At 39.2% G+C, this 72,089-nt stretch overlaps 4 protein-coding genes and 3 long non-coding RNA genes across 10 annotated transcripts; 4 read left to right on the top strand and 3 right to left on the bottom strand.

Annotated features, from left to right (window-relative positions):
• Nucleotides 1–8,914: 8,914 nt before the first annotated feature.
• On the bottom strand, nt 8,915–9,259 carry LOC149092452 (uncharacterized). The gene is made up of 2 exons (XR_016197691.1): nt 9,167–9,259; nt 8,915–9,103 (listed from the first exon to the last, which is right to left on the bottom strand). It is a non-coding gene; the product is annotated as an uncharacterized LOC149092452 (long non-coding RNA).
• Nucleotides 9,260–20,659: 11,400 nt separating this feature from the next.
• LOC149092451 (uncharacterized) lies at nt 20,660–21,287 on the top strand. 2 transcript variants are annotated; one of them, XR_016197680.1, is made up of 2 exons: nt 20,660–20,808; nt 20,882–21,287. It is a non-coding gene; the product is annotated as an uncharacterized LOC149092451 (long non-coding RNA). The 2 variants fall into 2 exon arrangements; XR_016197681.1 differs by having other exon boundaries at nt 20,859–21,287.
• A 17,423-nt stretch (nt 21,288–38,710) lies between these two features.
• LOC149092450 (odorant receptor 85c-like) lies at nt 38,711–41,087 on the bottom strand. Its single transcript, XM_089256250.1, has 3 exons — nt 40,087–41,087; nt 39,161–39,316; nt 38,711–38,914 (listed from the first exon to the last, which is right to left on the bottom strand). Exons 1-3 carry the CDS (start codon nt 41,062–41,064, stop codon nt 38,858–38,860), a joined length of 1,191 nt encoding a protein of 396 aa, XP_089112376.1. The 5' UTR covers nt 41,065–41,087; the 3' UTR covers nt 38,711–38,857.
• A 1,956-nt stretch (nt 41,088–43,043) lies between these two features.
• On the bottom strand, nt 43,044–45,574 carry LOC149092449 (odorant receptor 85c-like). The gene is made up of 3 exons (XM_089256249.1): nt 44,473–45,574; nt 43,432–43,587; nt 43,044–43,175 (listed from the first exon to the last, which is right to left on the bottom strand). Exons 1-3 carry the CDS (start codon nt 45,448–45,450, stop codon nt 43,119–43,121), a joined length of 1,191 nt encoding a protein of 396 aa, XP_089112375.1. The 5' UTR covers nt 45,451–45,574; the 3' UTR covers nt 43,044–43,118.
• An 8,104-nt stretch (nt 45,575–53,678) lies between these two features.
• On the top strand, nt 53,679–54,790 carry LOC149092448 (uncharacterized). The gene is made up of 2 exons (XR_016196251.1): nt 53,679–54,340; nt 54,415–54,790. It is a non-coding gene; the product is annotated as an uncharacterized LOC149092448 (long non-coding RNA).
• Nucleotides 54,791–56,864: 2,074 nt separating this feature from the next.
• Nucleotides 56,865–59,504, top strand: LOC115565239 (transmembrane protein 135). Of its 3 annotated transcripts, none has more exons than XM_089265730.1 (5): nt 56,865–57,079; nt 57,351–58,288; nt 58,353–58,493; nt 58,562–58,728; nt 58,798–59,504. In XM_089265730.1, exons 2-5 carry the CDS (start codon nt 57,359–57,361, stop codon nt 58,925–58,927), a joined length of 1,368 nt encoding a protein of 455 aa, XP_089121856.1. In that variant the 5' UTR covers nt 56,865–57,079; nt 57,351–57,358; the 3' UTR covers nt 58,928–59,504. The 3 variants fall into 3 exon arrangements, with proteins under 3 accessions (XP_089121856.1, XP_030246156.1, XP_089121855.1); XM_030390296.2 differs by having other exon boundaries at nt 56,865–57,291; XM_089265729.1 differs by having other exon boundaries at nt 56,865–58,288.
• Nucleotides 59,505–59,581: 77 nt separating this feature from the next.
• On the top strand, nt 59,582–64,661 carry LOC115565238 (transmembrane protein 135). Its single transcript, XM_089265731.1, has 4 exons — nt 59,582–60,023; nt 60,475–61,251; nt 64,082–64,389; nt 64,456–64,661. Exons 1-4 carry the CDS (start codon nt 59,871–59,873, stop codon nt 64,583–64,585), a joined length of 1,368 nt encoding a protein of 455 aa, XP_089121857.1. The 5' UTR covers nt 59,582–59,870; the 3' UTR covers nt 64,586–64,661.
• The last annotated feature ends 7,428 nt before the right edge of the window (nt 64,662–72,089 follow it).

Here is a 72,089-nt window from a genome sequence, read left to right as displayed (position 1 = left end):
AACCCATTGAAAATGAGAAATCAGGGTATAATGGTTTTGTTAAAAGTATGTAACAGGCAGAAGGAGGCGTGGCAGACCCCACAAAGTATATATATTCTTGATCAGGGCGACAAGCTAAGTCGATTTGGCCCTGTCCGTCTGTCTGTCCGTCTGTCCGTCCGTCCGTCCGTCCGTCCGTCCGTCCGTCCGTCCGTCCGTATGTATGAACGCGTCGATTTCAGAAGATATAAGAGCTAGAGACTTCAACTTTTTTTTAAAATGTCCGTATATATCACACGCATATCGAGTTTATCACTAAAAAACGATAACTCATTCCGATACTTTTTTATCGATAAAAAACCTTATCGAAGATCACTTAAATAATTATATCTCCTACATCTTTCAAGCTAGAGTCTCCAAATTTAAAATGTATATAAAGATGTATTTTATACAGTTTCGGTTTTTGTTAAAATTTACCCCCCACCCCTAAATCCACCCCCTTACCCTCATCTTTGTAAAAGTCGTATATCAAATACTAGAGACTTGTGCTTCGGTATACACATACATTTTAACATCATGATTACGTTCTGAAAGTTTCATTATGATCGTACGTCTAGAAATTAAATTATTCAACAAATAAGTTATCATTATATTGCCAACATTGCAATGCAACCCAAGCGCAATCGCCTGTATATGCGAGTGTGTGTGTGTGCGTGTGTGTTTTCTAATTATTATTGAAATATCAGTTGCTTGTAGGGTTCAGGGGATCTCGTAGTCGACCAGTCTCGACTAGAGCTTTCTTACTTGTTTGGAATAGATTCGCTCTGACCTGACACCAAATAAACAACCGCCTCAATCCTCAATATCAATGTGATTTTATTTCAATGTGCCACGTAAGTATTATGATAATTCTATAATTTAGATGTCCTTTCAACTCATTCATCGCGGTTTTTAAGTTATCTGTCGAACAATGTGATTATTCGAAAGTGATGAAAGAGTTCCTTTGATATTTGCAAAAACTACGGATCTAGTTGGGAAGTGGACACTGATATAAAAAGCGGAATATTCTTTGAGTAGATCCTAGTTTGTTTGTTGACTGATAACAGTAAACGTACAAATATGCCTTATATAATGTTAGTGACAAATCCCATTAACAGGAATCATCATCGAGCTCATGCCCATATTTTTATTTCCTCACCATTCCACAACTTTATCTTCGACGCTTCCACTCCAGCACATAACTAAATATTATCCAATTAAAATTAAATTAAATGAAATTTTAAAATTATCTACCTCTGGTTTCACTTGATACAATGTAATTATTTTTGAAAATTTGACTAAATAACAAACGAATTTAATCAATATAAACAGTTTTCTTCATGTGTTAGACTGATGTGTGGTTATCCACCTGCTCTTTATTGCGAATAAATTAGCCCTAATCCTACTCCCACTCCTGCTTTGTCACTCGTCCCGACTGCACGTGATATCGAAACTTCCGTGGCACGAAGGAATGCATGGATCGTGGCCAACTCTAGTGTGGAGCAGGCAGCAATCGGTGTGGCGCGCTTTGCATGCTTCACGCTCTGCTTCATACTGTGGGGCAGCAAAGCGATTTTGCGTTTTTGGCATAGGAAGAAGGCGTCGCCGAAGTGAGAGAAAAAACACGGAGAGATGAAAATAAAAGTGCAAAAAAATAGAAAAATGAGCAGCGTCGCAAAATGCATAAAATATGCGCATATTTAATTTCGACTAGGCATGCGGCTAGCAGGTGATGCAGGTGGTACAGGTGGTGCAAGTGGTGCAGGCACAGGTGCCACATGCATTGCTCTCGCTGCTAGTATCGGGTGTCGCGATTGCTGCTCTTGCCGCTGCTGCTACTCCTGCTCCTGCTGCTGCTGCTGCTGCTTTTGTTGTTGTTGGCTTTGGCGTAGCCCCCGTTGCATTACATTCATAAATATGCATGCGGCAGTTTGTACTTTTAATTAAAATGCAGCGCAGCAGCAAACAAAACAAAACAAAGCAAAAACCAAAAAAAAAGTGTAGAAAAACGCATGTCTGAGCCAAACGCAGCAGAATTTTGGGTTGCCCTGAGATTGATTGAATTTTCGTCTTGAGAAACAATTTCAATTACACAAAGTATGCGCAAATGCTGGGCAATCGCACTAGTCGAGCGCAACTGCCACAACTTTCGGCTAATTAATTCATGCAAATTTAAGCCCTCCTCCCTAACTGCCCTGCCCCACAATGGGGCTAATTATGCGGCGCCTGTAGCCTTGCCCCTAGCCCCAGCCCCTGACCCGCACTCACAGTAGCATTGACATTTTTGTCAATGTTGTCAACATGGAATCCCAAACAGAAGTGTCATAAACTTTCACAACAGCAGATCGAGAGTGTGCCCGCCATGGCTCCTCACCCTGTCTCCTGCTCGCTCCTTTTGCACTGTCCCTTCTATGTGGCTCCAGTCACTCGCTGGCGTTTTGTAAAATTAATTAAACAAAAATGGAAGTTGAGTACAAATAATTTTCCGGCGCGTGCTTCAAAGTCGCCAAAGTCCAACTTAAATGAATTTCCCAGCATAACAGAGCAGAGACTGTCTTCCCATAGATAGTGAGAGCTCTTTAAAACTTTGTATACTCTGCTTCAATAGCTGATTAGGGTATATCCACCGTAAGCGAATGCCATTGAACTGAAAACAAGGTTCTTCTATTTTAAACTGAACGGTTAAAGCAAACAATATTAAGTTGTTTTTAAAAATGTTTAATCTTTTGCTGATAATAATTTTTATACCCTGAACCCATTGAAAATGGGAAATCAGGGTATAATGTTTTTGTGTAAAAGTATGTAACAGGCAGAAGGAATCATCGCAGACCCCATATAGTATATATATTCTTGATCAGCACGACGAGCTGAGTCGATATAGCCATGTCCGTCTGTCTGTCCGTCCGTCCGTCCGTCCGTCCGTCCGTCCGTCCGTCCGTATGAGCGCCGAGATCTCAGAAGATATAAGAGCTAGAGAGCTGAAATTTTTTGTGCATACTCGTGTATACCATACGCAGTACGAGATTGCTTTATTTTTTCGATAACTCATCCGATAACTTTTTTATCGAAAATAATCGAAAAATTGATTTTGTTTTTTGAGCCTCATCGGAGTACTAATAGACATAGAGACTTCAGATTTACTGTGTATATATATATGATGCATACAAACATTTTGTAATCAACAGATTTTGGATACCACGCCCCCTTCGCCCCCAATTCGTAAACGTATTTCAAGTACTAGAGTTTTGTGCTTTAGAATGTACACACATTTTGACCATATGATTACGTTCTGAAAATTTCATTAAGATTGCATGTCTACAAAAAAAGTTATTCATCAAATAAATTCTCATACTATTACCCACACTGCAGCGCAGCCCAAGCGCAGTCGCTGCTTACTGCGCAGTTAGCAGAGCACAGGCGCGTGAGGGTGGATGCATGTGTATGTATGTGTGCGTGCATAAAAGAAGTGCAGAATGATAAGAATATCAGCTTGGAGGGTTCAGGGTATCTCCTAGTCGAGCAGTCTCGACTAGAGTCTTCTTACTTGTTTATTTTAGTTAAGTTTCACTCACCGGAAATTTCGAGACTTCACGAATATTTAAAATATGATATTCGGCTATTATTATTAAATATTCAAATGAAATAATGTTATAAAAATATATTTAAAAATGTGTTTTAATTCTAATTTTACAGCATCTATATGATTAAACTTATTTATATTTTTATTTATTCTGTTCAACCTATTCCTATTGAATTATATTGTTAAATTTATTGTAATAAAAAGAATCTATATTATGCTACATTTATTATTTACTTTTTCAATTTATTTATCAATTTTCTTCCAATTTAATGTCCTCATGTTAAACAGCACACAAACTCTAATCAATATCAAGATACTTCAGAATCTTTCTTTTAAAAATATATTTATTTACAATAATTAATTATAGCAACATGCAAAGGAATACAAAAAGTTGGAAAGCGTAGAATGAAATGTTTCATAAAGTATTCTAGTTTCACCCAGCAACTGGCGAATTATCAATTGAATGTAATTGGATTGTAAAAAATTTAAGATTATATATATGTATATATGCTCAGGCCGGCATAACATAATCAAGTCTATGTAAGGGATAGAGAGAAGACGGAATGAGTAGCATATATATATATATATATATATAAATTCATGAAAATAGTACCCTTCATAGCTCACGAGCTCTATACCAGAAAATCTTGTAGTGCTGTTTATCCTTATCAATATTATTACCAATGGAATGGTTCATTACTTTGTAAAGCATCTTCACTTTAGACAGAGTATTGTGAAGTCCGTTGCAGTTGTCGACATTGTTCTCACTTACTCTTATATTGTTCAGCGCACTAACGATTTATGTTGAGAGGGGAACTTATGCGAAGATTAGTAGACAATCGCAATGCATATTTCATGTGGTGCCCCAAGGAGAAGGGAGTAAAAGCTGAAGCAGAAGTGGGGAAGAGTGGACGTAAAGCTGGAGCAGTGCGTTGTGCGTGGCAGCAGAACGCAGGCCCCGACACGCCCACAGTAACAATGTAATTTGCGACAAAAGGTTTTACAAGTGGTGGGGCCGGTGTGGCAGGTGGGCGGAGTGGTAGGGGCAGACGCGTCGACAGGCCAAAATGAAGTGCAAGGAAATCAACTCGGGCAAAACAATGGAAATTGCACTTAAGAAAATGAATTGCATGCAAATGAGCATTCAGCAGGCAGCAGCCGTGGCTGCCAAGTGGCAGTAGTCGCGGCACTCGTGGTGGTTGCGGCCGCTACGGCTGCCACAAAACAAAACCACAAGTCAACCGCTGAACAAGGAGCAAAGCAGCAACAGCAGCAGCAGCAGCAGCAACAGCAATATGCCGCGCAGAGGTACAAGCTGCAAGTTGCAAGGTGGCGCCACCAAACCGCAATCACGCTTTAAAATTCAGTTCATATTGATGTTGTTGCCGTTGTTGTTGTTGTTGTGCCCCCACTCAGGAACAAAGCGCAATAAATTGTGGCATGCAAAAAATTTCGTACATTTGATTTTCAGCAACTTTAACGACATTTTAATGTGATTTGTAAACAAACCGAAAAGGCGAAAATAGAACACACACATACAGAGGCACCAGAACCGCTGACCCGAACCGTTAACTTAGCGCGTGTGCGGGTGGCAAATAAAAGAGCGCACTTTTAATCAAATTAATAGTTACGTGTATGCCGGCTGAGAGGCCACGGCCACAGTGAGGTCAACGAGCAGTCAACGGTCAGCGGTCAACAGTCCGTAGCCCACCCCACCCAGCCCAGCCACGCCCTCACACCTCTCTCGCTGCATGCCCTAGCGCCGCTCCTTCAGTGCTCGCTACCAGTGCCATTTGAATTGAAAAAAAAAAACGAGTGCCGACTGAACTTATTATACCCTGTATGTTGTTATTGCAACAAAAATTGATAACACAATTTAAGAAACAAAGCAATGAGTGATTAAAAAGATTGATTTTATAAATTTTTTTTTAATTTATATATGAGAAACTCTTACTGGATCACAAAAAAAAAAAAAAAAAATATTTATATGTATATAAAGAATTTGTATGCCCGATAAATTATTTGCTCGAACCCCCTACTCAACACACATACAAATATGTCAATACATAACACCTAATTAAATATTCCCGTAAAGTTTGGTCACAATTTTCAGCTCTTTGCCCGTTGCAATTGGTCATGTGCTGTGTTTTGAATAATCTTTTCTCTTTTGACAGATTTATGTAAGTGTCGAATTAAACACAATAGCAATATACTTTTTAATAAAGCTATTGTAATTTAATGGTTATATATATCATAAAACTTAATAATTAATTAATATATATATCATCAACGTATTTATTTACGTTTAAAATTCATTACTTAAAATTCGTTTAATTAATATTGCAAAAAATAAAGCTCTTGCAGCTGTTATTATGTTATACTTAATCTCTGACATACTTGGGATCAAGTATGCCTCATTCAACAGCTTGACAATATCCGTTGTAATCATTTTATGGGTGCAGGATATAAAAGTGCAGTTTAGTGGGTAGTTGGGTGTATGTGTGCATAGTGAAAACACTAAAATCGCTTTGGAAGTCAAACGCGAAATCAAAATCCGAAATTGAAATGCGCCAACGAAATTTTGAAGTGGACTTTTGTTATAAAGTGTTTGAAATGCGATGCTGTACTCCCAGGGCGAAACCCTTACAATGTGTGTGTGTGTCTGTGTGTGCTATTCAGTCACGGCACAGCACTAAGTGTTAACTGCCGGCGCTTAGCCCTGCTGAAAGTTGAAAACTGCCAAGGGCCGCTACTAGTGCTTGGGACTAGCTCAAATCAATCAGTGCAACAACAGCAGCCACAAATAAGTATTAAGCTCGACCGCACTTCAAAATGCTCTAATTACTTTAGCAGCCGCCAGCCGATCGACCACGACCGCGGCCGTAGCCGTAGCCGCAGCCCGATTAAGCCGCATGGAAGTAGGCTTAAATTTCACACCGTTTGTCACAATTTGGCAGCAATGCGCTTTTTAGAAATTCAAACGACACACAGCTAGTCAAGATAAATAAATAAATAATTCAATGCGATATTTTATTTAATTTCATTTCTTTTTTCTCCCTCTGTTTGTGTGTGTGTGTGTGTCTCAGTATGTTTTTATACCCTGAACCCATTGAAAATGGGAAATCAGGGTATAATGGTTTTGTTGAAATGTATGTAACAGGCAGAAGGAGGCGTGGCAGACCCCACAAAGTATATATATTCTTGGTCAGCACGAGCTGAGTCGATTTGGCCCTGTCCGTCTGTCTGTCTGTCCGTCCCTCCGTCCGTCCGTCCGTCTGTCCGTCTGTCCATATGTATGAACGTGTCGATCTCAGAAGATACAAGAGCTAGAGACAATTTCGGTTTTTGTTAAAATTTACTCCCCACCCCTAAATCCACCCCCTCACCATCATCTTTGTAAAACTCGTATATCAAATACTAGAAACTTGTGCTTCAGTATACACATACATTCATACATCATGATTATCTGAAAGTTTCATTACGATCGTACGTCTAGAAATTAAATTATTCAACAAATAAGTTCTCATAATATCGCCAACACTGCAGCGCAACCCAAGCGCAATCGCTTGTATATGCGTGTGTGCGTGTGTTTTTTTGTATGCGTGTGTGTGTCCGAATTATTATTGAAATATCAGTTGCTTCGAGGGTTCAGGGGATCTCGTAGTCGAGCAGTCTCGACTAGAGCTGTCTTACTTGTTTTTTTTTTTTTTTTCAATTGATTTCCGCTGCGGCCTAACCAGTAAATCACTCATTAAAGTGCCCCAAACTAATGCGACAAATGTGCGCAGCGGCCACATAAATTAAAATTTACATTTGGTTCTGCAAACTCTGTGTAGGCCCGTGTGTGTGTGTGTGTGTGTGTGTGTCATCATGTGAATTAGTAAAATGAAACCCCACATGATGACCACAAGCTGCCGCAGCAGAAGCGCTGCAATTTAATGAGTTCTGACTAAATCACACGCACATACACTGCAAGAAATTTCCAATGGTACTTAATAATTCACAACCGAATCTTTTGTTTGCTACTAAATATTATTTTAATTAAAGAGAAAAATAATCTGTAATACTATTTAATTTATGGATAGGAGTTCCGCACTTTAAACTTAAAATAATTTTTAGAAATAATAATAACCCCGCCTCATTGAGCATAGAAATGTGAGCAGTGCTTATATATTAATATACAAATATTTGATCTATGAAAATTTAAGATTTGATGCCAAATTAAATATCAACAAAATAAATTTGTACAAAAATTCGTAAACATTTTAAATTATTTATGATAATCGTTTCAAAGGGCGCATTTCAATTGACGCGCTCGCCGCACCGCACAAAAGCAACAACAACAACAACAGAACCAGTAGCCTCAGGCTCGGGGCAACATTAAAAAAAAGATGCTTTGCGTTGAAGGAGGATGGCAAGGAGCAAAGGGTTAGGACTGCGCACCTGTTATGGCCCAGGCGGTGAGCAACTAAACAAATTTGCACAGCCTCCAGGCGACATAAATTCATTCTTATGAATAAATTATAAGACTCACAGCCGGTGGGTATTGCGACAACGTTTAAGGCCCTTGGACTCCGTTTACTTCTGCGACTCGGTCTGTCGTGACACGAGCACAAATTTCTGTGAAGCGGCTAGTTAAGAGACATGAGACAGAGTTGAACCACTTGACTTGCTTCACTGGCCGGTAAATGCCGAAGGACCAAGCGAAGAGTAGACAGCAGATCCGAAAACTCTGGCTAATATGAAACTTTCTATGGAAGCAATTGGCCAATTAGTTGAATGACAAAATTCATTAAACATCCAAATACAAAAGTAATATATGCTTAGCTTATGGTACAAATATATTTTTATGATAATGGTATAATAATATATTTTTATATTAAAAATATATATTTCCCATTGAAATCGGAAAAAACAGGGTAAATTGGTTTTGTGAAAAAGTATGTAACGGGCAGAAGGAGGCGTGGCAGACCTCACAAAGTGTATTCTTTATCAAGACGACGAGTTGAGTCGATTTTGCCCTGTCCGTCGGTGTCTCCGCATCGAACTAGAGACTTGAATTTTGTATCCCAAGGTCCGTGTATATTACGCGCATATCAAGTGATGATATTATTTTTATTATTATCCATAGTTCAGATACTAGAGAGTGCTTTGGCATATACACGCACTTTAATGTTATAATAACGATCTGAAAGTTTCATGAGCATAGCCCATCAACAAGGAAAGTTATTAAGAAATTAAGCTTCCATAGCAAGTCCAAACTCCAACGCCTTTTGTCATGCTTGCGTATAATTATTGAAATATTAGTTGCTCTGCTTTTTACTTGTTGCATTATGAATTGTATATTTAACTGTACTTTATATTTGAAAGGCTACTTTAAGCCGACTGATAGGGTGTTGGGAAATAGGGTGGAACTTTTGTAAATTGCCTATCTTCTCCACCATTCTTCTGAGCAGCAACAAAGCTGCCTGATGCCAAAACAGCGAGCACAGCTGCGAGAAGTATCTGTGGGTAAAAGACACCAAAGTAAGATTATTTATGCGAGAGCAAACATACTTGCATTCTTACCAATTTCATGTTGATTTTGTTTTCCGTTTAAAAACGATGATAACGATCGGGGTAAGGCCTTCCATTTTATACATTTTTGGAAGCGTAACTGCAACGAATCCACATGGCTACGCGAGTACGTAATAAATGGATTTCACAAAATAAATTTGCTTGACTTCTTGCTTGACACGTCCGTAACGAAATATGCATATATACATATATTTGTAAATTGAAATTGACTAAATTATTGTATTCGGATGAAAGTAAAGTTATTAAAGTAATTAGATAAGTTTGTTTTCGCAATTCAGTTAGTTTTATTTGAATTCGTAAGCAATTTTTATTTCGGTTGTACATTAAAGGCTCAAAATATTACTAAAATCTTCATTCTCAGCTTCAAACGTGGCCATTCTGTGCTTGCGCTTAAACTTTTTCAAGATTGACTACATTTTCATTCTTCAGCCATATCAGTGTCCCAACACAAACATATTTCATCTGTATACCCTGAGCCCATTGAAAATGGAAAATCATGGTATAATGGTTTTGTTGAAATGTATGTAACAGGCAGAAGGGGGCGTGGATCAAACAAAGTATATATATATTTTTGATCAGGGCGACAAGCTGAGTCGATTTAGCCCCGTCCGTATGTATGAATGCGTCGATGTCAGAAGATTTAAGAGCTGGAGACTTTTTTTGTCATTGATCAACGTTAGGGAAACCACTCGCAATGCCCAGGCCTAAGCACTGATATACATTTCGATGCCAACGTTGTGTAGTGATTCCTCAATCCTATCCTATATTTATTTTTGTCTCTTGTTTAACTCATTTCAAATACTAGAGACATGTGCCTTGGCAAATCCATGCATATCCATATTACTATCATATTCTAAATGTTTCATGAAGATAGTCCATCGACAAGAAAAATTAAGTTAACAATTGCTCCTATCGTTCCAAGGATCGACAGTCGCAATCCAGGGTTCGTTGGATGGGCCATCGGGCGACATCCACATCTTGGCAAATACTTACTAGAAGAAGCTGGTTGGGATGAACATGATTGAAAGAATAAGAACTCAAAGGACTTTAAATAAACGTTATATCTTTTAATAATCAAAGGGTTGTTAGTTTTTTGTTAGTACGATCTGATTGATTCCGCGAGTCACTTGGAACTGATCTTCCAGTTGTCCAATGGCTAACTCCTCAGTTCTTCTCTGGGCCATGGCCAGCTCGTCGCATTGGCAGAGCAGCAGCAGCAGCGGAGCAGCGGCGACTGCAACGGCAGCGCCCTATTTCGGCGGTTGTCGCTGGTGTTAACAATGAAATTTCCAAAGTAAGCCCACACAGCCCCCAATGCGTATTTATGCGAATGCTGTGTATGTGTGTGTGTGTTTGTTTTTGCATGTGCGAATTATTGTGACAACTTCTTGAAGGGTTCAGGGGACTAGAGCTTTCTTACTTGTTATACTGTTAGCAGAGCGCGTTCTAATTCATGCGTCTGTATGTATGTGTGCCTAAGATAAGTGCAGAGTGATTAGAATATCAGATTAGAGGGTTCAGGGTATCTCCTAGGCGAGCAGTCTCGACTAGAGTCATTTTACTTATTTTATTTATAAATTGTCAAATGACAAAATGTGAATATGCAAATACAAATTATCGCATATTCAAACTTTATCACACTGAAAAAAATCAAAACAAATAAAAAACTTTTGCACAAGCTACACAATTTGCAATAATAATTCACTCATTAAAATGTATTGGACATAAACATGGATTATTCAATAGAGACTTTAAGCATAAATACATATGCATCTGTTTGTGGTAAATATTTATTTCCTTATATTCTGGTTGAAAAATCAAAAGCAAAACTTGAAACAAATGTCACATATCGATGTTGATTATTTTGTTACAATTCGATTTCCAGTTTGAATTCATTCGAACTTAATGCAATTTTCTAAATTGCATTGATTGTTTGTGTGTATGCGTGTGTGTGGAACAACAGGAGTCAAACCATTCTAATTCAAATATCAAAATGATTTCGATATAGGGCAATGATTGCAATTAATTGTGCATTTTTACAGCTAATTTAAAGGGATATAATTGAAATTGCTGTTGATATTGAGCTACGGGGTCAAAAGGACAGGAATTCAATTCATTCATTAGACATGGGGATACTCAGTTATTAAATTGTTATAAATAAATATTAAATAAGTTTGACAGACAGCCAAGAGGCATGAAAACGAGCAAAGTTGAGAAAAACCGAACGCAACCATATTGCAAGTTTTCTTTATCCTTTTGACGATTTATAGAGAAACTCCAGCCTCAGGCCTTAAGCCAAACATCAATCAATCAAGGAATCGTTATCCCTGAACCCTCGCCAATCTCACCTCCCCTCTACACACAAATCCACGCAAAGACCAACGGCCAACTTTTCAGCTGTGGCTGGACTTGAGCCCAAAGTATTTACAACATATGCAACTTGTACGACGTGGCGTATGATGAATATTTAAGAGCGACCATTTCATTATTATCATGCAGGACTTCAGCAACCAATGGACTGGGCAAGACACATCGTACGCACAACCATAACACTCACCCACATATACACAGACAGAGCTATGTATAGTTAAATAAATCCATGAGAAAAACTTTTTTGGGGCTTGGGCGTAAAAACTTTTGCGATTGGCGTAAGTTTGCATCCACGCTCTTACACTTGGCTTCTTCTACGGCTTTTCTATTCATGAATAATTAACGGCATTGTTGTTGTTCAATCGACGCCGTCGTCGTTGGCGGTTTGTCAAAGCGCAACTGCAAAATTCGAGCTCGAAAAGTAGTTAAGAACGTTTGCCCAACTGCCAATTGCCAAGCTCTCTGCCAGGCATAATGCCAAGTGTAGATCTCTCCGTCCGCAGAATTGGTTAAAGGTTGCGCTTAAAGTTTCAACCGTGCCCGAAGGCAAGGGAGAAGCGAACAGCGCTTGGCGCGTCAACTTTTCCGCCAAGTGCGCAATTGCTAAGAAGCTGGCGGAAGTATGGTTTATAAAATTGAATTGGATGCTGAGAAATTTGATTCAGCTGCACCCACCGTGTGGGTGGCCCCTGCCATATTCCTGTCACCCCATTCGCTTTGCTGCCATTTTATAAGCATATATCCATTGACTATTTGCACCACTTTGCTGCGCTGCACGCACCACTTGGCAAACTGGCACTTTTATTGCCTCTCACGCTGACCAGCAACAAAATAGCGTCCTTCCGCAAGTGCCAATGACCGACTGCGACTCAGCTCTTGGTTTTGATTGCGACTGAGAGCAGCTTGCAGGAAATGCGACACCCCACTTAAATCTTCACACGTGGTTCTTCAACATCGCTAATATTTTCACCAAGAACTAACAGCTTGTCCTCTGATTCGAGGTCGCCGAACGAGAAGCGCAACTCAACGGTTGTCTCTCTCTCACGGTACTCTTATAATCTTCAAGTTGTGTAGGAAAATAGGCTTATTCTTGAATAAAAGTAAAGATTTTTGAACCATGAAAACTAGTTTATCTATCAAAGATGTCTTTTATCTACTGTTTCATTGTCTTATAGTTAGTTCTACTTAATGATTTTTGCTTGATCATACGCCAAAATGGAGCAAAATGGAGCAAAAACGGGTTCAGACAACACGTTTGCAATTAAACTTCAGAGATAACCTGAACCTGAACCCTTCAATCTGATATTCTAATCATTTTGCAATTATTTTATGCACAAATGCATCCACACACATTCCAAAGCCCATGCTCTGCTAACTGCGCTGTAAGCAGCGACTGCGCTTAGGCTGCGCTGCAGTGTTGGCAATAGTATGGGATTTATTTGTTGAATAATTTAATTTTTAGACATACATTCTAAATGAAACTTTCAGAACGTAATCTTCAAACGTAAGTTCATTTTAAAGCACATGTCTATAGTAATGCAAATGGGTATTCTTTTTTTATTGGTAGCGACGGGGGCGTGGTATCCAAAATCTGTAAATTACAAAGTCTTCGCATCCCTTAAATATATACACACAATGAAGTCTCTCTACTCTATATGAGTTATCAAAAAATAATGATATACTCGTACTGGATACTCGTACGGTATGGTATTTCAGCTCCCTTGCTCTTATATCTTCTGAGATCAACGCACTCATACGGACGGACGGACAGGACTATACCGACTCAGCTCGTCGTGCTGATCAAAAATATAAATACTTTATGGCGTCTGCTCGTTACATACCTTTCACAAATCCATTTACCCTGTTTTCCCATTTCAGGGTATAAACATTTATGGGCACTCTTACAGATTGTCAGATGAGTTCTTTTATTTTATATGTTGAATACTATTAACAACAAGTAAGAAAGCTCTAGTCGAGACTGCTCGACTACGAGATCCCCTGAACCCTTCGAGCAACTGATATTTCAATAATAATTCGCACATACACACGCACACACACACACACACGCATACAAACAAACACACGCACACACACAAACACACGCATATACAGGCGATTGCGCTTGGGTTGCGCGGCAGTGTTGGCCGTATTATGAGAACTTATTTGTGGAATAATTTAATTTCTAGACGTACGATCGTAATGAAACTTTCAGAACGTAATCATGATGTATAAATGTATGTGTATACCGAAGCACAAGTCTCTAGTATTTGATATACGACTTCCACAAAGATGAGGGTGAGGGGGTGAATTTAGGGGTGGGGGGTAAATTTTAACAAAAACCGAAATTGTATAAAATACATCTTTATATATATTTTAAATTTGGAGACTCTAGCTTGAAAGATGTAGGAGATATAATTTTTTAAGTGATCTTCGATAAGGTTTTTTATCGATAAAAAAGTGTCGGAATGAGTTATCGTTTTTTAGTGATAAACTCGATATGCGCGCGATATATACGGACATTTTAAAAAAAAAGTTGAAGTCTCTAGCTCTTATATCTTCTGAGATCGACGCGTTCATACATACGGACAGACGGACGGACGGACGGACGGACGGACGGACGGACGGACGGACGGACGGACGGACGGACGGACAGACAGACAGACGGACAGGGCCAAATCGACTCAGCTCGTCGTGCTGATCAAGAATATATATACTTTGTGGGGTCTGCCACGCCTCCTTCTGCCTGTTACATACATTTTAACAAAACCATTATACCCTGATTTCCCATTTTCAATGGGTTCAGGGTATAAAAAGTAATTAATTTTTTTTAAATGTCGAGAATAGAATCACTTCCAAGGAACTGTAGTGATTTTAAGCCCTGAGCCCATTAATAATGGGAAATCAGGGTATACAAATTTTGTTAAAAGTAACAGGCAGGAGGAGGCGTGGCAGACTCCATAAAGTATATATATTCTTGATCAGGATGATGAGCTGAGTCGATTTAGTCCTGTCCGTATGTATGCTCTCCGTATGCTTTCTTCAAAAGTCGGAAACTTCTCCCGTCATTTTGTTATTATATAAAAACTTTATTGAAACTCAATAATACATTTTTTCACTTTTAAAAATGGAATCCAAATTTTAAATGTAGATTCATATTTTTTTTATAGACTTTCAATTCTATAAAGCCTTTATATAAACCAAATATAAGCAAATACTATATAATTGTGCTTTGGCATGCATATCCATGCTATAATCATAATAATACGTTCCAATAGTAAGTCCACACTGCAGCCAATGCGTGTTTATGCGTGTGTGCGTATGCTTGTGTGCGTGCATTTGCTAAAAATTATTAAAATATCAGTTGCTCGAAGAGTTCAGGAGATGTCGTAGTAGAGCAGTATCAACTGGAGCTTTCTTACTTGTTTTATATTGATTGCTAGTTTTGATTATTGCCATAAAGATAATTAAATTGCAAAATACATAAGCTGACATGTGCGGCAGCCAATTTGTGGTCTCCTCTCGTCTCCAGTTCGGCTCAATAAAACTACCAGGAGAGCATCTGCATGCAATACGGTGCGAGAGACAGTTCGAGTGACTGCATCTATTTCAGGTTAGCACTCATAAGCTGGCATCTGGCCAGCGATTAAATCACGAGTGTGCCAATTAACAGTTGGATGGAGCAGCTTTTCTAATTAAATGAGTTCATTGAATTCCAAAGACAAACAGCAGCATCTGCAGCAACTGAGATCCAGCTGCCATATCCGTTTCCGTCGACTAACAGTTACAGCACAACTACAGCTACAACAACATCAGTCATAGTTACAGTTAGCGTTACAGTTACAGATACAGTTACAATTACAATTTCGAGGCATTAGGCAATTCAATTAGGCAGGAGGAGAGGCAAATCAGCAGCGACGCCATCCAAAGAAGCCCCAACTGATGCGAACTTTTAATTACTGCGTGAAAAGGCAGAAACAATCGAGTTTGAGTTGATGATGCTTATAAATTGTGCAGCCAACCCCTCGCTGTCATCCGCCTCTGCCTCACGCCCAGCTGCGAAAAGCAGCGACCGGGCGCCGACAAAACGAAGTCTTAAATCACAGCATGTTATTTCCGCTGCACGCGCCCCTGCGTGGGGCAGGCGTCTGAAGCAGGGGCGTGGCATGGCCCGAGCTGTGCCAGCGCGGCGCATTTAACATTTCGTTTCCGGCGGAGGACAAGGACGCCAAGGACGATTATGTCGCCCGCGCACGGAGATCCCAATCGCCATTGCGAATTGTTTTTGTTGTCGTTTGCGTGCGTGTATGTGTGTGCTTTCTGTTCCGCTGCTGCTTCAGCTGCGATTGGCTTGTTTTGCCCTTTTGGGTTTTATCAGTGGCGGCTTTTATGTCATCATAACCGCAACGACTATAACAACGCACTGTGTCCACATCCCAGTCGCCGGACAGTCCTGCCCGGGCAGGCAAAGCAAGCAAAAGCAAGGCGAGCCAGCGAATGTCCGTTTACATAAATTTTGCCGCGCAGCAAAGGAAAACTGTCGAGCGTGCAGAAAAATGAGATGACAAATGAAGTTTGTCGGCTAATGGCAGCGGAAATGTGCACGGGATGGGGACACCAGCGACCATAGAGACCATGGAGACGGAGGGGCCCCGGCAAGGCGATGCTGCCGGAAGGTTCAGTAGGTAGCAGCTTACACTTTTTGCGGCGTGGCAATGAACGGAACTTGAAACAAACAAGTAAATAAATGGCGCCAATTGGACGGCCATCCAACCCACACGCGAGCGCAAACCCAAACCAACCGTATCCTTCCCTGCCCTGTTCGCGCTTGTTGTTTTAAAATCGCTTGGCCATGGCTCTGGGATAAGGCACCGAACTGAGATGCGATGGGATGGGAATTTATTCGGTAATCTGAACTGAGTCAGCCAAAGCGGTTATTGCGAGTAAACACAATCCATTTTCGCGCAATGATTGGTGGCTGCTGCCTGAAGCCGATAATTAACAGCGAGCTGAAGAGCGAAGCTTAGGCAACATCATTAGCCGACATCACAGCCCTTCTGCCCCAGCCAGCATCCAGCAGGCAACAGTTACGGCCGTAATTCAATATTAAAAACCAATATCTTCAACTTGCACAACACTTGGCCACATAACGGGCAGCTTCGCCTAGCTGCATATCCTATGATAACACAGTGCACACTCACACACATTGATACGGGTCCACACGCCTCAATCCTCAATCCCCCCCAGTGGGAGCTGGAAACATAAACAAGCAGAAAATCTAATCGCCAACTACGATCAAAGTGTCCAGTTTTGATATTAAGTTCAACATTAAATGTGAAACTAGCCAAGTGTTTGGGCGGCGAGTTGCCATTGCCCCGGGCCAAAGTCTCAGCTGAACACACACATGCTCACATATGAGCATGTACATGCATACGTTGCGTATACGTAATTTGAGGGGCGTCATGTGGTATAATGTGCCATCAGCTTTGGATATGTCGCTTCGCTTTGGCTGCGGGGCAGCCAAAGCATTTACCAAACACATAAAGTCAACTTTGTCGCCATAACTGTATCTGTATAGCTGCATAGCTGTGTGTGTGTGAGTGTGTCGCCCCTGGGCGTTGTAAATATTATTCTTATCTTACACTATAAATCTACATATGACAATTTTCGCACAGCTGCTGGCCAGCGGGCAGCTGCCCCATCGAGCAACCAGGCGAGTCAGCATTTGCACACCTTAAAGCAGACGCTGATGCTGATTTCTCCTGACAAATTATAATTTACCCAGTATTCCATCTGTGGAGGCAGCCACAGTCTCTAGTAATAGAAGATCTTTGGTCAAAATTGAACATTGGACCTACTCTTGGCTCATTGATGGTTCATTTATTTGTTTTAATTAAAACTGATAAGACGAGAATTAACTCAAAGATATCGAGATAAATCAACATATTGTAATAACATCCCCAATCAGAGGGGGTTATTTTATTAGCAGAACGGCTATTTAAGCAACAGCTTAGAGCCTCATATACTTAAAACTGGGGCTTAGATTGGTCACACTACCATTTCTACCATTCCTCTGACTAGCGGCGGACGGTGCTTCCAAGTAGCTTTTTTATGTTTATTGCAGCAAAAAATTTAAATTTACATTTGCATGTACATTATGTACTGCTAATTTGTCTAATAATAATATCATTCAGATTTTTAAAATATCTAAAAATATGTTAGATCTCATTAAGCGTAGATAAAGGCGTCCAATTTGGTGTCCTAGCAAATTTCCTCAATTCATAATGCCTCAAATTGTAATATGGTGAGCATTTGAGAAGATGAGAGGGAGGGAGCGAGAGAGAAGGGAGGGTGCGAGGTTAGTAGAGTTTATTATAAAAGTGGGGTTTTGGAAATAAATTAAACACTCCACATAAAATTTTAATATGAAATTGCAAATTGTTGACAGATGTTCATAGACAACAACAATAAAATTGAAACTGATTAATTAAGCGAATTGAATTATTTATATATTTGACTAAACTATAAAATAGAAAAACACTACGCATTTGGAGACCCACAGTTTAATGCTGATTATAGGATATCTTCCAATCGGTTTGTGCAATACCCATTTTTATCGAGTTTGACAGCTGTCGAGGCTTTGTTTGCTTTCAATGCAAATTAAACTATAAGTTTTAAGTTTGTTGTACCTAATTGAATGTTTTTCCCTTTGTTTAAGCACAAAGTTCCAGGGAATAGTGTTACAAAAGCAGTAGCAATGAAAGCATTTGCTTTCTGTTGTTGGGGGCAACTAAAACGTGTGTCGGAGTTGGACCCGGGCCACACTTATCAAAGGGTCTGTCTAGCAGTTAAGGTTCTCGGAACATGAATAAGAGATTCGTAGAGTCGCATAAGTCATGGCCACATGTTACAATTGTGGCGTTGTGGCAGATTTTGTGGCTGTGGTGCAGCCAACTGCGGGGCAGTTGCCACAGTTGGCATGCCTTATGCGGCATGTTTTGCAGAAATGTGGCACATGCATGGAATTGCATAAATCAGGAAACTGGATACATGTTGCGCTGGCTCACGAAAGGATATACAATTGCTGATAGCAAAGGACTACACACCCACACACACACACGGGAAAAAACGAATAAAGAGGAGAACAATTTCTAGTCCGACTCGCAATACTCTATAGAAGCAAATAACAAAATATAATGAGGAAGGTGGTGAAAATGTAGATTTTCTGATGAAAAAATATAGAGCTTATATATCTGTAAGTATGTTGAATTAATTAGACGGTCAGTTCTTTATTATTTGCATTAAAATATGCTATTTTTCATTGACATAAGTACATAGAAGCAATATTTAGTTCGATGCATAGATTAAAGATTTAATAAAAGTCTAACTTCAAGAGCACTCAAAATTAAAGCCGTCTTGAAGGGTATACCCAGTGCACAACAGTCCACTGCCTGGTCACAGTTGCGCGCTCCAACAACCACACATCAGAGGCGACAGTGGGCGGGGCAGCAGAGACAAGAGACGGGGACGCAACTGGTCATGTCGCAAGGCAAAGCGCAAAATGCAGAAGACAATAGAGTGTGGGATCATAAAGGTAGCGGCGGCAGCGATGTTTAGTTTTATGCCATGGAGAGGAATCGCACACACACTTACGCACAAGGGCACAGACACAGCCAGGTGGAACAACAATTAGGTATCCAGCGAGTGAAGCAGCGGCTGATAAGATAGCGGGCATCGGATGAAGCTGGAAACGGGAACGGGGCTGGGGGTCGTCAGGTGCACGTTGATTGCCTCGTTTGGTGTTGCGGGCATCAAAAACAAAGCAACAGCGACAGCGGCAGCGACAGGATGACTGTCACTTAACTTTGACCCTAACGAATACACGCAATAGCTGAGCAAGCCCAGCCCTTGTGGTGGGAGTGGCTTGTCGGCCATTTCGGTCTGCGTTATCAGCGGTCAACGCAGCAACAGCATCCGCATCCACATCCGCACTCACACTCGCATCAGCCGCCTTTCGCCAGAGGCCAAGTTGTTGACACTTTTATGAACTCCGCAGATTGGCCATGTTGTGTGGCTTTTGTTGCGGTTTGTTGGCCTTCACAGCTACCGCCAGTACGACTGGCGTTTTTTCGCAATAGCTACCGATGCTGCTGCTGCTGCACCGACTTTTGCCAAAGGAGCCCAGCCTGTATGCCAGAGCATATACACTTGGCAGCTGAATCTGGCCTTGGGTTGAGCTTTCCAGCAACTACCGCAGTGAAGCCAGCTCTCATTTCTATTCGATTCTATTATGCCTCGAGTCACAGATATTCCAGAGACATCGCAAAGAAATATACATGCATATATAAAGCTATTTGGTCTTTCAAGTGCAGAATATGGACATCATAATTACAATAGAAGGATGTATAATTGTTTTTGAAGCGCCAAGCTCCTTTATGGACTTTGAGATTGTAAATCGAGGTCTGGCCAGGAGGAGTTCTCTAGACAGCAGGCTGCTGTGAGGCGGAGGGATTGAATGAAACTCAATTGAATTGGACTGAATGGAACTGAATTGAATTGAATAAAAGACGAACTCAAATTATCGAAAAGAAATGCGATGATTTGATTTTAAAGCTATAAAGGAAAGGAAATTATAGGTATAGTTTAACATGTACCATTTCTTTACCTTTTGGGGCTTACTATATTTCTGAGCTCATATTACGGACAAACGGACATGGTTATATCGACTCAGCTCGTCGCCCTGATCAAGAATATATGTATACACTTTATGGGGTCTGCCACTCCTGTTTGCCTGTTAGTGAAATGCTAGCAATATATCTTCAAACTCATTCGATTGCCCACCTTGAAAATTTCAAACTCATGCATTTATTGGCCATATTTGAGTCTGAGTAGTGAAAAATTTCGAAATATGTTGAGCCTTTAAAGAAAAAATCAAAGTCATTTTTTTAAATACAAATTCAACATAACTTTGTTTCGGTAACAGTAAATAGTTATCAAATTACTTTAGTATACTTTCTTCTGAATACAATAATTTAGTAAATGCGATATTCCACATGATTTAGTTCCAGTTCAAATAACTATTATAGTTCGTTACGGACGTGTCAAACAGAAGTCAATCAAATTAATTTTGTGAAGTCCACGTATTATGTATATGCGTAGATATTTCGATTCGTTGCAGCTATGCTACCAGAAAGATATAAAATGGAAGGCCCAAGCCCGATTTTCATCATCGTTTTTAGGCGGAGACTACGCTCAACATGAAATTGGTAAATAGGCAAATTTTTTTTGCTCTCGCACAAGTAATAATCTAATTTAGTGTGCTCGCTGCTTTGGCATCAGGCGGAGACAATAGAGATGTTGTGGGAGTCTTACTCTGAAGACCAATCGGCTAAAGCAGATTTTTGAAATTAAAAGAGTATTTCAAAGCACAATTCAAATAACACAAAACACAGGCACACTTTTGGTGGGCGAGTGACATGAGGCACACACACACTTACGCATAGGCACGAATTGGTGTGTCTGCGCCCATTAGGAGCGAAATTTCTACAGTATTAGAGCTGAACTTAGCTACTAAATTTCTGATGGGATGTGGATGACTATTCTGCAGTTGATAACGCCCGACGACAACTTATGTGTGTGGCTCAAAGACTGATGATCTAAATATTCAATTTTTCAATTTCAATTCATTTCACTCTTTGTTATAACTACAGATTTTTGTGAATAATATTTTATTTATAATTTAAAAGTTTAGCTTAAGAAATAGGTCTTTTCTGCTTAGATATTTATTAACAAACATGGCATTTGGTAATTGTGGAAAAAAAAAACTGAAATAGAAAACCCTACGGAAATTTACTACAAGCTAAATCAAATTAAATTAAACCCTAAACACTAAAAACTAAAAGTCTATGCCAGATTGTTTATATGCGAATATGTTGATTCCTGAATGGTTATGAATTTTTGTGATAGTCGCGATAGCTTAAAATCTACCAATTTAATATTCAATATCGTAGAATGATGTCATGGAAGATTAAAGATAAGCATTAGGATTTATTTTGCTTGATTTGCAACAGCTTTGCAACAGCTGTGACATTTGGCTATAGCTGACCACCGTAGACTAGTGCTTGGAAAATTCACCTAAGCAAAAACATTGTTTTCTATATTTAGTCTCGACTCTGTATTTGTAACGGTTTTTTGATTGTATTATTTATATGGTCCTTAAATTAAGACTTTTTTCCAGTGTAACAGCCATAAGCTTAAGTTTTTGGGCAGCCGATTTTCGTTATTCAAAGACAAGATTAAATTTTTGAGAAATTATAATTTTTGAGAAATTTAAAAAGAATATGAATTATTTGGGTGTCTACTATGTGTTGGTTTAAATAACATTTGATGCAGTCGAGCAGTCTCGACTAGAAGCTTTTTACTTTTTTTCAATATATGGAAATTGATATACATAACCGTACCATATGTGCTTTTTTATCACTCTGGGTGAGAGCAGCATAAAGTCGAGCACTCTTGTTCTTTTTAAATATCTTTGTCAACATTGGTTATTAAGAGAAGTGAATGAAACCAATATTAAAGGTTATGATTTCTTAAAAAAGGAGAATTGCAAATAATTACGAATCAAATATTTTCGAAGAGAAAAAAAAGTTTTCAACAAATTTTCGAGTTTTTAATATACATACATATACACATAAACTCTCTAAATATATCAGTAAACAATAAACGCAAATAAAACGCAACTTTTAATAATTATGCAGATACAAATATTTATAACATTTATATTGACTTCTTAATTCACACTACAAATTCGATGATACTATTTTAAGCCAATCCCAGTACTGCTTAAAATAAAGCCAAAGCCAAATAATGCCAAAGTTTCTACATTTAGCTAATTATTATTTAATTGGCATTAGCCCGTCATTAGGCTCAAATAAGCATAAAATGTATTTATTTATATGTATATGTATATGTATATGTACATATATGTATTATATGATTTCTAATCATATATGGATTTCAAGTAAAGCAAAAGATACCTTTAATATTAAAATATACATATTTGAATATTGCATTATGTTTTACTCACGACAATATATGCAGTTCGATTTCAATTTAACAGTTAAACACGATCAAGCAATCGAAGTTGATGAAGCTCTCCGATTGCATCCGCAGAGGAAGCTGTCGAGCTGTGGGGCCCAAATAGCTTGTAGGGCCAGCCACAAGGCCATTAGAGCGGGTGTTCACTTTGGCTTTGACAGCTGAGAAGCGGAGAAGGCCCTGCCATTGCCATGCCCATTCCCACTGCCATTGCCATTTCCATTCCCTTACTCCCGTTCCCGTTGTCAGCTGACAACGTTAACCCTTACGTGACGTTGCCAGCGACCGCGACGTAAATACAGCTGCCACTCGAACAGGTGCTGGAACTCGGGGCAACCGCAGTGGGCAATGTGGGGGGCAGAGAGGTAGGCCTCTGTGTGTGGGAAATGCAGATGAAGCCTGGCGAGCTGCTGCCTCTCGAGCAGAGGCTCACAAGTGGGCAATTGAGGCACATAATTGCCATCGTGATGGCTCATAAAAATGTCAATTTTCATAAATTCCCATGAAAATCGATACGACATAAAAAAGAAGACAACAGAGAAGGCGAAGATGGAAAAATCCGCGCTATTCATTTGCCTGCTGGAGCGAACCGCAACAAAGTCTTCGCTGACATTTTCATTAGCCCGGCATTAGCCACAAGGCCACTGTGCGAGTGCGAGTGCGACAGGAGGTGGACATTTCCGACTCCTGCGCAGCGCATTTGCAATATTTTAATTAAAAAATTTCTGCGGCTGTTCATTATGCGCCTGCATTGTGTGTGTGCATTTGGTTTGATAGCACATTAAGCCCCAACTCCAGTCCATTCAGCTCGCATCCCGTACTGCAACTAAGGCCGGCCTGACAGGCTGACAATTGTCACAGTTTGCAGCCGCACTTGAGGCGCAAGACAAGCCCGTTTTATTTTCCCTTTTTCACTTTCCTAAAGCGAGTCCTTGGGCAGGCGATTTGTCAGGCTTGAGAAATGACCGCACACAAAAAGACGCAATAACTTGGCCAACTGGCTGTTCAGTTTCAAATTAATTGTTTGCGCACAAATTGTATCTGAAATAGAAAACACACACACTGCAGCTGCTACAAACATATATATGTGTATATGTATGCGTGTGTGGGAAAGAGAGAGTGACATGCAGCCCAAGCAACGCCCTTACATGACAGCAAGTGACAGGCCACATGGCGTATGCGTGCTGCCAGCTGTCGGCAGCTAATGGGATACAAAACAACTGCAAGTGGCAATGAAAGCTTCTGTCTCGCTCCCGCTCACTCTCTCTATCTCTCTCACTTTCTCCCTCACTCTGTGTGTGTATGTGTGTTTGTATTTTAGGCAAACATAAATAATGAAACATACCACACTTGATTATAGCAACGCAACGCATTGCGAAAAAAAAGTAATTAAAATTTGTCAACATTTTTTAGCACTCACTGTGTCTCTTAGAGTATTAGGCGCTTGCTTTTAAGTGGTATTCGTGTGCGTATGCGTGAGTGAGTGTGTCTGTGTGGTAGAATACAAATAACGCGCATGTTCAACACCTACCCAAATAGCATATGAAAAGCCATTAAAATGCAAAACTGTCGCAACAATTGTGTGGGCGTGGCGTCAACCACAAATGCTTAATAATAATGTTTTTTATATGCAAATATTTAAATAGCAAATAAGCATTAAACATAATTGCAACACTGCCAGCTGTTAAAGCGGACACGAATGTTTCATTTGATTTTTCCACATTATTTTTCAGACACCCATGAGAATAAGTATGAATATATATATGTATATGTATATGTTGATATTATTTACTTTTGTATCCCTCTCTCACTATCACTCTGGACTTTGCCAATATTATTTTGATCAAAGCGACAACATTTTCAGCTTTATAAACATGTTAAGCATATTTCCACAGTAGAGTGATTCCAATGATGAATAATATTTGCATATCTACAACAACACAATATAATAATTACAATAATAATATATGAGCCCTTATGTTTCACATATATTTGTATTCCACCTTTTTTATTGCCTTCTCTGCTTGCTTAAATACATTTCGCTGCTTGTGCTGGGAATTGTGTTGTTTATTGTAGACCTTATGCGATTACTGACATATCCCTCGGTGACGACATTTCCAATACTCAGCATAGATATAGGGTTTGTTAAAATCTATTATTCAGCTGGCAATTCGAAAAGAAAAGCGCGTTAGCATCAAGTGGGTGTATGGGCGTGGCAATCGATTGCTGTCATCATATTTGTGCGATTTTCGGCTTATCATTATTTACATGGGCTGAACTCGAAGCGCTAATAGCTAAACTATTTTAATCCATTGTAAATATTTGCGCAAATGCCAAACATAATGGCGGCAACAATGAGGCTACATATGTCTGTGTGTGTGGCTGCATGTGTGCGCTGAAATGTGGGTCGCACAGCTTCATTAATATTTAGCGAGCACTGGGCCGAAGCAAATGTATGTAAATACTGACACACATTAAGCGCCTCACAATCCTCCACAGTCAAAATAATCTTTTGCTATGTGCTGAGCTCGGCATTGTGAGTACGAATATTCGATGGACCGCAAATAATTAATTCAATTTAAGAAATTACAAAGTCCAATATCCATTTGCCGTTAAAGGCAATCAACTTCTTATTTGATTGCCTTTTTTGTCTTTCAGCATCCATTAGCAGCAAACGAGCAATTAACATTTGCGATAAAAACAATTTAGATTTGACAAATCAAATGAATCAGGAAACAGCCTATTGTTTATTCTATAGTTGAAAAATAATTGATATTTAAGTGATTGCATTGAAAGGCTTGAATCAATCGATTCTATTTACGACAAAGCCTTCTTGGAATTTGTTCCCTCCTAAATCGGAAATCGCGATAAATCGAAAATAATTATATACCCTTAAAAAAGAAAACTCGTTCTCGATAATTCTAGATTATTTGAATTTTTGTGTAAGCCGGATTATGGGGAAGCGACTATATTGTGTTTTTGGGTATGTTTCTGCTCACTCGCTATAAAGCTCTTCCTCGTCCAACAGCGTTGAGCCAAGTCACTTTTTGCTATCTTCTGTCAAATGAGTTTGAGTTGTAGTGTTTTTGAGAGACCTTATACTCTCCACTCAACAGCAGCCGGGACTACGTTTTGCAACAGCTATAGTTCTATCTCTCTCTGTCCCCCTCCTCTCTCTCTCTCTCTCTCTCTCTCTCTCTCTCTCTCTCTCTTTCTCTCTCTTAGTGAAAACACTTCCTTTAGTTCCTCTCCAAGGCCACCACAGCAGGCAATCCCGACATAGTTGCTTATGGAGAGATATTAAATGTTTAAATGTCCCAGCACATTGCAATGTTTATCAAGTATTGTCCATCGTCCATCCAAACCCAAACTAATCCACTTTACCCTCAATTTGTTTATAATTTTTGCAAACATTCTTAAATTATTTTAAAGCCATCATGTTTCATTTCTACTGTAAAATGCACCGTTTTTTGTTTCATTTTCTAACATTTTATAAATTGTTGTCGAATCAAATATCAATTTGCAATTAAATCGCCTTATTTTCAATTTATGTACCTCTGCATGTGTGTGTGTATGTGTGCTAGCGCGTGCTGTAAGCCTAATTTAATTACAAATGCCATAAAATTGACCAGAATTCGGCCGAAAAAAAAACAGAGGCCGTTCGATTCTTTTGGACAATAACTGTGAATTTTAATTAAATGCAAATAAGTGATGTGTATGTATATCTGTGTGTGATTATGCGCTGTGCGGGTGTGTGTGGGCTATTGCATATTAAATTTGCACAATTTGGTGCGTTTGATGCTTTTGAGGCCGTGCACCGTGTGACTTTTCAATGTGCGCAGCAGCTGAGCGGCATGCCGACCGCCGCCCCGAAAAGTATGCAACAAATTTCAAATCAAATTTTGGCCATTTTATGCAATTATGCATGCGATTGTGGCATACGTATGTGGGTGTGTGTGTTTGTGTTTGTTTGTGTGGCCGGTGTTCGCTGCTGCTGTGAATACAATTTTGCGTTTTTCATTTTGATTTGATTTCATTTGCGGCAATCCAAAATTTGCAGCGGCAATGTTTCAGCATTTTTTCTCTCTCTCTCTCTCTCTCTCTCTCTCTCTCTCTCTTTCGCTCTCCCCCTCTCTTTGTGTCTGCCTCTCTTCCAAATTTCAGCTTTTTTCCTGCTTTGAGGGCCAACGGGCATTGGAGCGACCATTAATGCCACTTCAACTAAATTATGACAATCCAGGACAACATGCAACATGCGGCAAAACTGAAACTGTGAAGCTGCGAAACTGTAAAACTTGCACATAACATGGAAAAGTCCTTCGCACATCAACATCAGCGGCTGTTGGGCGCATGTTAAACACTCGAATGCAATTTGTTAGACAAGATATGTGGCAAGCGCGCTGCAAATGTGCCACACACTGCCAACACTCTTCTAATCCCGGCTTCCTCAGGCTCGCTCACTCCTTGGCCACGCCCTATACCCTTGCTTGTCCGCTGCTGCCGTGCTGTCGGCAATGTTGGCAGCTGCGAAATTTATGCAAACGCATGCGCCAGTCGAACGCATAATTCACATAATTTGTAGCAGTTGCATTTTTCGCCAAATGCTTCATCCTCTACTGCTGCTGTTGCTGCTGCTATTGTTGTTGCTGTATTTGTATGGTTGTTGCTGCTGCTGTGGCATATTTGCGTATTTTGATATGTTCGTTTGGGTTGTTGCTGCGTCAAGTGGCATAAGGCAGAAGACAGTAATCGCCGCTGATGCATTGTTGATGGTCGAACAATTTCGCCAGCCACTTTGCAATGCAAATAGCAAACTGGAACTCAGCCTTGCAGCCCACAATCAGCTGGTAATACAGGCCCTCCCAAGCAACTGTCACTATGTTTGGCCAAGGATCAACCGGGCGGCTAAACGCTTTAAGAGGATTCGCTATTAAAGAGCAGCCAACTGACAAAAGCTGCTGTCGACGGGCCGAAACAGCAGGACACAACTAACGCAGAGCTATTTAGGCAGTTTATTATAAAACAAGTGAGAAGGCTGCAGTCGATACTGCTCGACAAGGAGATACCCTGAACAATCCATCTGATATTCTAATCATTCTATACTATACTGCTAGCTGCGCAGTAAGCATCGATCTTAAAGAAACTTTCAGGACATAATCATAATTTTCACAAGTCTCTAGTATTTGAAACGCGTTTTTTACGAATTGGGAGCGAAGGGGGCGTGGTATCCAAAATTAGTTAATTACAAAATGTTTGTATTCATCATATGTATATACACAGTAAATCTGAAGTTTCCAGCTCTAATAATATTCAAATGAGGCTGAAAAAACAAAATCAATTTTTCGATTATTCTCGTTAAAAAATTTATCGGAGATTTATCGAAAAAACAAGATAAACTCGGACTGTGTATGGTATACACGAGTATGCATGACAAATTTCAGCTCTCTAGCTTTTGTATCTTGTGAGATCGACGCACTCATACAGACGGACGGACAGACGGACAGGGTTATATCGACTCAGCTCGTCGTGCTGATCAAGAATATATATACTATATGGGGTCTGCGATGATTCCTTTTGCCTGTTACATACTTTTACACAAACCCATTATACCCTGATTTCCCATTTTCAATGGGTTCAGGGTAAAAAAAGGATAGGCAAAAAGGCAGAGGAACGGTCTTTTTGGGACTCGAAGATTTCGAATCCACACACCTGCCGGCCATAAATTATGAATGCCCTCGAGAGCTCTGCTAGTTGACACACAGGTACTGTTAGACAGGTCGAAGGCAGCTGCTGCGGTGCGCTCCTCCATGCTTTATTTATAGTCTTGCCCATTAACAAATTGATGGTTGAATTAGGCCGAGCAAAGTCTTTAATATTTGCATCGCAGGCAGACATTCAGCTATAACTATTTGACAACAAAATACCTAACTATCTCAGAGAGAGCACTCGCATCGAATTCATTTTGTTTTCTTTCCATACTAATTTATGGTTGTAATATCGAGCAGCCTCAGATGTGGGTGGCAAAGTTTTTAATTAAAAATCTGCCAATAAATTATTTGTCACTCGAACAAAGGCAGCAGCAGTAGCAGCAGCAGCAGCAGCAGCAGCAGCAGCAGCAGCAGCAGCAGCAGCAGCAGCAATGATAATAATAATAAGCAGCCGCAACTCAAAAGAAAATTCATTACAACAAATATTTCTCATTAACTGATTATGCAAGGCATTAGCATAGACAACAAGAAGCCAAGTTGCTGCCACAGCCTTAGCCTCCTGCCGCATGCAGCCGTTGCGCACTTCTTGTCAGGCGTTGTCTGCGCTCCAAAGTTTTTCTAATTGAAAATGCAAACGCGCCTTCAACTGCACTTGGCCACGTCTCGCGCCAATGGCCGTTGTCCGAGCTGCGCGGGGCGCGGCGCAGGGACGTCAATTGTAGACACGGCGAGCAGGGTTTGGGGGTGGTGGGGAGCCGTAACAAAGCTTGCCCTATACACAATACAAATAATAAATTTAAAATAGCCACGAAATGGCATACAAAAGCGTAAAAGCGCGAAAATACAAAACAACGGATGCAAGAGCATTCGACGCAGGCGTTCGAGAGGGGGAAGGAGCGAGGGCGGGGCGGCTTGCTGTTGGGTTTGCTGGCAACTCAAAGTCTTAAATTGAAAATGAAACTTAAATTAAAATGCTAACTGGAGTGGAACGAAAATGATATTAAAACCGAAGTAGCAACAGCAGCAGCAACAATTACAACAAGAGCAACAACTGTAGTAGACAAGGCGTGCCACGCCTGCTTTGCTATTTGTCCGTGTTGGCTGCATTGGCATTGATAGTTGACAGTTTTGCAACAACAACAACAGCAGCGACCAATAAACTGCTTCAAATGGCATTCTGTGGCATGCCACAACTGCCGCAAGTTTGTCAACAATAATGAAATTGTCGTTAAAGCCATTGTCGCATTTTGCATACTCGGCACAAAGCACTTTTCTAATTAAGCAGCCGAAAGGTAATTTATACCAATATGCAGCTGTCACATGCCCCACACACAGGCGCATCACGAACTTTCCAAATAATCTACGGCAATCGATTATACCAGGCCGAATGCGGCGTATACGCAATATGAAGTGGCGCTGCTCCAAACTGTGAGTAATGATGCATTGGCTAAGATATATTGCATATTATATATATTGATATTTCAATGAATCGGATCACTTTTCAAGTTCGCATAGAAGCAAATTTTATAAAACAAAACAATAATAAAATCATAAGTGAACAAACAGTGAGAAATCAGCAAAAAAAAGAAATATTTATATTATTTATATCAATATGCATATATCCGTGGAAGATATATAATTTATTCCCTACCCATCACTTGCTAACATCTATGATAAAAATAGGGTATTAAGAAATCGTTTACTTATAGCTGAAATTCTATCGCTCGTTATTTATTATTGTGAGAAGCAGCCGTAAAATTTTTCTTTATTTAAATAAAGAATAATGAATTGCCAAACAAATCAATTTAATATTTTTGCATTTATATTATAATCCTTTTTCTCAGCATGATATATTTGCCTTTTGCGACTGGTTTGAATTATTTGCTTTCTCAGTCCTAACAACGCTAACAACGATTAAGTGACCGAAACTCAAACCACAAATATCCAACGATCTTTTACTCTGATTAAATCAAGTTGTTGAAATATTCTAATATAATGTTGATTAAAGAATAATACAAAATATGTATATTATTCAATCTTTTTTAAAATGGGAGCTATAGCTCTTCCTGCACTTAACAGTTTTAAATATAAAAAATATAATCAAAGGTTATCAAAAAAGAAATGTAAATATAATTTAAAGTAAAATAATAACAATAAATAATATTAATCATTGGTCGGGAAAAAGACTTTCCCAAGCTTAAAAATACGCTTCAATGAGGTCCAGAAAAAAATGAGGTTGAAAACCCAAGTTCATATATAGATGGGACTTTCACGGATAATATCCACATAGTGGCATAGATTATAATTTTAAATAATCACATTGCGCCTAAAACAGCCTTTAACTTGGGTGGAGCAACAACATTAAAGACGGCCAACATAAGCAGTCTGAAAGCAAATTTAACTGTCCGGCTGCACTCTGTCTAAGCAAGCATAGAGTGGAAAAACTGATAGTAGAAATCATTTCAGTCATAATATAATGACCGAACCGAGCCTTTTGTGAGCGCGCAAAACAAGTTGAGAACACGCTTTAAGTCTTTGGCAAGCGGCTTACGTTGGCAGCCAAAGACCGGGCACAAACATTTTAGAGTGTTGAAAAGGCATTCGATGGCTGTGTTCTTCCATCGTTGGGCAGTCAATAAAAATAAATGTCATAAAGAGCAGCTTAAGTGCGACAAATGCGTCAAGCGTGCAAATACAAGTGCAAGTACTCTTGCTGCCAACCCAAAGACTCCAGCAGGAGCAGCAACAGCAAAAGATGCTGTTGCGATTGCAGCCAGCGGCACTTTGGCTGGCCTTTGAGCTGAGACTCAAACAAGCAGGCAAACAAAACAAGCAAACACGGATGGAATATACGTTTGCCATGGCATTTGCTGTTTGGTCAGTGGAGATGGCAACACAGCAAAGTGAAACTGATAGAGAAGGAGAGAGAGATGGGGAAGACACCTAGTCTCTGGCAGACTAAATGGCATATAAGCTCGAACAACTAATCAAGATATTTTCCCACTTTTGCGTAAACTCAATTTGCGGGATTAATAGTAAAACTGTTGCATACTTCTGTGGGCGCTGCCGCCATACATACTAATGATGTGCACTGCACATGAAGCTGATTTAATTTCCGTTACACCTGAACAGCACACACACACACACACATACAGACACGGTGCAATGGACACCGCCGCAAGTCGCAACAGCGGCATAAAAGTCAACGGCAGCGATTCGCTGGAGATATAACTTTGCCAGCAAATATAGCTATTTAGGTATGTGTGGCTCCCTGTGTGCGTGTGTGTTGTGGGAGGCTTGTGGGTGTATGTCATGCATCAAACTTTAACATAAACTTGGTTGCCGCATCCGCTTCCGGTGCCTCTCCTTCAACGATGTCAGCTCTCTAACGTAGTCTGTTTCAACTTAATTTTCTTCTTAGAAGTTTTTGCTGTATGTGTGAGTGCTGTATGTGTGTACGAGTGTGAGTGTGAGTGAGAGTGTAGGTAGTTCGTGTAGCTACTTAAGCAACATGCCACTGCCACAGTTACTGCTGCTGCTGCTGCTGTCGCCAGCATTTTGTTGTAATCTAGCGTAAAAAATGAATTATGTGCACATGCATTTCTTATATGCCGCTGCGTACGAGAGCGGCTGTGAGTCCACGTCCCCACGTCAGCTCTTCCGCCCAGCCCGACGCGGCCCCGCCCCGTCCGTCATGCTGCCGTTTAAGCCGTTGAGTAATGAGCAAATGAAATCCGGCTGCTTATCTTTGTGCATACAAGCAGCGCCTCTTTGCGGCCGCTTTGTGTGTCTCAGCAGAACATTAAGTCCTCATCTCCATCTCTGCTCCTTGCATATATCCTTTATTACGACCCACTTCAAGAGTACTTGCTTTCCTTCTCTTCTTATCTCAGTTTTTCTTTCTGCTTTTCTCTCTCTCTTTCTCTCTCTCTCTGTCTATAGACTTTTCCAGTAATGACTCAACGCACTGTCGCACAAAGTTAATTGCATTTGCATTATAAAATTTGACCCAGGTAAACATCGGCCGCTCAGCCAAAGTTTTCATAAATCAATCGTTATATACGCATATCTATTTATATGCAGCAGAAAATCATTGATATCCCTCTTCAAAACCAATTAGATTAAAGTGGCATTTGAATTTTTTTAAGATAGATAGAGAGGGAGAAAGAGAGAGAGAAAGATGCAGAGAGAGACAGAGAGAGAGAAAAAGAAAGAGCAATTTAGCGCACTATTAGTTTCCATAATTCTCTCCATTTATTTATTTAAATCTATAAAATGAGAATGGGATGGATTATCCAGAAATTTAGCTAGAGACTATACAGAAATCCTAATCTTTAATTGAACTACACAACAGATAATAATGTTGTGTATGCCATCTACTAATTAATATTAATATTGATTTAGTGTATGTAATTTAGTCTTGAGGTAATCTATATATCTGTTTGTGTACCCTCTATATATCTGTCTGTCTCACAGTCTATATCTCTTTGTCTGCTTAAGCAAATCAAGGGGAACTGCAGAAAATCATTTAAGTTGTCTATATGAATACCTTAATACCTTAATACCTTAATTTTAAAGGAAATATTTAGAGACCAAACTCAGAGAGAATACTTAGAGGAAATACTTGGATGAAATACTTAGAGGAAATGCAGAAGAAATGCTTAAAGGGGATACTCTGCTCTCTGCTGGGTCCAGGCTATATAAACTAAACGGGAAAAGTAACGGTTGGAAAACTATCGACTAATAATTTCCATTAAAGGCGTATCATTTGAATAGTCAAATGTAGAGCCCACATGTAATGAAGGTAATAAAAATGACAAATGAATATCTGAGACAAAGGCTGTGCTCATATTACTTAAATTGGTAAAAGCTTACCATCATTTATATGTGCAATCCATTTGTTGTATTACACAATTCCTTGACGATTGCCAGCTGTGTGGTTTGCTGGCCTGCTTTCAGATATATCTATTTTATATCGTTGACCATTGGCACACAAAATATTCAATTAACTTTTCGATTTATCAATCTTGTACACATTAAAGTGCTCAGGAACAGTTCGCACATACGCACAGCAAAAATTTCTAAAAGCCAAATGGCAGCTCGAACCATTTGATGACATCCCAAAGCCATTTTTATAAACATTTTTCGGTGGACAACCGGGGGCGAGCAATCGGAGCGAAAAACTGGCAGTGCAATACTCACATTTGCCGCAGTCAAGTTTTAACAAGAAAAACTGCAAACTGCAAACTGCAAATCAATAAATCATCCGATGGCACCCAAAGAACTGGGCTAAGCTCAGATGTAACAGCAATCTGTGCATCCACTGAGGCAGTTGGTGTGGGCAGTTGGTGTGAATCGCATATTGTTTCAATATTTGAATTCAATTTAATGGCAGCTAATTGAAAAAATTGTGAGCTGAGCCCAAATTGTGGCAACAGTAATACATCAGAGTTTGTTAAGCGATGGTATCATGTTTGAATACCCTAAAAAATGAAAAACGGCCCACCTTGGGTGTTCTCTAATGCCACCAAAGACAGGTTATGTTGTTCTGTTTAATATATTCCATAGATGTTTTTACTCAAATGAATTTGGTTATTCTACCAATATATTCTTGGATTGGACAAAACATTTAACGTCTATCGCGTTACCGAGCAAGATTCCACTTAGAAGTAGGATGTTTTAATAAAGTTTATATAATTATAGGATATCACAGAATCCAGTACTTCCAACGTCAAATTTTACTGATATTTTTCTTGTTTTTGTATTTTTTTTTTTTTTTTCTATTGTGCCAATAGTTTTTTGTGTACTGGTCAGTGGACACAGCCCACTGGCTGCTATGAGCCACATGCATATGCATGTGAGCGCGCATATCTGAGTGTGTGGATGTGTGTGTGAGTTAGTGTCAGCTGTATGTGTCTATCCTGAGTGTTGAGTTATTTGCACGTTTTGATAAGTGGATTTAACAATCAGCAGCAAGCGCATAAGCCAAAAAGATAAAAGCAACTCCATTTTTATACTCATTCACTAAAGTGAAATGAGTATATTGGTTTTGTGCAACATCCGTCTTGCTGTCCGCCTATCGGTCCGTATGCACGCAGTTCATTTCGGCGCTATTGAGGCTAGAGACTTGAAATTTGGAACACATACTCATGTACATCTCCAATTTATAAAGTGTTAAAATCCCGATCCGCCCAGTAGGAGCTTGGCAAATCGAGAAAAACTGAACTTTTTACAGTATTAGAGCTAAACTTGGCTACTAAATTGCTTATGGGGTGTGAATGAGTATTCCGCAACCGGTGACGCCCGACTGCAACGTTCTTACTTGTTATACCCATTGAAAATGGGAAATCAGGGTATAATGGTTTTGTTAAAATGTATGTAACAGGCAGAAGGAGGCGTGGCAGACCCCACAAAGTATATAAATTCTTGATCAGGGCCACAAGCTGAGTCGATTTGGGCCTGTCCGTCTGTCTGTCCGTCCGTCCGTCCGAATGTTTGAACGCGTGGATCTCAGAAGATATGAGCTAGAGACTTGAAATTTGTTTTCCGCATATCGAGTTTATCACTAAGAATCGATAACTACTCCCGATATTTTATTATCGATTAAAAACCTTATCGAAAGCCAGTTATTCAATTAAATCATCTACACCTTTGGAGCTAGAGCTTCCAAATTTTTAATGTAAACTTATGTGTAATTTATATAATTTCAGTTTTTGTTATAAATTACCCCCCCCACCCCTAAATTCGCCCCTCACCCTCACTTTTGTAAAGGGCGTATTTCAAGTACTAGAGACTTGAGTTTCGGTATATATATACATTTAAACATTATGATACGTTCTGAAAGTTTCATTAAGATTGTACGTCTCAAATTTAAATTATTCAACAAATAAATTCCCATAATTTTGCCAATACTGCAGCGCAACCCAAGCGCAATCGCCTTTATATGTGCGTGTGTGTGTGCTTGTGTTGTCTGCGTGTGCCTGTGTTTGTTTGTATGCGTGTGTGCGTGTGTATGCGTTTGTCTGTGTGAATTATTAATGAAATTTCAGTTTTTCGAAGGGTTCAGGGGATCTCGTAGTCGAGCAGTCTCGACTAGAATATTCCGACAGTTGATCAAAGAGTCACTGACTTTTCTGTGAGACGTGATTGGCAAAAGCGATCAAAAATGTATATATAATAAAATTTATTGATTAATTGATTTGTATCAAATGTTATTGACAAAAAAGGACCATGTTGCTTAAAAAAAAAAAAACTCTGAAAGACAGTTTATTTGTTTAAACTGTTAAGTCTAGTTCATAGAATATAAATAAGTAAATATAGATCAAAAGCTTCATTATCTGGACAGAAACGAGAAAATGCTTTTCAAATAACACTTAAAAAAAGTTACCTAAAGTATTTATTATGGACGATGCAAATCACATATCCACAATTTTATAGATATAATAAAAATTATATCTTTCTTGCAGATAACCAGTGACTGCTCACTTATAAGCAGCTGGGGTCCCTTGGTCGTGCTGGACTATATATAAATAAACATTTTAGAATCTACATTTATCACATTTATAATGTATATGCAGCTGTTGATTACTCGGCCTAACGACGCATTTTTGTTGATTATGTGATTTTAGCCTGGTCAATATTTTGCGATTTACTTAGATATTTTGAAACATGGACCATGATAGAGCAAACAAATTGGCAAGCAAAGAAAGTAGCACAGGGGATATTGAAAATACTTGTTGCTGGCATTTGAAAATCACACAAGACGTGACCAGAAATTAAACTTTGCCGCGAACAGATAAAGCTTTATAAAAATTTCATAAAAACGAAACATAAAACCTTAGCAAAGACCCAGCCAAAATGGAAGCGTGCACATATATGATTTACGATTACTATCACAGAATATTGTTTCTAGCAAAGGAGAAAATATGTGGAATTCTATATGCAATAAAAAAATATCTCTATGTATACGTATTTTTTAAAATTATTTTATGAGCGGGCGGTGAGCTGAGGCGCTAGTTGTCCGGGCTGCCAGCCGCAGGTAATTCATAAATTCATCAAATTGTGCACTGCATGTCGGGTTTATTGTGAGCCAACTGCCAACTGCCAACTGCCAACTGCCAGCTCTGTCGATAATATAGCCATTTCCTACTTCCTATTTGCTTGCCCAGCCAATCTCTGTGGTTGGCTGGGAAGACGTGGAAACCAGAAGGCGACGCTGTCGCGCAGCTCGTAATGTCGTGTCGTTTCTCGCTTTTTAACAGTTCGCACACTCCAGCGCATAAATTGCTAATATTTCTGAGTGCGTAGTCAACACACTCATGCACATTCACACACAGACTCACACACTCAGACACACACAGTTTATAGAAAGTGCATTACATGCGCCAAGCAGGAGCAAAATATTAAAACAACAACAACAAATATATAATACGACTGAAAAACTCATAAAACGAAACTGTTGGCCAGCCAAAAGCGTCAAATGTAGTGCTTGCCAACTGCGAATATTTCCCATAGAAAACACGCACTCAAACTGGGCGGCATTCCCTTATACATACTATACTCTGCAGAAGAAGACATACATGGTAAAACATGACGCTGTGACTTTTGTCGCACTTTAACATCCAACTATCTAACTAGCTAATACCATTAAAAGTGGATTATTGTTTATTTACAAAAAGAAAAAAAAAAAATGCTCAACCATCCTCCAAAACTGTTCCCTTTAATAAATATTATCATATCGAATATTATTTCTCATATAACTGCAATCTCTACTATTTTGTAATAAGTTAGATCTCATAAAAGGTAAATTTCATACTCTTATCAATTAACATAGATTTAAACATAATTCTACCTTCTTTACTGTTCAGACTGATTTAACTCCCTCCAAGCCATATTCATAGTGCATATAATCTTCAATATGCTATCAGAAATCTATTTAGTGTCCCTTTTTATACCCTGAACCCATTGAAAATGGGAAATCAGGGTATAATGTTTTTGTGTAAAAGTATGTAACAGGCAGAAGGAATCATCGCAGACCCCATAAAGTATATATATTCTTGATCAGCATGACGAGCTGAGTTGATATAGCCCTGTCCGTCTGTCCGTCCGTCCGTCCGTCCGTCCGTCCGTCCGTCCGTCTGTCCGTATGAACGCCGAGATCTCAGAAGATATAAAAGCTAGAGAGCTGAAATTTGGTGTGCGCACTCGTGTATACCATACGCAGTACGAGTTTGCTTTATTTTTTCGATAACTCATCCGTTAACTTTTTTTATCGAGAATAATCGAAAAATTGATTTTGTTTTTTAGGCCTTATTGAAATACTAATAGACGTGGAGACTTCAGATTTATTGCGTATATACATATGATGAATACAAACATTTTGTAATCAACAGATTTTGGATACCACGCCCCCCTTCGCCCCCAATTCGCAAAAAACGTATTTTAAGTACTAGAGACTTGTGCTTTGGAATGTACACACATTTTGACCATACAATTACGTCCAGAAAATTTCATTCAGTTAGCAGAGCGCAGACTTATGGGTGCGTCTAGATGCATACGTATGTATGTGTGCATTAAATAAGTGCAAAATGATTAGAATATCAGATTGGAGGGTTCAGGGTATCTCCTAGTAGAGCAGTCTGGACTAGAGCCTTCCTACTTGTTTTATTTTATTATACTCATTCACGAAAGTTTAATGAGTATATTGGTATCTTGCTGTCCGTTTTGAAATTTTGAGCGCATGTTCGTGTATATCTCCGATTTAAAAAGCATTAATATTTTCCTGATCCCGTGGCAAATCGGATATAACTGTATCTCCTAAAATTGTTAAGCAAAAACGTTAAAATTTTGCATGTGAGCTAGTGTTATTATTCTTTAAAGATGATATGTATACGCCTTTAAGAGGCGTGATAAATCGGATCTGAAGTTATAGTGATTTTTCAAATTCTTCTATATTTTGGACACTATTGATACTTAAGACGTCAAATTTGGTATATATACTCAGGCTGACCTCCCAAGACAAAAAAGCTTTGCATAATTAAATTACTAGTACCCTGCTCTATCGATTCCTCAAATAATATTGTTACGCCTCTTTAGGGACGTGGCATATCAAAAATACTGTAATCTTTTCATTTTTGGAGCGTAAGCACTCAAATTTTGCAGCTAGGTTACGGTTAGCTTGTTCCATGAGCCTAAAATGAAGTGTCTACTCCCAGTAGCACCTACAATCAAGAAAAGCTGAACTTTCTACAGTATTAAAGCTAAACTTAGCTACTAAATAGCTTATGGGATGTGAATGAGTATTCCGCAGTCGGAAACGCCCGACTGCAACGTTTTTATTTATTTTTTTGTCCACCTTTTTTTATTTGAGATTCCAGCTAATGCACGAGGATGAACATGTGTTTGCATAATGAAGACCTGGGACCATGGGAGAGAGTTGATCCCTTAAAAGCATTCTGAATGTGTAGAGGCTTTCGAGCAATTACTATATACATATATTTGATGAGCGATTTTATTTGACGTACATCGTGCGGAGCAGCGCAAAAAACTTGTACGACAATTGCAGCAGCTGTAAAACAAAGTTTGAGCAGAAACAAAAAGTTAATGGACATACAAAAAACAAAATCAGCAAATGCTTCAAGAAATAAGGAAAATATAGAACAAATATATACAATATAAAGATGAACGCAAAGAGATGATCAATTCATAAGTATATTGATCGATACACGCTTCATAATTGATCAATTCGTTTGGGTAAATCTGCACTTGACTTCGACTTTCTCATGAAAACTGTACAGAAACTTTATCAACTTACATCAGTCATGGTGCCTCTGGTGATCTGTATAAAAACAGTTGCCTTCAGATAAGTTGGCTTCTGCGAGCGCATTATGATATAAACAAGAGCTTTGCGGTAGCGCACATCCGCCTTGATCCAATTCTGATTATAGGCCGCCATTGAAATGCTAGAGCTCTGAATGGAAAAGGGTAACAATATGGAAAATCTAATTATTAGAAGAACATACAATATACATATATGTAAAGATTTTGTCATTTATACAAATCATTACGTTATAATATCAACAAAATGCGATCTCTAATCTAATGTGCCATCACTAAGAAAAGAAGCGACAAAACAGAAGCAGCGAAATTTGTTTGTCCCATATACGCTTCTACGCTCTTTCTCCTGGTGCCTTGTCTTGAGTTGAAGTGAGGTAGATAGACACGTTGCTAAGAGGCGTAAGGATGACGCATGCCAATACTGTGAGTATGTTTTGCTCAAAGAACAAGTTACTTAAATATGTACATATACATATAAGCATATGTATACAACGTCAAACGCAAATAAAACTAATAATTAAAAAATCTTGATATCAAAATTAAATTAGCTATAACATAACTAACAAAACTTATTCATAAACCAAAAAAATAGCATATTTGGATTTACTTTAATACTTCGTTTTGTAGCTAAGTCGTAAAATAAAACACTGCCGCATAGCCGAGTAGCCGCAAATAAGACAATTAACGTAGCTTTCCCGAAAAAGCAATCTGCCGCCAACATTTGTTATCACCATAGCGCAATGGTTAAATTCTTTGCCAAAACTTACCATGGGGCGAGGAGTAACAAATTGATCTTTGGAGCAGCAATACCTATTGCTCCCATTGAATTTGTAGGGCAAGAAAGGACAACAATTGGTCGAATTCTGAAAATAAAGCGGAGGTGTAGTAGGTATATGCACTTACCGCATCAACTATCAGTTGTCCATGGTAGCAAATCAAGTAGACCTGACACAGCGAGGATACGAGGAACAAGAGCAGCTTGATCATTTCGTCGGGCTTTACACCCACGGTCAATTGAAAGCTCACAAAGCAGAGCACAAACGAGGAGATCAGAAAGTTTAATATCAGAGGGACGCCGAATATCTCATTTAGCTGATCGGAGAGACGCAGCAGACGATTGTGATAGTGCACGATTTCGGAGAGGAAGCGCGAGTCCTGCGCCCAATCGCCGCTCAGCTGTTGATCCACAATCTTTTGCGAGAGGTAGTTGAAGTGCATGATGATCTGGGTGGCCACGGCGCAGAGCAGCAGATCCGTAGACACCTGACCTGCCGCGGAAGTGTAACCGGCAAAATTCTGACTGAAGAGCATCAGCAGATAGTTCAAGCCGTGCGCCGTGTCCCAGGGTACGTAGACAGCGTAAGGCAGCGTTTCGGGAACAACGCGCGTCTGCAGCCACCAGTCGTAGATGACGTACTGCATGAGATTAAACAGATTAAACGTCCAGATGAGTACGGTGTAGAGCATGGAGAAGGTGAAGCTGATACGGGAGCAGGAGTTCAAATAGTAATCCAATTTACAGGCAACCTGCGCTGGCTTGTCACGTGGAAACAAGTCTTCCAGCTCCCAAATGATGTGGCTCAGCGTCGACTTATTCAACCACACGAAGAACATTTTGCTGAGGCCCACCACGATAAAACCTACGTAGGACATCACCATAACGGCCAACACAATTTCCTTGTCAAAGACGAGGGCTCTCACCACAAAGGACGACTCAGCTATCATTATAAAGACCACATTAACGATGTTTGCACAAAACACAAAGGTAGTCCAAGCGGATGCTACTTTGGGGCGAGTGCGGCTCGAATAGGGCTCAATGCCAACGCACTTGTAGAAGAAGTTGGCATACTTCATGAAGCTATCCATCTTGGCCAGCGGCATGGTGGCGCGTTCCTTCTCGACTTTTGGCTGAACGGGTGCCAACACGCACTTTTATAGCTCAGGTAACTTCTATTTACTCATTCAAATTATAGTCATCGAGTTAACAGTTTACAATTACGGCGCGTGGGAGCCATCGGCTTGAACAATCCATATGCCAAATTATCAGCTACGCAGCTCGCCTGTAATTATTGCTTACATTTATGATTTTGTACAAACAATTGTTGGCTAGGGCACAGCCCCGCCCTGAAGCGAATGTATAATAGATCAGGCCATGACATGTGATAAAGCTATAGTCGAGACTGTTCAACTACAAGATCCCCTGAGCCCTTGGAACAACTCATCTTTCAATAATTATTCGCTTCTTTTCTGCAGCACATTCACACACACACGCACACAGACAGGCATATGCAGTGCTGCAGTGTGGGAATAATACGGGAACTTAATTGTTTAAAAACTTTTCTTGTGGATGGACCTTGGATGATTATAGCATTAAAGTGCATGTATTTGTCAAAGATCAAGTCTTTAGTATTTGAAATTCGCCGTTTGCAAATTTATAGATCTTGGGGGTAAAGTTTTATAAAAATCGACTGACGGACGGACGAATATCCAGAACCCATAAAAAATGGGAAATCAGGGAATAATGGTCTTGTGAAAAGTATGTAACAGGCATAAGGAAGCATCGCAGACTGCATAAAGTATCTATATTCTTGATTAGGGCGACGAGCTGAGTCGATTTATCCCTGTCCATCTGTCCTTCCGTACGTGCGCCCGTCTGAACCTCAGAAGTTTTACAATCTTGAGACTTGAAAGTGTGCTTGTATACTCGTGTATACCATAAGCATATTTTGACTAATGAACACTCTTTAACCTGTAGACTTTAGATTTACAGTGCATATATATTTGAATGTGAAGATTTTGTAATTTCCCGAGTTTGGATATCACATTCCCTTCGTCCCAATTATTAAAAAACTTATTTCAAGTACTACCACTGCTTCGGAAAATACATTATTCGAACATTATGATCACGTTCTGAAAATAATCCCACTACAAGAGAAATTATTCATCAACTAATATCTCATAATATTGCCCCGACTGCAGCCCAAGCGTCGTCGCTGCTTACGATGTACATAGTTAGCTGCGGGCAGAAGGAATCATCGCAGACCCCATTTGATCAGCACGACAAGCTGAGTCGATATAGCCTTGTCCGTCCGTCTGTATGACTCGTGTATACCATACGCAATAGGAGTTTGATATATTTTTTCGATAAATCATCCGATAACTTTTTTATCAAGAATAATCGAAAAATTGATTCTGTTCTTTTAGCCTCATTGGAACACTATTAGAGCTGGAGATTTCAGATTTACTGTGTATATACATATGATGAATACAAACATTTTGTAATTTACAGATTTTTGATACCACGCCGTCTTTGCCCCCAATTTGTAAAAAAACGCATCTCAATGCTTTGGAATGTACATACATTACATTATGATTACGTTCTGAAAGTTTCATTGAGATCGTACGTCTAGAAATTAAATTATTCAAAAACTAAATTCTCAAAATATTGCCAACACTGCAGCGCAGCCCAAGCGCAACCACTGCTTACTGCGCAGTTAGCAGAGCGCGGACTTATGCGTGCGTGTGGATGCATGTGTATGTATGTATATGTGCATAAAAGAAGTACAGAATGATTAGAATATCAGATTGGAGGGTTCAGGATATCTCCTAGTCGAGCAGTCTCGACTAGAGCCTTCTTATTTATTGGTTTACAGAATGTATACTTTATTTAAAGAATTTTTTGACAAATATTTATAATTAAAAAATTACGCTAATTAATTAAAAATTGATGAGTTACCCGTCTTTTAGAAAAAATAAAGATATATTTTTAGAGGATTGAGAATTCCATTCCATTAAATATCTAACAGTAATAAGATAATGCACGACGATGTACATGTGTTAGCATAATGAAGACCTGGGTGTTGATCCTTTAAAAGCATTCTGAATGTGTAGAGGCTTTCGAGCAATTACTATATATATATATTTGATGAGCGATTTTATTTGACGTACATCGTGCGGAGCAGCGCAAAAAACTTGTACGACAATTGCAGCAGCTGTAAAACAAAGTTTGAGCAGAAACAAAAAGTTAATGGACATACAAAAAACAAAATCAGCAAAATGCTAAAAAAAAATAAAGAAAATACACATTAAAAGTTAAGATTTAATCTAAACAGATAAACAATTCATAAAAATTCAATACACACTTCACACTTCATTTTTAGGTAGATGAAACTTATAGAGATGCAATTGTGTTATACTTTCTTATGCATACTTCTACTGCAAATGAGAAAGTTTCCTGTGTCAACTTACATCAGTCATGGTGCCTCTGGTGATCTGTATAAAAATAGTTGCTTTCAGATAAGTAGGATTCTGCGAGCGCATCATGATAAAAACAAGAGCTTTGCGGTAGCGCTCATCTGCGTTGGTCCAGTTGTGATTATAGGCCGCCTTAGAGATGCTAGAGCTCTGAATGGATAAGAGTAACCATTAGAGGGCTTCACTCACAACATATGTACGTCTCATAGGGTCCATTCAATATGAATGAATATTAATGATTAAGTTGGAGTGTCTCGAGCTTTGCATGCATAAACTACTTCGTATTTGGCGTGATCACATTATCAAATGTCATGCGCTATTATTGCTTTACCCTCTCTCCATCTCACTCTCTCTCAGTCTCCCTCTATGCTTTCTTCTATTTGCGCAGATCACATTTCTTCTCTTCTGAGAGAAAAATATATCGAACTAGGATTTGCCATGCTCATGCAAAATGTTTTGCGTTTTCGTGTTTATATTTTTGGGGAAGATATAAAAGCGTTAATGCGTCCTAAGTAAACGCTCTCGCGACACGCACTCACTTACAGTCCCGTGCTACAAGTATGAGCATTTTTTTGTCTATATGCGAACCTGTCAACGCATGACCTCAAGTCATTAGCTCGCACTACCGCTCCTACAAATTTGTTTTTAATTTGTATTAATTTTTTTTTTTTTTTTTGCTTGGCTAAATATTCTGCCTCGGAGTCATTCATTCAGTTCTCGAGTAACACTGGAGAAGTTAAGTATTAATTTATGCACATCATTTGAATTAACAGTAAAGTGCGATCTGTAATCTACTGTGCCATCAGTATGAAAAGAGACGAAAAAACAGAAGAGAGGTTTTGCGTAATTTGTCTGTGATTCTCTTCAACGCTCTTCCTTCTCGGGCTGTGTGACTCACGTCTGCGTAGCAAGACAACGAGTTGGAGTGAGAGAGACAGAGTGCGCAGCTAAGAGACCGATGACCAAGTGAAATGAAATGAACATGTTACATATACATATACGCATATGCATGTATATGGTAGGTTATGCAATTACCGCATCAACTATCAGTTGTCCATGATAGCAAATCAAGTAGGCTTGACACAGCGAGGATACGAGAAACAAGAGCAGCTTGATCGCCTCGTCGGGCTTTACACCCACGGTCAATTGAAAGCTCACAAAGCAGAGCACAAACGAGGAGATCAGAAAGTTTAATATCAGAGGGACGCCGAATATCTCATTTAGCTGATCGGAGAGACGCAGCAGACGATTGTGATAGTGCACGATTTCGGAGAGGAAGCGCGAGTCCTGCGCCCAATCGCCGCTCAGCTGTTGATCCACAATCTTTTGCGAGAGGTAGTTGAAGTGCATGATGATCTGGGTGGCCACGGCGCAGAGCAGCAGATCCGTAGACACCTGACCTGCCGCGGAAGTGTAACCGGCAAAATTCTGACTGAAGAGCATCAGCAGATAGTTCAAGCCGTGCGCCGTGTCCCAGGGTACGTAGACAGCGTAAGGCAGCGTTTCGGGAACAACGCGCGTCTGCAGCCACCAGTCGTAGATGACGTACTGCATGAGATTAAACAGATTAAACGTCCAGATGAGTACGGTGTAGAGCATGGAGAAGGTGAAGCTGATACGGGAGCAGGAGTTCAAATAGTAATCCAATTTACAGGCAACCTGCGCTGGCTTGTCACGTGGAAACAAGTCTTCCAGCTCCCAAATGATGTGGCTCAGCGTCGACTTATTCAACCACACGAAGAACATTTTGCTGAGGCCCACCACGATAAAACCTACGTAGGACATCACCATAACGGCCAACACAATTTCCTTGTCAAAGACGAGGGCTCTCACCACAAAGGACGACTCAGCTATCATTATAAAGACCACATTAACGATGTTTGCACAAAACACAAAGGTAGTCCAAGCGGATGCTACTTTGGGGCGAGTGCGGCTCGAATAGGGCTCAATGCCAACGCACTTGTAGAAGAAGTTGGCATACTTCATGAAGCTATCCATCTTGGCCAGCGGCATGGTGGCGCGTTCCTTCTCGACTTTTGGCTGAACGGGTGCCAACACGCACTTTTATAGCGTAGGTAACTTCTATTTACTCATTCAAATTATAGTCATCGAGCTAACGGTTAACAGTTTACAGTTACAGCGCGTGGGAGCCATCGGCTTGAACAATCCATATGCCAAATTATCAGCTACGCAGCTCGGCTGTAATTATTGCTTAAGTTCATTATTTTGTATAAACAATAGCAATGGCTAGTGCGCAGCCAAGTCCAGAAGCGTCTGCATAATAGATCATGCCAAGATATAATCGACATCAATACATGCAGGGAAAATGTAAACGGTCAGCGGAGGAGCGGAAAGCAAAAAAGCGGAAAAGCAATGGCAGCTCTGGAAGCCAAACAAAACAGAAATCGAGCAATTGAAACGCTTAAATAAATGCAATGGCAAACGAATCAGCGCATCGAAACCAAAATGAAGTCATTTTTCATCAATCGATAGATGAATTCAAAATGGTTGAGCGTAGAAACGAATCGAAATTGGTTTGCCAAATGGCCAGCCCAGCAAGACGCCACCAAGTGAAGCGCACTTCAAATAAATTAAATCTTCAAGTTCCTGGACAAGGCATCGCACCACTTGCATAGAACACGGTAGCCACACTTACAAATGTGTTATACACTGACAGAAATAAGAACCGATATCTACTTCTATAACTTAAAAATTTTTGAAAGTGCTTTTATCTTCCTTTAGTTTACATTAAGTTCGAACATAATTATTATAATTCTCTTTAACAGTGAGAATAACTTTATTTGGATTGCCTTCAATAAACAACTTCAAAAACATTTTTAGATTTTCGTTGACGGGGAGAAATTGAAAGCGTTGAACAAACGCAAAGTTGCTAATAGACGTTAAGTTAGTTCTTCCCATAATAAAATGCCTATGCTTTGAAAGTGATCTAACTAGGGATGGAATTGTATATCTTATTGAAGGGGTATGAGATGGATCAGTTGAAACCTAATTTGAGAGAATAAAAAACAAAAGATATTTAATATTATTTATTTTAAGCTATATTATATTTATTATAAGTCTTTCAATTCATCTTTAACCTATCCTATCCTGAAATGAATAAAGAATACTCTTCTGTTAGAAAAAGATTGTCTGCTATATTTAGAGGGCTTTAAATAGAGCTTTACCTTTTATATTATATAGAACTTTTTAGTATTTAACTAATGTTTTTTTTTTTTTTTTTCATTCACATTAAATAAATTCCTTTCTGAGATATAATAATACTAATATATGTATATAAAAACTTCAATGTGCGAATATCTACTGCTCTTTTTTAGATGTTTGCAAATGTCAATTTTTAACAATCCAATGAAAATATTTTAGAATATATTTAACGTTAATATACATAACCATTTTATTAATTTTTTTTATAAATATTATAATGGTATCAATCATAATAAGTAGGCCACCTTTAAGTTTTAAATATGAGTTTTCAGTCTTTCAGATATGGTCATAAAAATTCGTACTCCTGCTTTTTCCAAGTGTAGAGCCGCCTGAATCTGTTTTTGCGTTAGACTCCACGCTTGTTCTTTAATATGGTAAAGTCGACTGATGATAGAGCTCGGAAAGGTGTGCCATGCTATGAAAACAACAACTTCGGTTAGTGGAGACACATGGCAAATTTAATGACAGCCCCGATGCGCGGACATAAAGTGGACCCCCGACTGTGGCCGGCAAAGGAAGTCCAGGTGGACAATCGGAACGCAGAATATGCCGGACTTATTACGCATGAAAATGCACACGTTTGCTTGTGCGTATTTTGTGCAGCTTTCGACTTTAGAGTTTTAGTTTTCTTTAGCGAAAGCTTGAAGCTGAGAATACAATTAAGCCTTTGGGACAGAAGTTTCTCAAGTGTTGGTCCCCGCTGAATAAAATTGTTTTGTTGCACAAATCAGTGCGAAGAAGGCAAGTTACGAGCACTGGGGCAAACCCACGTGACACGAAACGACACGACACGAGCACGAGGGGACACGGCGGGGCAATGCGACTGCAAACTTTGGCTAAACTTTTATGAGCAGCGAACTAATTTTATATGAGTTTGGCCATATCTTGCTTTGAGTATTGCGCCGGAGACTACGTGTTGCCCGATGGTGGGAATTGATTTGAGATTTGATGTCAAAGCATGCGCTCCAATATTTGCATATGGGGAAACGAAGGAATAGAAAACTGGCCGAAAGCGAAGCCATGCTTTGGGCGTACTCATCGCTCACCTGGTAATTCAAGTTTCAGTAGTACATATTGGATCCTATTGCACTTCATTAGCGTAATTTGAGCTAGACAGTCGCCCATAGAAGTCAATTTACAAAAGCCCCAACTTGACCTCAATTCCAATTGCAACCGATTCAAATCTTAAAGTTCTCATGACATTTTCGTTGTCATTCACTTATAAAACTCCAACGCTTTAAGTGGGGGTAACTAACAATCAAATACCCTGCAGAAGTTTTTGAATCATTTTTTCATTGATATTCGAGAATAGGTCAAATAAGTCATATACGTGTATCGAGTTATACACAGACCCACACACATATATATATGTCTGTGTCAGCTTTGAAAGCATATAAAAATTTTAAAAATATTCTTTTGACATTTTCGTAACACTTGCAAGCGAAAAACATCACCGATTTTGTGTAATAATAAGAGATGAGATATAGGTTACCTTGATATCATCTTCTGCTATATGTAAATAATGAATAAAATAGATTTTTGAAATAGATTTTTAATATTTTGTACCTGAAATATATATTTAATAATTCAAACCGCCCAAGTCACATACTCAAGTCTAAGGGATACGACTTTACAAAAACTACTTTTCTGGAGAAATACCTATAACTATGTATATAGCGATGGCCGTTTGCTGGTCTATTTCTTCCCTAGATTAAATTGATTTTCAATATACATAACGATACTATAAATATGCTTAATATTTTAGGAAAGGAAGAAATTTCAAATAAGTAATGAAAATAATGAACCCCTGTTTACAAAAATCTGAAAAGGGCATAGGAAAATTACACTCGCCCACACACACCCACGCATACTTGGACACATACAGCTAGCAGATAATCCATTGTTAATTTTACATTTGGTAACAGCTTCCGCATGACAAGGAAAATCGTGCAGCGGCCAGTGTCAGAGCCAGAGCCAGATGTTGGCCATGCCGAAAAGTAGATGCAATGCACTTGGCCCCAGTATGTGTGTGTCTATTTGTAGGCACATGTATGGGTGTGTGACATTTGACACATTTGCTGCGGAAATGTGGACAACATGTACAGACAGACTGCGAAAGGCTACAAGGGTGTGTGTGTGTGTGTATGTGTGTGCATGCATGTGTATGTAGTGATGGTCGTTTGTTAGCAGCAACCGCAAATTTCTATTTGATGTGAAGTCTTTGCGGTCTTGGCCACAATTTTTGGTTATGCCCAAAGTGCGGAGAACATAGAACAAGGTCCGCAGTTTAAACTCTTTGTGTGTGACTTTTTGGCATTCAGTTATTCAGGCTTCAGTCTTTAGCCTTCGGTCTGGCCAATAACAATTGATTGCCTATTGATGACTTTGGCCTATTGTGTCGGTTTGATGGACGGAGCAAGGGACATGGAACAAAGCCGAAAATAAATGCACCAATTAATAAAATAACAACTTTTGCGTGTAATTAATTGTATATTATGGCTTGGCTTGTTAATGGCAGAATATGAATCAATCTACACACACATACACTCACTATGTATACTTTACTTATCGGTCCAAAAACTACGGGCTGCTAAGGCCTACAGTAAAATATTACCGCAAGCACAATGTCGCCTGCTGTTTCACAGATGCACCGTATGCTATTTGGCTTGCTCATTTTGTTGTAATTTGTATACTCGTTCAGCGCAGGGAGACGGCCATATTGGTTTTAAGCAAAGAGACTTGCAATGTTATATAAATATATTTGTGAGCAATAGTAGTTAGAAGTATTGAGTTGAATTTATGGAGTATGATGACCTTGAACGAGTATTAGGCAGTCAATCATACCTGATTGCAGTACTCTGACTTGCTATTGTTGTGGTCATGCGCAGCAATGGGTGAATGAACAATTTATAACCGCTTAATTGAACTCATTTAGAGGGAGCCACAGCCACACACACACAGACCCCACACACGCACACACATGGCTAAGCAAATCGACCGCACCAGCGACTAAAATAGAAGACAAAGCAAGAGGCAGGACAACAGGATAGATGAGCTGTCTTAACCTAGCCGAACGACATGTCCCTATGAAATCAATGGAAAGTCAGCCAGCCACTCAGGCAATTGGTTCAGCAGGACAGCATGGACGAGACGAGTGCAGCTCGAGTCGAGTACACAATTTAATAATCATTTGGCTTATTGATACCTCGGCTTAAGTACAGCGACCAACGAAAATTAAGAAACATAAACCACAAACTTTTGATTATCAACACTCGAGCAAAGAAATCCCCATTCATACCATCCTTTGTTCACGAAGTTTCTTTTAAAGAATGATTAAAAAATTCTGTTTGTTTTATAGTCAAAGCATTTTTTAATTCGCAGGCAAATTTGCTTGTGATATACATGTTGTCCTTCCAAAAGGAGTCTGGTCCGTCGATGGGCCAGTGTATAATATATTTTTGAGATGTAGACTGCAACTTGCGGTTTCTCTAAATATTCACGAACGAAGTGCTGGCACCGGTGTTCAATTTTCTACTATTTTTATTGAATTTTAACAACAACGCAAGCGCAGCTTGCACAGCAGAGAGCTCATCTAAGCGCGAGCAGCGGGAGAGCGATTGTTTGGCGAGCGACACTCCCGTGCTAGCGCGTACAACAACTACTTTACAGTGGTTTCATTTCCATTCTTAACCTATACAATTTTAATAATTCAATTTAATTTTTGTTTCTAATTCTATATAATTAAGAGAGCATATATCCAAATGCCTCAACACATGTATTGAATGCCATAGTTTTTGTTTTTTCCATTCAAACCATTTCGACACTATTGAAACTAGAAACTTGGAACCGATACTCATAAAATTATCCGGTATGATGTTTTTTTTAAAAATGTATGTAACAGGCAGAAGGAGGCGTGGCAGACCCCACAGAGTGTATATATTCTTGATCAGGGCGACAAGCTGAGTCGATTTGGCTCTGTCCGTCTGTCTGTCAGTCTGTCCGTATGTTTGAACGCGTCGATTTCAGAAGATATAAGAGCTAGAGACTTCACACTTCAGCGCAACCCAAGCGCAATCGCCTGTATATGTGAGTGTGTGTGCTTGTGTTTGTATGTATGTATGCGTGTGTGTGTGCGAATTATTATTAAAATATCAGTTGCTTGTAGGGTTCAGGGGATCTCGTAGTCGAGCAGTCTCGACTAGAGCTTTCTTTCTTGTTTTTAAATGTCCGTATATAGCTCGCGCATATCTCCCAAAGTTATCTCCCAAAGTTGTAAGTCTAGAATGTTACCCTATAATTTTCACATTTTTTTTAGCGTGAGAGTTCAAATTTTGAATTTAGGTTACCGTTAGCTTGTTCTATGAGCTGACCAATATTGAAATGTCTACTCCCAGTAGGGGCGTGGCAAGTCGAGTAAACCAATTTTCTACAGTATTAGAGCAAAACTTGGCTACTAAATTGCTGATGGGGTGTGAACTGCAACGTTCTTACTTGTTTATTATTTGATGATTTTTAATTATTTCTCATCCACAAATCTTTCGTTTCGCGGTATTTTCACTGCAGTTAAAACTGTTCTGGCTAATAGGACGAATATTTTTGGCGTGCATGCTAAGCAAATTGGCAGTCTTCTATTTTAGTCGAATGACAATTAGTACTCAACTGTTGGCTAATTAAATCCGGCGTTAGCTGAAAGTTACGTTCGCATCTGCAACGCCCACCCACTCGACGAAGCCCAAGCAACTCCCAACTCCCACTTCTCATCCCTCAATCCCTGCAGTTTCCTTTCACCTTCATCGCTTTCAGATTGAAGTGCGTATTTAGCGTCAAGTGGCATGTCAAACGCAAAGATTTATCAGACAGTGCAGTATATCACCTCGAGTAAATTAGGTAAGTAGCTGCCATCCAATGAAGATATGCATGAAGTGATTCCCCGTATACGATGTAAGACTCTTGACCATGGCAATTGGCTGTCTAAGCCGCAAAAGCGGAAATCACACAAAAGACACCGCAGTACCCAACAAGGACAAGCCAGAGCATCGGCTTGTTCATATTCTCTGAATAGCATCGCTTAAGAACTTCAGCTATGTCGTGTTATACCCGTCGGGTGAGGCAAAACACAATAAACCCAGACTCCCTCTCAGTTAAATATTTGTTTATTACCTACGCAATGTCAAGAGTGTCGAGTAGGGCATCTGGACAAGACACTAACACGAAGAGTGTACCATTCTTACAAGTAATTATTTTCTGAATCCTAAGGTATTTTGGTCCCCTAGTTAATTCAAAGATTTTCTGCATACTCGGCGATGATCTTACCTCTTATCATTCGTAACTTCGTTTCGAAACCTCTTGTAATTCGTAATGGTTGATTTTGCTGGAAAACTATTATGCATGGCGCCTTTATGTCGCTTCATGAGCGAAATTTCGTTCTTCTCTCATTGTATTTACTCATAGATTGCTCATTTTATTTAAATAGTGAAGACGATTTGTAGAACTGTAAAAGCAAACGTTCTCATAAAACACTAAACATTTCACAAAAACAAGGAATCATATCAGCTATTGACAATGGAGCAACAAAAAAATTGATGTGGGAAAACAATTCGAAATTGCTACAGTACCTTAGCTAAAGACGGCATCCATTCTCTATACACTGCGATGCCAGCCATACAGGTGTTGGTGCTGTGTTAGTCCAGGTAACAGACAATAATGAAGAGGTACCGGTGGCTTTTATGTCTCGAAAACTTAACCGTTGTCAAAGGAATTATTCCGTAACGGAAAAAGAATGTCTGGCAGCTATTTTAGCGATAAAAAAATTTAGAGCTTACGTTGAAGGACAAGAATTTTCTGTAGTCATAGACCATGCTTCTCTAAAATGGCTCATGTCTCAAACTGACTTGAGTTCTCGGTTAGCAAGGTGGGCTTTAAAACTTCAGGGCTATGATTTTAAAATAGTCCATAGAAAAGGCAGTCAAAACATTGTACCAGATGCTTTATCACGAGTGTACACAGAAGATGTGTCTACAATTTCAGCCGATTGTCTAGTGGATCTCGACTCGGTTCATTTTAAGACATCTGACTATCTAAAACTCAAAGCCAAAATATTAGCCTATCAATCTAGATCACCAGATGTAAAGGTAGTTGACGATTATATATATCGGAGAGCCGATCACGCGTCGGGTGAGAAAGTAGCCGATGATCTGTGTTGGAAACTTTGGGTTCCCCAATCGCTGGTTCCAGAAGTCCTTAAGAAGGCCCACGAGCCTCCACTAGCTTCTCATCCAGGCATAAACAAGATGCTAGATAAGCTACGCCGATATCTTTATTGGCCAAAAATGGCAGTAGATGTAAAAAAATTCGTTAATAATTGCGAGAGTTGCAAGTGCAACAAACACCCAAATTATACACTACGTCCACCCTTAGGAAAATCAGGCTCAACGCAACGAGTGTTCCAAAAGCTTTATGTTGACTTTCTGGGTCCATATCCGCGAAGCCGCTCCGGGCACGTAGGAGTATTTGTTGTTTTAGACCATCTGTCGAAATTTCCTTTTTTGAAACCCGTCAAAAATTTGACTGCCGACGCCATCACAGGCTATTTAGAGCAGGATTTGTTTCATTGCTTCGGAGTTCCCGAAACTATAGTCTCTGACAATGGTGTACAGTTCAAGTCTCAGGTGTTCAACGTATTATTACAAAAGTATGGAATTAGTCATACATATACGGCCGTTTACTCTCCACAAGCAAATGCTTCGGAGCAAGTCAACCGATCGGTGGTAGCAGCAATAAAATCTTATATTGCGCCTGACCAAAAAAATTGGGACGGGCATCTAAGCTCTATCTGTTGCGCTCTGCGTTCAGACGTACATTCGGCTATCGGCACAAGCCCTTATCGAATCGCCTTTGGCCAAAATATGGTGACCAATGCATCCACGTATAAACTGTTACGTAACTTGAACTTCTTAGAAGATAGCGCTATTCAATTTAATCGCGACGATTTATTTGATCTTATACGCGACAGGGCAAAAGATTGCATGCAACAACAACGTACTCGAAACGAGAACACATATAATATGCGTTGTCGCGATGTTTCATTTGTGGTAGGTCAGGAAGTTTACAGGCGTAATTTTCAACAAAGTAATTTTGTACGGGGCTTCAATGCGAAACTAGCTCCGAATTTCGTAAAGGCAAGAATTCAGAAAAAACTTGGCAATAGTTATTATGAAATTGAAGATGTGCAGGGTCGCTTGATTGGTAAATACCATGCGAAAGACCTAAGACAATAATCGCAGAGTCCAGCGCGAATCACCCTATAGTGTGATTTTGGTAGGGGGGTCTTGTAGTGGCGCTGGAATTGAAAAAAAAAAAAAACAGCCTAAAAGTAGGCAATCCGCTGAGCTTGGAGTGGCTTGGAAAAGTTGATCACGCGATCACGGATGTGGCAATCCCAAATCTGGATTTAACAGGAGAAATTGTCACTCTCACCTAGGCCATAAAAAACTGTTCCCAAACGATGACTTGCCGCTTCATGGGATCGGCCATATTTTCCTCTTTCTTTTTCCAATCTGAACCACCGACTGAAAAGGTTGTGCAAAAATCACACTGTGCCATAGTGAAAATTTAATATTAAAGTTAAATTTTTAATTTAAAGTACTATTTCTTTTGTGCAAGTGCCAAACTAATGAATTCGGTAAGAAGAAAGTAGTGGCATTTCCATAAGTCAGATTAAATGCCTAACATCATTTCGCACAAACCTCTTTGCAGGTTTGGCACCCAGCAAAAATTTTAATTCTTTTTTTTGCCGACGTGCATCCGCGCATACTAGATATACACATCGTGCTATTTGGATGGCAGCCTCTGCGCACAATTAAATATTTGCATCTGCGCACAACTAGATATACACATCGTGCTATTTGGATGGCTGCATCGGCGCACAACTAAATTTACGCATCGCGCTATTTGGATGGCAGCATCTGCGCACAAACACATTTAAGCAGTGCCGCAGAATACCGCATCTTATATCTCCACACCTGCACCTGTTGCACAATAATCATTGCCCATTTTATTTAAGAAGGCCAACTTTTGGCGAATATTGATGTGTTAATTTGCATTATAGACACAGAGTCTATCTTTTTTGTTTGCACTTCACTATGAACAAAATAATAATTAAATAGTAGAATAATTTAAAAATAATATTAGTCATTAAGCTTAACCTCCACCTCCTCCCGATGAACATTTCCCATTCGCATTTTGTGCATTATATTTTTTTTTGTAGTTGCATATACATATATTTTTTTTGTTAGCACAGCTTGCAGCCAAACCGAAATGGAAGCGCTTTCATCGCGGGACAGCACCGTAAGTGGAGCTATATTATATATTTAACAATTTCCATATTTATTTTTTTTATTACTCTCCGTCAGCGTTATTAACACCCGCTGCATAAAAAGAAAGAACTTAATGCATAATTATTAACCTCTCTATTCCACTTCTCCATTCCCCATTTCGATCAGCTGGTTTAAGGCTGAGAGAAAAAGCTCGCCAAAAGCTTTTTTCGTCTCCTTATATTTACTTATTCTTCATGCCCAAAACTACTATTTACCTACATATGTATGATTATTTTGTTAAGATTAAATCCAATGAAGCTTAATTAAGTTTCCTTATTTTGGGGCCATGCGGCGCGTTCCTATAGGTTTTTAGCTCTCCAAGCTGGGAAAGGGGTCGCTGAGAATATAGGCAGGTAGCCAGCGACCAAGGTAGGGTGGGCACGGTCGGTCGCCTTAATATCTAAGGCCGACGTTCGCTGAGCAGGCACATATTTGCTTGCGCAGCGAGACCCAGCTTGGACAGGTATGTTTGTGTGTGTCTAAATCTGTTCTATCTCTCTCTCTCTTCTTTTCTCTCTTCTAAGCAAGTGGCCGAAGATAATCGTTTGCACGCGATTTATATTAATAAATATATTTTAGCAGCGCTAGGAGTCGCAGTTCCCCTCTTCTTACCCCCTTCCCTTCACCCGATGACCCATTGGCCGGATCCAGCGCGTGCACTGCTCTAATCCTCCTATTCTACCATCTGCGCTTGATAACGTAACTCGTTACAACCATTATACCCTGATTTCCCATTTTCAATGGGTTCAGGGTATAATAAATAAATAAATAACAAGTAAGAAAGCTCTTGTCGAGACTGCTCGACTACGAGATTCCCTGAACCCTTCGTGTAACTCATATTTCAAAATTTATTAAAAAACAGCACATGTACACAAACGCACGCACTGCAGTGTGGGCTTAATATGGGGACCTAATTGTTTAATAACTTTTCTTGTAGGTGGACTATCTTCATGAAACTTTCAGACCATGCCATCAAAATTGCTAAAGCACTAGTCTCTAGTAATTGATACACGCTTTTCACAAATGTGTGGATGATGGTGTTGATATAGAGGTGGGTGGTATGTAATTTAAAAAAAAAGATGTAGGAGATATTTTATAATTGTATAACTGATTTTCGAAAAGGTTTTTTATCGATTAGAAAATAAGGGAAAAGGTTATCGATTTTGGAAAAAAAATAAAATAAAAAATACAAGCTATTTTAATTTTGTTTCTTAATACATAATTTTGAATGCATGTGTATTTTCATTACTTTTATTAGGTTAAAATTATTGTAACGACGTAAGATATTAAACATTCAAAAACATTGTTCCTTTGGCGTTTCGATTTATCGAGACTCGACTGTATACATATGTTTGTATGTATATGTATATATGTATAAATGTGTATGTAAGTCTAATTTATTTTAAAGTAAAAATATAGCCATACCACAATTTACAACAATCTGTGAACAAACTTCAATTTAAGAAATAAGTTTTACAATCATTTAAACACGATTAAAATAGTTTCAAATTGTTACCCCTTGCAAGCTTAATGATACGACACGCTCGACAAATAGCAAACAGTATATATCGATACCGGTGCCAGCATATTATCGATAATTTATAATAGCGCTAACAAATTCAAAAGGCAGCCAAACGAGAAGTCTTCAAGAGGTACGTGACTTTTACACGCTTATTATAATCGAAAAAACACATTTTAAAACGTAGGGATAGATATATATGGAGGCCGCACAAGTACAAACTATGTCCTCACATAACTTTCACCATTTCAAAGTTCAAAGGTTACATTTTTGTCCAACTCATCGTTCGGTTAGGTATCAAAAATTAGCTACGGTCACACTGCAGACAGCTGTTTTTCAATTGTTTTGTTTACATGTAAATGAAACGCAGTTAGCGTTTCAGCACATTTCAGTGCATTTAACGCACAATTAATTCTCGATTATTTCTCCGTTTGAAGTTCAAAGCAACTGGCTACTGTCATTTAATATTCAACACACAGCTATAGTTTAGCAACAACTGCTTTCACAAATCGGTATTTAAGTACAAGTACGTCAAAGTCCAACAGCATCAAGTGGAAATCTGATTTTATCATCTTTTTGCTTGACCCGCGCTTTAATAGGCCAACAGTATCATTTTGCTCGTAAATCAGCTAAATTTTTTTTGTGTGCCCGTGATAAAATTAAAATCCAGAAGTGCAAAAAAAGCACTTCAATAGATAAGATTATAGGCCAAACTGCGGACTTGTGGCCTTCGCCTTGGTTCGTTTTCCGCTAGCAAACAATAACCGTCATTAATCCATTAATCGTTGTTAATGCAGCACACATAATGGCAATACAGAGTAAACTTCTTGATCCGTTGTGCATCACATGTCAGGAGTTCCAGCACCCCTGGACGGATAAGTGCGTTAACGCCACCGCAGGCATCCTCCTATCTGCCACGCCCTATTGCTTGCGTGTCTACACAATTGTATACGCCTTTTCGCTACTCATGCGACATCGAGTGCCAACTTTGGAGGATCTGAAGCGAACTCTGCTGGGGATCATCCAATCAACAGCCTTCCTGGTCACAAATGCGTACACCTTTATTCTCTACAATTGCTTGCTGCGGAATTTGCTGGGGCGCTACCATTTCAGCACTGTTGCCTTTATTCCCTCGTTCCTGTCCTCACTGACAGCTATTCTGGTTGAGCGCCCGGCCCGACGTCCACTGCTGACGCTCTACGTAGCCAATGTGGCCACCGAAGCGCTCTGGAAAATGGCCGAGGCCCGAAACTGGGTGCGTTCCATAGCACATGGCCAGACGTTCATCTTTGCCGGCAGCATGGCTGCGCTTCTATATCTGTATCGTCTGAGCGCCAACGACGATTCCATCTTCAATATTTTGCGCATATTTGTGGGCAAAGAGGAATCCGGGCCGGTGGTCAAACCTGAGCCTTTGGCGACCGGCGACCAGCCAGCGCCCTCTCGACGACGACCCAGCGTCAGTTTTGCCACCACCGCCGACTGGGTTCGCGTCTATAGCAATCTAATCCATGCCAAGCATGCCAGCTGCCGCCATAAACAAAGCTGTCCCACCTATGCAATCTTAGGTGGCCTTCGTCCCTTTGCTGGCGGTGTGGCTCTGCAGGTAGCATTGAAGCTGGTGATGAATATCAAAAACGTATTCCGAGGAGGCATGCTATGGCGCAAACAAATCTTCAATCGAAGCACCTTAAAGCTAGGTATCTTCATGGGAACGTTTTCGTTTCTGTACAAGGTAAGACATTGCTCACATCGGATATATATTTATATATATATCACATTGGGATTGGTTTCTTCAGTCCATGTCTTGCCTGTTGCGCCATAGCTTCAATCGGGACGATGCGGTGTTCGCAATACCAGCTGGTTTGGTGGCCTCAGTGGCATTCACCCAGTATCCAGATAATACGGTCGCCTTGTATGTCATGTGGAAGGCCATCCAAGTGAGCTACAATATTCTCATTATTAAACACTCAATCTCAATTGTCGATTTATCTTCTGTTTTTTTTAGATACTTTGCAGCATGGGCCAAGAACGAGGCATTCTTCCGCGCATTCCTAATTTTATGCTCTATACTTATGCATTCTTCACAGCTGTGCTCTTCCATGCGGGCATCATGGAGGCACAATCGCTGCGTCCCAATTACTACAAATTCTTGCAGGCCATATCAGGCGAGAGGCAAGTTCAGACTTGTGAATCCTTTACATTTCTTTTCTTATATACATGTATTTATATCTCTTATGACAGGCTCAACAAATTCAATTTGAGCGCTTTTGATGTCTTCGGCCTCAACACGCAGCAGCAAACAAACGAAATGCTAAAGAGCCTAAAAATCGTCGACAAGCAGACACTCCCAGCATTTTCGTTTGCCTCCTGAGTGTAGCCACGTTTAAAGTCGAACTGAGGCGTGCCTACCTACTACATTTCCTACAATAATTCTCAGCACTCGAAGTGCGCACATTCAACGTTCAATTCGTCTCTCCAAAATGACATTTTATCATTGTACATGAATAGTTATATGTTAGTATGTAAGTCGAACGATTTCAATATATAAAGCTTATTCTGGGCGTGCGCGTATATAATGTCAATGATCACTCAAAGTGGGGAATATTGACAAATTAATTCTTTATTCTTTTGGTACTAACTCTGTGTAAAGGGAATTATTATTTAATCATGGCAAATATATAATTATATTTTGTTAGCTCTACTCTTTTGTTCTGTTATATTCTACTTTGTTCGCCAAATCATTTCCTCTTCTTATTCAACTATCAGCTTTATTTTCGTTATCTATGTATTGAATTCAATATATTTTATTCAACTCTTCTATTGTTCTCCCTTAAAGATCATTTGTTGAGAGTATTTAACGTGCGAGTTTACCCAGTCGAACTTTCACTCTATTTATATTTAAGAGAGCCGCAAAGAGAATAAATAACTGATAAAATGTAACAGTGTCACGGCTGATAAGAACTTCTGTTCTCTTGTTTGACTATATCTGATAAGGGCCAATATGGAATGTTCCGAAATGAGTCGTGTTTAATGTTTGGCCGGCGAGCACGCAGTCATAGTTGGAGCGCGTAGCTGTCTAGAATACAGATGATATCAAACTTGTTAATCGGGTATTGAACGTTAATTTGATACCGGCTAACATATATTTAAATATTTGTTTAGCAAGCAAACTTTCGATTTCAACATAACGTTTGCATTCGAACTTTGTGCGCGACGCGCGTTATATTTCTTAATCTTATCAATTGTACGATAATCGTAATAATTCATTTTAATAATAAATCGAAACACCTGTCTAACACGCATACATACAAATAATGGCCGCGCAGAGCAAGCTGATCGATGGAGCTATCAAATGCACCTGCCAGGAGTATATCCACCCATGGACCGCTAGCTGCGTCAATGGCGCAGCAGGAATACTTTTATCCAGCGCACCTAGCTCAATGCGCACCTACTGCATTGTCTATCTAGTAAGTCATAGTAAAACTTACTTATTCTCATAAATTTTTACCTTCTCGTTCTTATTCTAATTGTATTTACAATGTCATTGTCATTGTCATTGTCATTGTCCATGTCATTGTCATTGTCATTGTCATTGTCATTGTCATTGTCATTGTCATTGTCATTGTCATTGTCATTGTCATTGTCATTGTCATTGTCATTGTCATTGTCATTGTCATTGTCATTGTCATTGTCATTGTCATTGTCATTGTCATTGTCATTGTCATTGTCATTGTCATTGTCATTGTCATTGTCATTGTCATTGTCATTATCGATTTCATTGTCATTGTCATTATCGATTTCATTGTCATTGTCATTGACATTGTCATTATCGATTTCATTGTCATTGTCATTGTCCTTCTCTATTTCCAATATACTTGTCCTACTTCATTTTATTTTCTTTTCATACTAAATTCAAAGCTTGCACTAGTGATGAAAATGCGTATACCCCGTCTATTGGACATCAAGCACACGATTATTGGCATTTTGACATCGTCGGCCTTTCTCACTACCAATGCGTATCTCTTCTCGCTGATGGTGTGCCTAGTACGTCGCCTAGTGGGTGGGTTCTACCTGAGCACTGTGGCGTTTATACCTACGTTCATTGCCAGTTTTGCGGCGCTATGCATTGAGCGACCAGCACGTCGTACTCCACTGGCACTATACGTGGCCAACGAGGGCACCGAAGCGCTCTGGAATATGTTAGAGGCTCACGGCCTCGTCCGTTCCATTCCCAATGGACACGTATTAATACTGGGCTGCAGCCTTACAGCCTTACTCTATATGTACCGCCAAGGCGTGCACAAGAGAAAAGTGAAAGATGTCACGTTCAAGGCTCTCTCAATACTCATGGGAAAAGGAGAGGAGGGTCCAATGAAGACAACAGAGGTGTCATCAAAACAAACCCCGAACCGGCTTCCGATCAACCTCCGCAGCATTTCCGCCTATGTGCAGCTCTATGATCGTCTACGCAATAGAAAGCATCCCAGTTGTCCACACCGGGAGGGTTGCGGCACCTACGTGCTGCTCGGCGGCCTGAAACCGCTACTGGGCGGAGTTGGACTCCAAGTGGGACTTAAGCTGCTGCTCAACATAGGTCGGATAGTCAAGCTGAAGATGGACTGGAACAAACAAGTCTTCAACAGAAACTCTTTGCAACTTGGTCTAGCCTTGGGCAGCTTCTCTCTAATATTCAAGGTAAATGACATTTATTCTAATTATACCCTGAACCCATTGAAAATGGGCAATCAGGGTATAATGGTTTTGTTAAAATGTATGTAACAGGCAGAAGGAGGTGTGGCAGACCCCACAAAGTATATATATTCTTGATCAGGGCGACGAGCTGAGTCGATTTAGCCCTGTCCGTCTGTCTGCCCGCATGTTTGAACGCGTCGATTTCAGAAGATATAAGAGCTAGAGACTTCAAATTTTTTAAAAAATGACCGTATATACAGCGCACATATCGAGTTTATCACTAAAAAACGATAACTCATTCCGATACTTTTTTATCGATAAAAATCCTTATCGAAGATCACTTAAAAAATTATATCTCCTATACAATTTCGATTTTTGTTAAAATTTACCCCCCCCCCCCCCCCCCCCCCCCTAAATCTACACCCTCACCCTCATCTTTGTAAAAAGCGTATTTAAAATACTAGAGACTTGTGCTTCGGTATACACATACATTTAAACATCATGATTACTTTCTGAAAGTTTTATTACGATCGAACGTCTAGAAATCAAATTATTCAACAAATAAGTTATGATATTGCCAACACTGCAGCGCAATCGCCTGTATATGTGAGTGTGTATGTGCGCGTGTGTTTGTTTGTATGTGTGTGTGTGCGTGTGTTTTTTTGTATGCGTATGTGTGTGTATGTGTGTGTGTGTGTTTGTTAATTATTATTGAAATATCAGTTGCTTGTAGGGTTCAGGAGATCTCGTAGTCGAGCAGTCTCGACTAGAGCTTTCTTTCTTGTTCTTACTGCTGTGGTCGGTGTTTTGACATTATTGTTGGTCAGAGACGCTGGAGTAGGTGGACAGTGGAAGTTTAGGCATTTGCGTGTTAATAAGAACAGACAAACTGTAAATATAATAAGAAAGCCCTATTCGAGACTGCTCGTCCAAGATTCTACAATTCTTTATATACATTTTGAATTTGGAGACTCTAGCTTGAAAGATGTAGGAGATATAATTTTTTAAGTGATCTTCGATAAGGTTTTTTTATCGATAAAAAAGTATCGGAATGAGTTATCGTTTTTTAGTGATAAACTCGATATGCGCGCGATATATACGGACATAAAAAAAAAAGTGGAAGTCTCTAGCTCCTATATCTTCTGAGATCGACGCGTTCATACATACGGACGGACGGACGGACGGACAGACAGACGGACAGGGCCAAATCGACTCAGCTCGTCGCCCTGATCAAGAATATATATACTTTGTGGGGTCTGCCACGCCTCCTTCTGCCTGTTACATACTTTTAACAAAACCATTATACCCTGATTTCCCATTTTCAATGGGCTCAGGGTATACAAATTTGTTGGTAAAAGACTCCAAAATAAGATTGTTACTTGTGCGAGAGCAAAACAAAATTTGCATTCTTACAAGTTGATTATAGTTTCTCTTTTTGGAAACATAACTGCAACGAATTGGAATAGCTACGCATATACATACGTGATATGGGCTTCAGAAAAAAATTTGCCTGACAAGACGTCTGACACGAGCGAATTGAATTATGTTATTTGCAATTGAACTAAATCAATTAGAACATCCGAGCTCCAAATTATTTATATATATACATATATATCTGAAATTTAGCTCAAATTTTTGCTATTAGCGTGCCAAATTTTTTGATATGCTTTGATTTGAATATGTGAATTTATCCGTATTTTTCTAATCTGGTACAATACTCAGAATACTGATCAGATAAATTAATTGTTAAATTTGACGGCATCATTGTAATCGACTGTACACACAATCGATATTAATTTGCAGTTAAACATAGTATATAGCTTATATAATTATTGTAATTTTAGACATTAAATATTAACTTTTTATACTGTACATGTAATATGTATATGTAGTCTGCAGTAGTATTCTTCAAAGACTCACTACTAGAGGTTTATTATTTGATTAGATTTATTATATTTTATCATGATGGTTTGCCCAATGCTGTTTAGTTTTCATAAGTAATCTTCTTATACCCTGAACCCATTGAAAATGGGAAATCAGGGTATAATGGTTTTGTTGAAATGTATGTAACAGGCAGAAGGAGACGTGTCAGACCCCACAAAGTATATTTATTCTTGATCAGGATGACGAGCTGAGTCGATTTGGCCCTGTCCGTCTGTCTGTCCGTCCGTCCGTTCATTCATACATACGAACGCGTCGATCTCAGAAGATATAAGAGCTAGAGACTTGAAATTTGTTTCCCTAGGTCGGTATATATCGCGCGCATATCGAGTTTATCACTAAAAAACGATAACTCATTCCAATAATTTTTTATCGATAAAAAACCTTATCGAAGATCACTTAAAAAATTATATTTCCTACATCTTTCAAGCTAGAGTCTCCAAATGTATATTAAGATGCATTTTATACAATTTCGGTTTTTGTTAAAATTTACCCCCCACCCCTTAATCCACCCCCTCATCCTCATCTTTGTAAAAGTCGTATATCAAATACTAGAGACTTGTGCTTCGGTATACACATACATTCAAACATGATGATTACGTTCTAAAAGTTTCATTGATCGTACGTCTAGAAGTTAAATTATTCAACAAATAAGTTCTCATAATATTGCGCACACTGCAGCGCAGCACAAGCGCAGTCGATGCTTACTGCACAATTAGCAGAGCGCGGGCTTATGCGTGCGTGTGGATGTGTATATATGTATATGTGCATAAAAGAAGTAGATAATGATTAGAATATTACCTTGGAGGGTTCAGGGTATCTCCTAGTCGAGCAGTCTCGACTAAAGCTTTCGTACTTGTTAATTATAAAATCATATTATATGTCTTGGTAGGCCGTTTCGTGTGGCCTGCGCAACACCTGTGGCTATGACGCCGCTTTCTTTGCGATACCCGCCGGCCTGTTGGGGTCGATTGGACTGCTGCAGTACCCCAACATCACGATCTCGCTGTATGTGATGTGGAAAACACTGCAGATGCTCTATAACTGGGGCAGTGAGGAGAATATACTGCCGAAGGTACCCCACTTCAATATGGTGTTATATGCCAGCTTCACAGCTGTGCTCTTCCACTGCGCTATTCTGGAGGCGAACTCGATACGCAACAGCTACTATAAATTTCTCGTGAATATTTCGGGCAGAAGGTACGTGTGTCCAGGGCTTTTTATGGGTCTATAAGGTCTAATATGCATTAACTTTCCTCTCCACAGAATAAATTTGTTCGATAGACGCCCTTTCCAGTCGTTGGGACTGAAAAGCCACGATCGATTGCAAGAGGTAGTCAAGCGACTCAAAATAGATATGACGAATCCTTTGCCCATCATGCCGCTGACCGCCTAATTCCAACAGGATAATTGTTAAATTATAATCATAAATACTATTTAAAACTAAATATATGAATTGTTCTATATTTATCCACTGACTAATTAATTGATGGATGAGCAGCAAACATAAGTTTATAAAGGAATTAAAGGGAATTAAAGGGTGATGAATGTATGTATAAAGCCAATTTGTTATTCAGGCCCACTTCATGGACTAACTTTCCTCATTTTAACCTCACTACACCTGTTTTGTAATAAAATATATTTAACATGACTATAATAATTGTTTAAAACGTGAACTTAACTTATGAATTTAACTTAATGAATCACCGTTTACATAACTGGTTGTCTCTTCAAATAAGGAAGAGTAAGAGAGAATTTAAACTGAGTATGACCTTTAAAACTTGGATAGCTAATGCTAATGTGGTCTGAAGAAGCTTCTCGCTGTAAATCAGGGCTTCAATAATAAGCGCAAAGAATAATTTAGAAATATTTTCGTATGTTCACTTGTCCTATTTTTCGATTGCTCTTGACTTGAGTTTTACTTTCTTTTCCATTTCATTTAAATACATATTTCTTTAAAATGTCCTTATCTTCACTTCTCATGTCTTGTTTCTCTTTAATCTACTCAGTTCTTCCAGTTCAGCGTGCTCTCCTCTTCAAATAATGTAAATTCGAAGTATTGGAATGAATATTCTACCTACAGGGTATCTAGGAAATACACTAAGATCCGTTTGCCGCATATATTTCTTATCGAGTATAATGTAATTATTACCAATTATTCAAGACTGTGCTAAATATACGATGACAAGTGCTCACATATTGGCCTAAGGCTATCTCAGGACACAGCTTTGCTTTTCGTAAATAAATATAATTGCTAGAGCAGTCATATAATTTTCGGGCATAAAGTGTCGACGTCGCCCCGACAATAAAAAGCAGGAAAAAGTTTTGAAATTAAATGTTTGTGCATGCCCAAAGTGCGCATAAAATGGGCTGAAGCGGGTGAACATTCATCACATGATAAAGGACAGGCCTCATCTTTGGTAGGAAAAATGCGAGATGGTAATGGGAGACAGAGGCAAACGAAGCTCCCAGCTGACGGAGCTGCTCCAGACGAGAAGTGGCGGCTGAGCTGTAGCTGTGCTACTCAATTATTTACATTTATATGTCATAGAAATTTATTGTCCGCCATAATTCACTCGGCTAGCCGAAAGTGCAGCGTTTAAAATTTACTAAAAACCAAATGAAAGTCGGAATGAAAATGAAAATGAAAATAAAATAACATAAAATAAAATAAACGCTACGATGTTCTTCGGCCATGATTATCTTAACAGGGTGCGTGTGGCTTAACAAATGAATTATTGGCCGGTTCAAATTTAATGCCTCCACTTCGTTATACTAGCCCGCAGTAAAATCTGCTAGGCTCATCTCCAGTCAGTCATCAAATGGATGACATCCTTGTTGTTTCAAATTGAGATGCGAATAGTGTAGCATACTTCTGAGGGCATGCATACAGCAAATAAATCTAGCATACTTCTCAGGGCCTGTATCTTTATATTTATGAAATCGTATATCTATATACATATACATATATACGGCATGGACGCAAGTCAACAGCTTGGAAAATACAAATGAACCAAGTGACAAATCACATTAATCACAGCCAGGATTTTATTTTGCAATGAACGCAGCTGAACAACGTCCGCTGCCTATGTACTATCTATATAAATGCTTGTAGCAGTGAAATTACCAACTTAGCAGCTGCAATTGTTGTTGCTATTGTTGCTTATCTCATTTTTCGCGCTGGTGTATAGAGGGTAACAGAGAATAGGAAAGAGAGAGAAGAAAAAAATGCATATAAATTGAATATTATAAATTGTCTCATTCCAACTTCTGTTCAGCTCCGCAGTTAACGCTGCGTTTAGTCGCTTTTCCTTGGGACGTCCTACTGCAAAAAGTCGTAACTTCATTTATGTCAATCACAATGCTCTGCTTCGCTAGTTCTTGTTGCGCTCGACCCAAATTGTAAACAACTAAATTATGCAAATAAATTAGCTTGCCCTAGTTCGCTTTCCATGTAACAGGCAAACAGAAGGCGACCATGGGAAAAATAAGTGCCTGAGGTTACGATGTACATGGTAAACAATTAAAAGGAACTACTTAAAAATTATTTATTTCTTTTAATTTATGATATATTCAGTCCAACGAATTGATGGGAACAATTGTCTATTTGCTCGTTTCGTCTCTTCTTCTTCTGCAATTTTTGCTTAATCTTAACTTTTCTTGGGCGTGGCACAACACCCAGATAGATCGATGACAGTTTAAGTGTAGTACTGTCTGGACCTTCATCAATCAAACTGGCAACGATTTTCGTTTCAACAATTTCTGTGTTAACAAACAAAGTTTATAAGTGGGTTGTATACAAAATTCCTTTACCTGAGACTTTCAGTTTTTGGAAAAGGATATCTAGCACATATATCAAACTTAAATTGCATATTTAAAAATAAATTTCAAATTGAATTTTCATGCAAATGAACTTTATCCTGTTAAATAAAAAACAAATTGCAAAAAAAAAAAAAAAAAAAAAAAAAAAAAACGTAAATAACAACAAGCAGAGATGTTGCACCTATGCATGCAGGTCCTCTTTGCGGCTGCAGTAAATTACATTTGATATTTTTACGATGACAGGCCAAATGACAAGGTATGTCAACGCAAGATAAGCACTAAGTGAGACCCAGGCAGAGGCAACCGATGATGCTTGCTTCAGCCAGGCAGGAAATGGGTGTGTACTGATAGTGTCCTTGTCTATTACAAAAGCTGATACACATTTTCTTCAGTTTTCATACTTTTTAGTGCTCTTTTTTTGGAGCATTTGAGTATTTTTTAATTAAAATTTCTTGGTCACTCTTTGAGATGTTTCCCAGTGATAAGAAAATTGAATTTAAACTGAATGAGCTAAACGCTGTACAACAGAGGTATCAAATTGAACACACAGCAGCATATGACATGAATGAAATTATGGGTAAAAAATATGCAAGCTATAAATATATTGAAAATATAATTGTTTATAATATAAACCAAATAATCTAGTTAGTATATATATATTATTTGGTGGCAAATATTCTGTTGTGATTTTGCAAGCCTTCTAATAAATAAATAATGTCTTTGTAGCTTATAGACTTCTAGTTATCTGATATATCGGCTAGTATATTTCCCTTAATTGTTTCTCGTGAGTCCACGTGAATCAGAGACAGAGTTATTAGTGAAAAATGCCTAGTGTTTCCGCAATGGCTAGTGCTACAAAGTTAATGTACCACGTTTTTATGTACCTAACATGAAAATCATAAAAATACTTCCAGACACTGGGAGGATACACATATATGCCTTCTTAGATGTTGAGTCATTGGCCAGGCTGGTGATACATTTTTATTAGTCGCTGCACTGGTCGCTGTAACTAAGAGATGACTCGTTGCGCTGCAATGTTGGCAAAATAATGTTTATTTATTTGTTGAATAATTTAATTTCTAGACGTACAATTCCAATGAAACGTTCAGAACGTAATCATATTGGTTAAATGTGTGTATACCCCAAAACACAAGTCTCTAGTATTTGAAAAAAAAAAATTTAATAAAAACCGAAATTGTATAAAATTCAACTCAATATACATTTTAAATTTGGAGACTCTAGCTTTAAAGATGTGGGAGATATAATTTTATAACTGATTTTCGATAAGGTTTTTTTCGATACAAAATATCGGAATGATCGTGTTCAGTGATAAACTCGATATGCGCGCTATATATATACGGACATTTAAAAATCAAATTTGAAGTCTTTAGCTCTTATCTATCTTCTGAGATCGACGCGATCGACTCATACATACAGACAGGTGGACGGACGGACGGACAGACAGACAGACGCACAAGGCCAAATCAACTCAGCTCGCCGCCCTGATCAAGAATATATATACTTTGTGGGGTCTGCCACGCCCCCTTCTGCCTGTTAAATATATTTTAACAAAACCATTAAAACCTGATTTCCCATTTTTAATGGGTTCAGGGTATAAAATTTGTTCAACTTCATAAATGTTTTTATCACTTTTAGCTCAAACTAAACCCTCACCTTTTGAATTTGAATACTACATTCAGGTACGGGGGATCGCGATAAGAAATACTTGAAGTTATTTGCTCAGAAGTCTTTGGGAGAAGGTTGAGCAAAAGCAGATAAGCTGTGTCCCACCTCGGCGTGCAACTGGACTCATATATTATAAAAAGCATTATCAGAGAATCGGCAGTCAGATTATATCAAAAAGACTTTTGGGTTAGTCGGGTTAGGCTAATTAATAGCTGGCTAGTCAACTGCTTATAACATAAATTAGTCGAACGGGTGAGTATGCTTATCAGCGTTCTACTAAACATGTGATAGCAGACTGTAACCATAAATTAGCCAGGGCTAGGGCAACATGTGCCCAAGCAACTGAGCGTTAACTGGGCAACAATGTTGCGCAACATGTGTGAAAGACACTCGAAGCTCAATCAAACACGCTCGAACCTGACGCCAGTCCAATGCCAAATCGTTTTCAGGTCGACGCTCGGCTAAAGCTTCGGTACCGAGCCGAGTCCTGCAGTCCTCGACAGGAGTCGCGGACTCGTGACTGCAGTTAGGCGTGCATTACGGTACGCATCCTGTGGATTGAATGCGACTCTAAGTGGGTTAGTAGTACAAGTTCAGTTGAAGCTTTGGCGCAGCGTAGCTGTTCCACTTGCCACAAATGAAGCTGCAACACCGTGGAACTGAAACAGGATGAAACGCCGTTGCTCGTTAGCTGGCGCTGTGAGTATCTCATGAAATGCCGCTGGGAAAACAACGGCTCGACAGCAATAGAAATTGTAAACGCCACTCTAAATAGCACCTAAATGGAAAAACTCATTATAAATATGTTTCATATATCAAATATATATTATATATATATATATATATATATATATATATATATATATATATATATATATATATATATATATATATATATATATATATATATATATATATATATATATATATACGTATGTATATAACTGGTGAGCTGCTGCAGCTGTTTGAACAGCGCTTACCAATTTGTTAACTCGACTATCAACAACTGCTCTCCCATCTGGTCGATTTGCTCGCTTTGTCTTTACCATTGCCTTTTGAAATGCTCTTGTTTGTGCTGCTGCAGTATCAGTTTCCTGTCTGCCACCCAGTTGGCAGCTGCAACAGCTGCCCAGTTATTGGCAAATGGTGGCGTCTGTTAAACGCTTCACGTCTCGGCAATGTCTTTGCTCGGCAGCTTGCCGTGTGTTTAACCCGCCAGATGAACCAGCAGCAGCAGTGCCACCTTCATCCTCACCCTGCCTTCCAACCCCTCGACCACACCCACGGAGCACATTTCTTTGTTATGCTTGCCTCTCGACAATTGCGCCGCTGATTGCCCTCATTTCAGACTTGAAATAATATTAAAAACTTTTACTCAACTCAATGCCGTCTGTCTGCCTATATAGCTCCCTCTCTGTCTGTTTGCCTATCAACCTATTTGACTCACTTGCTCTTTTTGTCTGTCTGTACGCCTGTCGTTCTGTCTTTCAGTCACACCGGATTTCGTGTTCGTTCCGGCTTGGTTTTGTCTACCAGCATTCTTCTTCTGCATTCAGTTTGCTTTGTCTTCGACGCTTCTCAATACCGTCCCCTCACTCGTCGTCCATCTTACACGCTCGCCCTGCGCCTAAATGTATGCTTCAACCGCACTTTGTCGATGGCTGCTGATGCAGCTGCAGCTGCCACTTCCATAGCTACTCCTGCCACTGTCCCTGCCCGTGCCACAGCTACTGTTGCAGCTGCAGCTGCGCCCGTATCAGCGCGCTTTGATTCTCATTTGTGTCTGCTTTTATTTACCACATAAATCACGTGCTCTGCCACTAGCCAAAGCCAAAGCCTTGGCAAAGACATTTCTATCTATCTACTTAGCCGCTTGCAGAGCTCTGAGCACTTCCTTTGCCTTTGCCTTATCTGTAGTCGCAGTTGTTGCTGTTCTTATTGCTATTAGCTTGTAGTTCTCCTTCACGACTATGTCCTATATCCCGCCCTCTACCAACCACGCCTACTCTCTAACTATACAATAAGAGCGCAGCTCTTCTTCTTTTTTTTAGATGTTAGTTTCATTTATACGATTGCCCATTTCTTTTTTCATTTCATAGAATTTTCATTGTCTACTTGGCACACACCCTATCTCGCTCCTTCTCTTTTCTGCTTCCATGTGTTTCTCTCTCTCTCTCTCTCTCTCTCTCTCTCTCTCTCTCTCTCTCTCATCTCTCTCTCTCTCTCTCTCTCTCTCTCTCTCTCTCTCTCTCTCTCTCTCTCTCTCTCTCTCTCTCTCTCAATCTCTCTCACTAAAGACATATTCGTTATACCCTAGAAAACATCAACAGATTTCAGGCTTGACTTTAATTCATCTTCGATTATGTTGGATTATTATCTATATTACAGAGTTGTTATTGAATAGATTACATTTATATTTTATTAAAATAGAATAACTAAAATTAATCATACATAATCTATAATAAAAAATAAAAAAGTAATAATTATAACGAAAATTAGAGCTGTAAATTATAAAATGTTAAAAAATTAATTTTTTCTTATTTTCTTTTAATATTTTTACTATGTATTATACAAGTTATAATTATATACTTACAAATATTCAAAAGTGTTTCAGGTAAACTAAAACATATCTATTATTGTTTAACTAAAATACCAATTTCAATATAAAAAGTTTAGAGTTATTAATATTTTGTTATTATCATTTAACTATATTATTCCACTGGTATATTATGAACTATTTATTATTTATTTCTCACCCTCACACACCTAACTTCAATTTGAAATCTTAAATATATAAATAAAAGTAAAAATTAGTAAAGCAATTATTTGAATACATTAAAATGAAGAAATTTTTTTTAATTATTTTTTCGCACATGCTTTTTTACAAAAACTAAGCATTCAATACGAATCTTAACGTAGTATAGTTTTATAATAAACTCATACTAACATTATATATATATTTGTACGCGAGGGTATTAAAGTTTCATAGCTAACAAGACATACATTTTTCCTAATTTTTTGTTATTTTTTTTTTATTCGAGTTGTATTTGGAGATAGCACACGTTTTCGCTTTAGCGATTTTTCAGCAATTGCAATTGTTATTTTTTATTTATTTTTTTCTTTTCTGGAAATCGGAGCGTAGTCGTTGTTGAGCTGGTTGCCAGTGTTACAATGTGTGTGTGCCCTGTACTGTGTCCTGTATAGGTGTCTGCTTTTTGGGTAATTGATGATTTACAACTTATTTACGCTTCAATTGTGCAATAATTGAAAATTGCTCCAAATTCATTTGGGGGCACTTGGCAACTGAGGTAGCTGTTTGCTAGCTGGCTGGCTGACTGTGTCGTAGCGGGTCAGCGGAGGCGTCTATTGATTTGGCCATGCGGCAGCTTCTT

Source organism: Drosophila navojoa, chromosome 2 (assembly GCF_054131105.1).
Source record: "Drosophila navojoa isolate 15081-1374.11 chromosome 2, UAZ_NAV_1.0, whole genome shotgun sequence".
Classification (NCBI taxonomy): Eukaryota; Metazoa; Arthropoda; class Insecta; order Diptera; family Drosophilidae; genus Drosophila; species Drosophila navojoa.
This window is presented reverse-complemented; position numbering and strand designations above follow the sequence as displayed.

Excerpts from the sequence above, each read along its gene's own strand:
- LOC149092450 (XM_089256250.1), bottom strand. The coding sequence starts at position 41,064 with ATGCCGCTGGCCAAGATGGATAGCTTCATGAAGTATGCCAACTTCTTC. Across the intron at positions 39,317-40,086 it reads GACAACTGATAGTTGATGCG|AGCTCTAGCATTTCAATGGC; the intron begins GTAAGTGCATAT and ends TTTTCCATTCAG. Across the intron at positions 38,915-39,160 it reads CCAGAGGCACCATGACTGAT|CTGCTGCAATTGTCGTACAA; the intron begins GTAAGTTGATAA and ends TTTGTTTTACAG.
- LOC149092449 (XM_089256249.1), bottom strand. The coding sequence starts at position 45,450 with ATGCCGCTGGCCAAGATGGATAGCTTCATGAAGTATGCCAACTTCTTC. Across the intron at positions 43,588-44,472 it reads GACAACTGATAGTTGATGCG|AGCTCTAGCATCTCTAAGGC; the intron begins GTAATTGCATAA and ends TTATCCATTCAG. Across the intron at positions 43,176-43,431 it reads CCAGAGGCACCATGACTGAT|CTGCTGCAATTGTCGTACAA; the intron begins GTAAGTTGACAC and ends TTTGTTTTACAG.
- LOC115565239 (XM_089265730.1), top strand. The coding sequence starts at position 57,359 with ATGGCAATACAGAGTAAACTTCTTGATCCGTTGTGCATCACATGTCAG. Across the intron at positions 58,494-58,561 it reads TCATGTGGAAGGCCATCCAA|ATACTTTGCAGCATGGGCCA; the intron begins GTGAGCTACAAT and ends TGTTTTTTTTAG. Across the intron at positions 58,729-58,797 it reads CAGGCCATATCAGGCGAGAG|GCTCAACAAATTCAATTTGA; the intron begins GCAAGTTCAGAC and ends CTCTTATGACAG.
- LOC115565238 (XM_089265731.1), top strand. The coding sequence starts at position 59,871 with ATGGCCGCGCAGAGCAAGCTGATCGATGGAGCTATCAAATGCACCTGC. Across the intron at positions 60,024-60,474 it reads CCTACTGCATTGTCTATCTA|CTTGCACTAGTGATGAAAAT; the intron begins GTAAGTCATAGT and ends CTAAATTCAAAG. Across the intron at positions 61,252-64,081 it reads GCTTCTCTCTAATATTCAAG|GCCGTTTCGTGTGGCCTGCG; the intron begins GTAAATGACATT and ends ATGTCTTGGTAG.